Below are 53,414 nucleotides of genomic sequence, written 5' to 3'. Positions count from 1 at the left end.
GGGGAGAGGTGGCGGCTGCTATGGCGTGTTGGTGCCGCGTTCCCTCGGGCAGCGCTTGGTGCTCGCCCTGAGATCTCCTTAGGGCGCTGCTCCCCGGGCTTGGGGGAGTCCCTTGCCTCGGTTGTTGGAGCTGCGAGTCTCCGCGCCTTGTGGGGTGCCCACGGGAGCCGCCTGGGGCGGGCGGGGGTCGCTCCGGGGAGCCCCGAGTGCGGGAGCCGCGCTGGAGGCTCCTCACCGGCTGTGCCAGGAACTTCTCCGGCCTGTGTGGGGTGAAACTGCCCGGCTGATCCTTGTGATCCTTCCAGCCCCCAAACCTGCGCCCCGCTGTTCTCCCCAAAACCCTGAGGTGCGGGATCTGAGTGAGGGCGGACCTGCGCTGTCCCTCAGGATCCTGCCCGTGGATCAGGTGCTGCTCGGGTCCTGCCATGCCCTGAAATAAAGGTGCTGACCACGCCTGGGATTTTTTGTACTGAAACTCCCCTTGGGAGGAACCAGTGCTGTCACAGCTTCTTCCCCCATGAGTTACCACTGTTAAATATTCCTCCTTTTCCCAAATCATTCCTATATAAGGGGCAGGAAAGTGTCAGGAATGTGCTTTCAGACTGGTGCCCTGTGGCTTGGCAGTTTTGCTGTTGGGATATTTAAGAAGTGTCTCTACTGTGCAAAAGGGCTGGAATGCTGTTGAGTCATTCATGTCGCAGGTGATAGATCTGTCATCTTCTGAAAGGTCCCCACAACCCCTCACCGGCTTTGAGAGCAGAGGTTTGCAAGGGGAGGACGAAAGTGACACACAAAAAGTAAATCTCATTTTAGGAAGCTCAGTTTAAACCCAAAGCAGTTTTACTTTCAGCTCTTGTAGTCCCTCTCCAAAGCTGCCACTGGGAATCTATTTGATTATCCTGTCCCCAGTAAACTGGGAATACCCTACATTTTTTCATGGTCTATGTCTCTTCCTGGTTTAACAGTAGCAAGTCAGCTATTTTTGTTGTTGTTGTTGTTTTATATAACACTTTCCTGGGCCAGGCCCCTTTGTAAAGATCTGGCTAATAGTTTGGCAATAGAAACAGCTACTTGAATGTTCCTGCAAGCCACATCTGCCCTCAGTCCTCTGAGCGTCACTTCTGTGTCAAGACCCTGCTCAGCCAGCACAGTTGCTTCAGGAATCTTGTCACCCTGTGCACACTGCCACCATTTGTCCACTGACAAAACAGTTGCTCCATCCCCTCGCCAGACTGCCTGGAGCCTTCACAGGAGTTTCTTTTCCAGCCATTTTCCCCTGCACAGTCAGAACCACATTGACAATGGGCTTGTGAGCAGAGAGGGAACTTCTACACCAAGCAGAGAGGGTGAAACTGAGCTCTTCTAATCCAGAGCGCTCACATGTGCAAATCATGGCTCAGTGTTAATGGGAATGATTGATTTAAACAAGATTGGGAAAAAAAACAACAAACCAACAAAAAAACCCAACCAACTCTTAGTTTGTCTCATTCACAAGAGCCTCTTTCTCTGTTTCCGCTCCTGTGCTGTGTAACAACACCTTTCATACAGTTCCTGTGGCCAGGTTGGCTGCTTCTACCACAAGTTTCAGCTCTCATTATCCCTGACACATTCATTAGTGACACATTCACTAAACAGTGCTTAAAATTAACTGCTTCCCATGTCCAGACCTGCCTCTTCCTCAAATTTGATTCTCCCTGCAACCCCTTTGTTCTCCTTCTGCCTCGCCTGCACTTCTTTGGATAGGAGTTCACTGATTTCTTCTGAGAATGAACAGATTAAATTAAAACTAATTTCATCTCTGTTTAATCTCTCCTCCCAGTGATCTTCAAAGCCTTTCTTGATGCCTTTCCCAACTTGAATTTTCTTTTCTCCTCCTGCTTCCCTTTGCTTTTCCTTCCCTTCCTGGCTGCCACTGTCTATTCCGAGCTCCCCCCTCACGCACAACAGGTGTAGAAATTCCTGATCTATTGTTTCCCCCTCACCCCAGTAATCCCATATTTTGATTGCCTTTGTAGTTAAAGTTACTCCTCAGCCTCTTTTTGTGATTTCAGTAGATGTTTTAACTCCCTCGATCTTAAAGCTTGTGATCAGAATGAAAAAAGCCTGTTTGCCCACATGTCTATGCTTTGTGGTTTGTTACCTTTAGGGTGTAAGGTGCAAGTGTTAACTGAAATATTTTCAAAAGTTGTGATTTATTTAAGATTTCTCTTTAGTCAGTGCATGCTGTTGCCCAAAAGTTCCTGCTGCAGATCCAGGGAGAACTTGATACATCCTCCCTGCTCCACAACTGATTTTCATGAAAGTCACAGGAATTAAATTATTCTGTCAGCTTTAATCCTGTTTGGAGTAAGCCAGTAGATTCAAACATTATTAAACAACATGAATACACCCTCAGATATACCTCTACCTACATGACATGACCATATAAACCTCATTTCCACAAGAAAGTAACCTAAAAATCATTCCTGATCAAACCTGTGACTTCCAGCTCATGGAAAGGTCTGATCCCACTCACTGTCAAGAGGTCCCTACTTTTCAGTTTGTCTTCAGTCATCGCTGATACAGCGTCTGCAGGCTTAATATTTAAAGCTTAATCTTAATTTTTAAAATGTCACAGCTGAAATGGCTCCAGGAGATGAAGATTTAAGAAAAGCCCTAAAAAATACAGGACCCTTGAGAGAAGCTGGCAACTTGGAAAACAGGAGCAGCAGGGGAAAAGAATGAAGAAGTAACTGAGATGAGTGATCCAAAGGCAAACAACAAAAAAAACCCCAACAAAATGAAACAGAAAGGACAGGTGCCTTTCCTTTCTGTTTTTGACTGTCCAAACTAAGAGTGTTGTCCCTCATCAGTTCTGCAAAGGAGCAAGGATACAATCCATAGGATGGAAGACAGCACTCCTGAGGAAATTCTCCATACTACAAATCTTATAAGGATTATTACACAGCTAATGAGGTTTTATACTCTGAGCTCCCATTGGTATTGGTGTACTCACGTCAATGCAGTGCCGAGAGGGCTGCTTTTCTTTCTAAAAAAGCAAAAGCCACATGCCAGGGTGAATGAAATGTCACTTTAATACTTTGTAATAGCAAATCACAAGTACATAAAAATGGGGTTTGACAATATTCAGGTAAATAACAGAACACTCGGATTCTCCACCTTCTGTTATCTTCTTCACATTGTACATATTAAATAAAATTATGAAGTATAGCTCATTATTTAAAGCACGCCCAGAGAGGTTTGTGGAGTCAGGACCTTACTTAACTCCTTAGAACAGTCCCCAGTATATAAGAGCACTCCTCACAGGTGGCACAAATAATTGCACACACTGAACTGTTGAGGTCCTGTCTCATCAAATGACACAAACACTTTCCCAAATCTCTTCTCTGAAATACACTTTCAGTATCAATGTAGGCATAGTAGGACAGTGTAAATGCATTGGGAGGGGGAAAACTTTATCCTACGTACAGCTGCTAGAGGAATTAAGCTTACTCTGACATCCTGCAGCAATTACCACGTTATGAATATTACAGCTGTGAGCAAAACATAACATTCACCTGCATTTAACCTGTTCAGATCACTTCTTGTGCCTCTCAACTGTGTACGTGGCAACTCTTTCATAATTAAGCTTTCAAAGGCAACATTTACATAGAGGTGAAGGGATGGGCTTCCATGCAGGTGGCAGTAATCTGTACTCATAACTTGTGGAATAAAGCCTGTAATTGCAGTGATAAGACAGGAATAATTTAAAGAGAGCAGGGTTTCCCCCAGATTTCCATAAAAATCAGGTTAGTTTTTTAAGTGTTGATCTCCTGACAATGAGAGGCCTCTGCAGAAAACCAGTTTCTCCTTTCCTCACTCCAAGGGAATAAAAAGGATGTAGTAAGACATGTCAACAACTTAGATGTCCTCTGGCTGTTTGGAGAACATTCCCAAAAGCAGCCTTGGTGTGCCCTGTTTGCAGGCACAGCACATTCACATCTGCAGCCACTACTTTACATGGTATAGGAGGAGCCTGGAAAAAACATGTTATTTACTTTATAGTGAATACAGCTTTTAAGATTTTAAAGCCGAAATTAATGAGTTAACTCAGTTTAAATAAATGCTAAGCTTTGCTTGAACTAGATCATGGAGATCTGCGTAACTCGGCTGGGAACACTCTCTCTGGAGAAATTAGGAGCTCGTGGCCCACAGCAGGACTTGGGCTCAGACCAAAAGCTGGCACTGCAGTGCAGCACTACTGCAAGGATTTGCTGTGCAGGGACCAAGGATGCCACCCTTTGAATCGGCTGTCACTGGCTTATGTTTTTCCACTGGCTTATGTTTTCCCACCCTCTCTGTTCAGTAGAAAAACCAACCTACTTAAAGCCTCCTTAAACAAAAGGAAAAATTAGAAATGTCTTATTCAATATTTCTCCTCATGTTAAATCAGATTTGAATTTTCCAGAGCTGTACATTAGCTGAATCACTGGCTGCACACTACTCACTCCATCTGTTTATATGGTTGAGTCACTGCATTACCGATATTTTAACACGTTACTTGGAAAGAATTTTGGGCGATCTGGAGGACAACCCCCCAGAGCTCTGTAAGATAATGTTCCCTTCTCTGTGTTCTGTAGCACCATACTCTACTCATTGCTCCCTTTCTGCTACCAGAAAGATGCTAATTGGAACAAAAGGCTATTTTAGGAATAAAAGCACAGCTTCCACTTAAAAGCTGAAGATCGAGCTGTGATGTAGAAATCCACTGTCACCTGCCTGTGTGCCATATCTTGCCCTGGGAACTGTGCAAGGAGTTCCATGGTGATGGAACAAACATCTTTCACAACCCAGCATATCTTTTTTTTCCACTTGAGATACTATAAACAAGTTGTTTTCTGAGGGCATGCTGTCTGTTTTTAACGATGCCGAAAGCTGAGGGTATTTTACTGTTCAAAGTTTCTTCAAAAATGTGCTATATGTAAAAAAAAAAATTTTATTTACTTCTGTGTAGGAGGTCAGGAGGGTGGAAGAGGGAAAAAAAACAGAGTCAGAAGGACAGAGGTGGAACTGCTGATACACATTTTATTTTATGAAAAACATAAAAAGAATATTTTGTATGAATGTCACCATGGAGGACTATGAATGCATTCATGTTATTCGGGGAGTTGAGAAGCAGTGAAACCAACTGAAATAAAAGAAAGCCAGTGAGACTAGTTTTGCTTTTCAGACCAGGGGTTAGATCCAACTCTTGCAGAAGTCAGTGGAATAATTCCCACCGGCTTGAGCAGGATTTGGATTCAGCAAAGTGAAATGCAGAAGAAATAACTGGGAAGCACTAATGAAAGGTTCTCAAACACTGGTCTACAGAACACTTTCTTCAGTCCACAGAGACGTGACTTCCCTCTCCATTACTCATTTACTTCCAGCTGCTTTTATGGGTTTCTGCATTTTGGAGCCCTGAAGGACTGAGAGGTGTTGGTAACCAGGAATGAGAATGGCCGGCCAGCAGGGCCAGCTCTTTTGGAGATGGAAGAGGAAATAATTCAATTGCTGACCAAATAGGGAAGGAATAAAGAAGGGACTATCTGAAGGAGCAGAAGGCCATTAAGCTGAGAGGATTAGGTGGCCTTCAGTGAGGATTAGGTGCTTTGCTGCCTAATGCAACTGTCTAGCCAGGCACCTGAGCTCCCAGCACAAAGCAGAAGCAAAGCTGAGCCCCACACAGACGTCTGCATGGAGCTAAAAGCAAATAGGAAATGCCAAGGGCAGAAGCCTTCCACAAACATTCCCCTTCTCGTCTCTGCCAAGGTGGGATTTGTGGAAACCACCACCACCCCCACCCCTGGGGTGAAGGCAGCCAAGCCCATCTCTGAAGCACTACAGCGCTTGCACCATCTCCTCCAGGCACACATCCACACTGACATCCCAGAGCTGACACACATTCCTACCACCACATCTGCCTGAAGCCCAGATCTTTGGAGCAGCCAGGCCTCTGGACCAGGCTCTGGATCAGCTGATGGGTTTATGTTTGGGGCAGCATTCCCATTAATGCTTTCAGGCTCTTCCTCAACATTGAGGGGCTGCTGCCATCTGAGTACAAGGACAACACATGCATTTAGGTTAGAAAAGACCTCCAGGATCATCAAGTTCCACCTTTATGGATTTCCATCTTGTCAGCCAGAGCAAAGCACTGAGTGCCACATTCACATGTTTCTTGAACACCTCCAGGGATAGGAACACCAACTCCTCCCTGGGCAGCCTCTTGTAATGCTTGGCAGTCCTTTACATGAAGAAATTCTTCCTGATGTCCCACCTGAACCTGCCCTGGCACAGCTTGCACCTTTCTGAAGCTGAAGTTGCAACCAGACTATCATGTTCAATAGCCACTGGCAGACTTCTCCTCCATTAATTCCTTTATTCCCATTTTTAAACAGATTGCAATTCTGTAATGTCCTTTTGCCTGCCAATAAGTCTCTCCTGGAGTCAGATTACCCAAGTCAGCCTTTCCTCACAAGAAAGAGGAGATACCAGAGACTTTCTAGACAGTTTTTCTAAGATTTACTGATAAGAAAACATTCTAGGAAGGAAAGGCTGTGCAGAGCTGTAAGGTACAGAGATCCCCATACTGGCTGTGCATGAAAGAGCTTTGGATCTGGAAGCAGCAGAAGAAATACCAGTCTCACGCTATGCCCGGGTTAGCCGGTGGGCTGGGAGGCAAATTGGCTTGAGACTGAATGCTCTGCTAGCAAGGCAGTGCTGCTTCTGGGATCCAGGCTTGTATCCCTGCCAAGCTCTGCTTCTTCCACTGAGGAAGACTGGCCCATTCAGCCCTGGGCTGGGGATGGGCAGCACAGAGATGCTTTGTGCACAGCATTCTCCCAAAGCTTGCAATGCCTGCAGCTACAGACCCATGGACCGCCAAACTGGGCAGTGACTTTTCAGCCCTTTTCAGTTTGCAACATCCTGTTTATTTCCCAGAGCAGGTGCAGATTCTCAGGGACAGATTTAATCCTCCCCCCATGGAAGGGGTGCATGAAAGCCCACACACCACACAGCCCATTGCTGTAGGGCTTCCTGGGACTGTGCCCATCCAGCACTGGGATTCTTCCTCATCACACGCAATATTCATTCATTGACCAGCACAGAAAACAGTGGAACAATGCTCTGTAGGGGAGGTTTAGCTTGAGTATCAGGAAAAAGCTTTTCACCCAGAGAGTGGCTGGGCACTGGAACAGGCTCTTGTGGGCACTGGTCACAGCCCCAAGCCTGACAGAACTCAAGAAGCCTTTGGACAATGCTCTCAGGGACATGGTGGGATTCTTGGGGTCCCAGCTCACAGCTCCAGGCAGCAGCCAATGCAGCCCTGGAGAAGAGAGCTGTTAGCAACTCATATCCCCTTTTACTCATGTAAGGAATAAGTCAAATCAGTAAGATTTTTCTGTTTTAAGTCTAGTGAGTGAAATTCATGTAGTTGGCACCTCTTTTCTAATAATCTGTATATTTTCAAAGAAAGAAAGAATCCCAGAATGGTGTGGGTAGGAAGGGACCTCAAAGATCCTCTTGTTTCACTCTCCTGCCATGGGCAGGGACACCTTCCACTAGACCAGGTTGCTCAGAGCTCCATCAAACCTTGTCTTCAACACTTCCAGAAATGGGGCAGCCACAGCTTCTCTGGGCAGCGGGTGCCAGGGCCTCACTACCCTCACAGGGGACAACTTCTTCCTAATATCCAGCCTTAACCTACTCTCTGTCAGTTTGAAGCCATTCCCCCTTGTCCTGTCACTCCAGGCCCTTGTGAAAAGTCCCTTTCCAGCTCTCTTGTAGGCTCTCTTCAGGTATTGGAAAGCCACAATTAGGTCACCAGCATATTTTGATAGCTTTACTATCATAAATACAGTGTTGATCATGAGCAGAGAGAACACACTGGAATCAGCAGAGACCCTTCAAAAGGTGCCAGAAACAATACTGCTTCTGGGTTTGTAGGTTCATAGAGCAGCTCTGCAGTCCATTTCATGACTAAACCCTGCTCTCCCTGCTCTCTGTTTAAAATAACAGAAAAGGCAGCAATGAAATCCACTCTTCACTGAGAGGTGACTCTTGCTGTGCTCCCTCCTCATTTCAGGGATTTACAGTTCAGCTGCCTCCAGGGTTTGCTTCCCTCAGTTCTACTTTCTGACAACTATCACCAAACCCAGTCAAAATTGTGCTTTTGTTTTGCACTGCCTTCTCCAATTCTCTTCTAAAAATGGTCATGCTTTTGCTTTTCCAGTCACACAGGAATCGAAAAGCTGTTTCAAACCCAGCGTGTTTGTCTCAGTACAACATCCCACATATAAAACGCGTGCCTACTTTGCTTGTCAATCTTCATTATTTTCTTTACAGATACAGGGAAACAATCATGAGACACTTAACAGATTTTTTTTTTTCCCTTGGTGGTTTTTCAGGATGCTGGCATTCCTTTGGCTGCCAAGGAAGATATTCCCTGACTCCACAGTCTCCACAGGCAGGAAGCAGCTGAGCTCCCGCGCCGCACAGTTTGTGCAATAGACTGCATTTGCACAGTGAGATTCAATCCTGTCTGCTTTTAGGGACATTCTTTCTTTTTAAAGACTTAGGAACAAAGTTTTACATTATCAAAGGTTTGGTGGTTTGTGTTTTTTTTCCCTAATTAGTGTAACACAAGCTGCATGTAGCCAGAATCTGTGGTGACTTTAAATTCCAGCTGCTTCCCTGGTCAGTGCAGTGGTAGGATGCTACCGAGCCAGTTAAACATGGATAAATGGAAGTTTTCACAGCCTCCATTTTCCTGTCATACCTAGAGCCAGCCTTGCCCCTTTCTCATCCTCCCATTCAGTTTTGTATCACCACCTCCACTGCTGACAGTCCTTTTTTCAATGGGAATATCACAGCTGCAGCCACTGCCAGAATCTCTTGGCAAAGGAACTGCTCTCTGAGTCAGAGCCTAATGCCATTACAAGGTCTGCAACAGCTGCAGCAGTCAGACATCTGCAAGTCATTTGAACATTTTATGATGAATAAAAACTATCCATTACATAGACCTATACATTATATATTAACCCTAATACTTATTCAGTTACACTAACAATAACCTTTTCCCTCTGCATGCTGTAAACTCCTTTGGCTGCAGTGGTAACAGAGATACTCAGCTCCAGTCTGGTGGAGCAGTCCCTGTGTACATATTACCTAACTCTTCTACCTATTTAACTATGAAATGATGGAAAGAAAGAAAGAAAGTGAATGCAAAGCTATAAAAACTCATACCATGCATAAGGAAACCATTTTTATATAATTACATGAGACTGCATACAAACAGAGAGGGTACAAAACAATGAGAAATGCAGAGGAAGAATGAGAGCATGGACTCAAAACATATAGTGAAGAGATCTGATTATGATATGCACAGATCTCAGACCCATCCAGATGTCTCCAGCCAGCAACCTGATCCTCAACACTGCAGCCAAGCCATTTGAAATCTAAAAAATCAGAATACCAAAGACAGGGGAGCAAGCCTTATGGAAAAGGAGACCAGAGTTGTGAGTAGTTAAAATCCTTTAAAATAATAATGATAATAAAGAAACATAAGTGTGGTTTCATGAAGGAAATATATCCATGGCCACAAATTATGAAGTCAGCCCTCCAGGACATGGCATTCCTCACGCAACCTGCTGAGCCCGCTCCACATAAAGAGGTGTAAAATTCACTCACAGGCTGGGTGACCTCAGGAACAGAACCCCACATGTGATACCAGTGAGTCCTCTCCATATGTACACTTTACAATGCAAGATTCAAAGTGGGAAAGACAAACTTCTCCCTGAGTTTCACCGTAAGAGTTTTAAAGAGACAAGGTGAAACTCCGGCATGACAGAAATTACCAAAAATTCTCCAGGAGGCTCAACCAGAGCCAGAATTTTCCTAGCAATCCATATGCATGTCAATATGATTTCAGGTTTGGTCATTTGTGTCGTTTGCAAACTCTTTGGATTCTCAGAAACACACCCCTACTGCTTCCCATTCCCTTTTACTCTGCATTTCAAGTGGCAGTTTGGTGCCTATCATAATACCTGGATTGCTTTGGAAGCAAAATGTCAATTAACTTCCACTTTCACACCAAGTTAAATGTGTGGATTAATAAACTGGAGAACAGTGTAGGTTTAAGTAAGAATAAACCATTAGAATTGCCTTACAGTTAGAAAAGGGACTTTTAGGAAATGTTTTCTTGACTTGATCTGCTTCCTCTGTGCAGTCAGAGGGCAAACTGTTTATTTTACTGGCAATCCATCTTTATTGCTTGTGTTGGCTTTAATGTTTCCATTCAGGCAATCCACACATTAAATATGAGAAAGGCCCTAATATCCTAAAATCCTAATAAGTTTACAAACCATTCATTTAAAGGGGATTCAAAGGGAGTCCAGCAAAGTTCTTTTTTCTTTTAAGGGTCAGAAAAGCATTACATGTCAAGGATGAAAACCCGCTTTGCCTCTGACAGATGGGACACTTAACTCGACTTGACCACATCCCCGCCATCAATTTGTGGAGCACCTACCTCCCACAAAATTTTAAAGAAAGGGGAAAAAAAAGGGAAAATCCTGGCCCTTCTGATGGCAAAGATAACTTACCCAGCGTGACGTGACGCAATGATGCCTTTCTAAGTCAGCAGCCAGCCAGCTGTCTCCCTGCTGCTGCTCCTGCTTTTCCCATGCTCTGGAGGAGCAGGGCTGGAGCAGCCAGGCCACTTGCACAGCCGCTGTCAAGTCAAAGGGCAAGAGCAAAGCTTAGAATAAACACGTTGTTTTCACCCGCTCGCTTGAAGTGCTGCCAAATCTCTTAACATTAGCGCACATAAATCGGCGAGGATGGCGGAGCCTGAGGCCCGAGCAGCAGCTGGAATCTTGTAGCTGTTACCTGGAATCCTAAGGTCCGAGTAAACAGCTTCCCCATTCCTTGAGGCTACGTGGAAAATCTCAAAAAAACACAGTCATAAAAGTGCAGCCAACACCAAGGAAAAGAACCCCCAATTATTTCTTTCTTCGGTTCTCTTTTTTTATAGTCATCTCAAATTTGCAGTGATGGAAGCAGAGGGGGGAGGAATGGGGTGTCCTTCTGGAGATCTTTAAAGATGCTGGTTTTCCAAGACTGTGCAGAAGAAAGCAGCCATTGATTCTAGAGACAAATACTGAAGTTATTCAGAGGGGAGGAAGACTATGAAGATAAGCAGCTCTGGGCCCAGCAGTAAAAACCAAACAGCAGGAGCTGAGCAGCTGCACTAAGGGTAGACTGGTCGATTTTTCTCAGTCCAATGGTAACCTTCAAGAGGCAGGAGTGGGGTAGAGCAGTGAAGTTCCTTCCCTGAACTCCAAAATTCAGTTCTTTCAGCTTTGAAATGGTTCTTCAGCAAGGACTTGAGAGAAAAAGCTCCTTCTCCACGTCCAGCTGCCAAGAGAAAAGGAGTTGAAAAACACCAATTTCTTATGGCTAACAGGAGGGTGATATAAAAGATGGAGTCCATTGACTGGTGTCCAGAGACAACAACCTGGTATGAATTCCAGCACCATTCCACTTCCCAGCAGCTGGATTTCTCACCAGGGTGGATTGCTGGTTTTGGACACCTCCCCATTTTTTCCTGTCTGTTAACAGTCTTCCACTAGTAAGTATTTGGAACAGTTGTAAAGCTTTTTTTGTATCTCAACGGCCTTACCATTGCCTGAATGCAGTTTCAAAGTCTCTGGCATTTCTGCCCAGCCTATCTGAAGTGTATTTTTGTCACACTGTTAATAAGCACTGCATCTCCTGGGAGAACCTCAGCTAGCTCAGAGCTCTTAAAAGATGTGTGTCCCCAAGACAGAAGTTGTAAGGAAAAAATCTTTCCCATTTTTTTACTCTTTCATTCTGAGTTGCTCACTAAATAGATGTGATGTAAAAAGAGAAAGCTGGGACCACTAACTCCTCATCTATAAAGTAAGGATGAGAACCTAAGGAATTATGCAACTTGCCAGAGGTCTCACAAATGATCCAGTCCCAGCACCTGAGTCATAAGGACCATCTTGCTCTCAGTTCCTGCATTTTCCTTATGTATTCTGAGTTTCTTTCCAGCTCCCCTCACATTTCTCCCAGTTCTCAAACTATGGGATGCAGTTTGCTTTTAGGAATACTCCAGGAGAGTTTGGAAAACATCTATGCAGTTCAGAATGGCCTTGTCTGGCATGCTTTTTAGTTAAATAAAAAAAGCCTTTTGGAAAAGGAGCACCTGGAAATGAGCAATGGAAGCACTGAGGAGTGGTGCTCTCAAGTCCCTTTCCAAGCCTCCAGGGAAGAGGAATTCTTGCTCTCTTTTGTGAGGCATGACATGAGCATTTGTGTAGCACAAGGTGTGTCATGGCTTGCACGTTCCCTCTCCCCTGCCAGAGAGATGCTGTCACACATTTTAGAAACCAAGTGTACCCCCATGGCCAAATGGAAAAGTAAGAGCACCTCACTATCATGGACAGATGTGAGAGAGAAACAGAAAACAAAGCAAAATCTCAACCAATAAAAACAAACAAACAAAAAACCAACCAACCAAACAAACAAACAAAAAAAACCCACAAAAAAACCCCAAAGCATAAATAATCTACATTAGCTCATTTTTTACATTACTGCTTTGGGAAGTGTCTGTTTGGGAAGGGGCATTGCCATTTGAATCACATTTGAACCACATTTCAGACTGGAGTAACAAAAACAATCCCAGTAAGAATTGTAGGTGTTGATTTTAACAGAGACACGTGGTGTGGGCTCTGTGAGTGTTAGAAGTTAAAATATATAGTACATAGTCTGTATTATGTGATGCTATGGATTTACAGAAACATATTCCTGTCAATCTATTTGGCAGTTAAATGTTTGTTAAGAGGGCAGGAGAGACCAAAATAAATTTTGAGAGTTCACTCACTGACTCTACACACTGAGCCAAAGTTTTTTGGATATTTCATTATAAATACATACATTTAAACTTATGTCTCTAACTGTGCATTAATACATTGTACCCCAAAACTGCTGCATATCCAAGACTTCCAGAGGTGGGTATGAATTTCCAAGTGTACTGAATTTGTATAGGCAAAAATAAAAAAAGGGGAGCTCAAAAATATTTGTATATTATATTAGGAGGGATCCTGAAATGAAACCTGAGGATAATATGTAAGCACTGAAACCACAGAATCACAGAAGAAAAGTACTGACAAATCCATTGAAAAGAGCCACATGAGAGGAGAAGGATGATCTGGAAACTTGGTGGGATGTTTTGTTGAAAACCCTAAGAGTTTAATTAATGTTACTCACAGTTGAGAGGATCTCTGGTTATGGAGTCCATCACTCTGTGTTACAGAAGCAACCAGGTCTGAAGGGGACAATAAGGAGGATTCCTACCTTTAATCAACTCCTTGAAGGGTGCAGAAAGGACAAAGCCAGGCTTGTCAGAAATGTGGAGTAAGGATCAGCATCAGGAAACAAAAATGTTCCAATTAGACAACAGGTAAAGGGTTTTTGTTTGTCCTTTAAATCCCAAGTGTCCAAACACTGGAGAAGGTGACCAGAGAGCCTTCAGGATCTCCATCCTTGAGTATATTGAGAACTCAACTGGACAAGGTCCAGGACAACCTGATCTAATTTCAGCAGCTACAGAGCAGAGGACTGCTCATCTCAGGATTTCCAACCTCAGTTTGCACAATTCTGTTGTTATAATGCTACACAGGATACTGGGAGTGTGTTTTCTGCTCATTCACTGCACATCAACCACTGACTGGACCCACCAGAAATTCAAACTGTTTGGAACACACAAGCAATGGCATCTCTTGTGGTGAGAGAAAAGACCTGGGGCAGGTTTTTAGGCCTTAGTGGATGTGTTCTGATTGTTGAACACTGGGGATGTACTGTGGAAGATCTGTCAGTGCACTCAGTGAAAAGTCTCATTTCCCAATTTGAAAGAAGACTTGAAGAGATCCTTATAGATTTCAGTTCTCATTGTGACTGGAGGCCACAGGAAGCACCAGAAGGACCAAAATAGTCTTGAACTTGTAATAGCTAAAGCTGTAATATCACAGGCTGTGTTTGCAGTACCAATTCTGGACCTTGGATTAGTGGGTTTCCAGTGGCTGTCCAGAACCTTCTGGGTTCCAAATTACTTTGAAAGATCTAAGTGTGAGAATATTATGAAAAGCAATTTTGTTAGCAGGTTGCTGTGCTTCAAAAAAAAAAGACAAAAAAAAAAAAGGACAAAGTTTAAAAACCATTCCATTTGACAAGGAAAGTTGTTGCTTCATCTTTTCAATGAAGAGGTTTCCATGAGAGGAAAGAGAATTCCACTTTCCAGATTTTCTTGTACTCCCCCAGTAATGCAATTTACATTGAAAACCCCACTTCTGAAGTCTGTGCTGGGCCTGAACAGCTGGTTTTCACAGTAACTAAACTGAGACTTAATTTCTTTCACATTTGAGGTTTTCCAGGAATTATGTGAGTATCCTGGATTATACATTCTTCCAAACAAGATCCCTGACTTATCTGACAAGTGCCTAGTGCAAGACCAAGTTACTAACGTTACAGAATTTGAGCATATTGTGTCACATCCTGATTGAAATTTAAATGTTAGCATATGACTCAAGCACAGCAACATCTGATAATAGCCAAGGACAAAAACATTAAGCCTTTTTCTTTGAAGTTGGAAAACACAACAGTGGGGAAAAAGTCTTGATGCCTTCCTTGCATTATCTGCCCTTCCCAGAGCAGACTGGTTCACTAAGCAGGGCAAACTAAAGACATGCACCACAGGAGTTATGAGGTTATTTGACTTCCAGCTTCATTTTAGAGGTGCAGAAAGATCACCAGAAGACACCAAGGCAGGGTTACATGGATAGAAAAGGCATCCACCATTAATTTTTGCTGTGATCATGAAACAAGGGTAGCAAAATGCCCGTCCCAGAACCAGATTAGAATCGCCTTTGTTGGAAATGTAGCTGAGCAGAGGGTGGGAGCTGACTGAAAGCAAGATACATTTCTACTTCAACCCACTCCTCCTGGGCTGATTCAGTCCCTGTTTAGAACATCAGCCCTCCTGAGAAATAAAAAGGGTATGAGGTGAGCAAGTCTGACTCCCAACAACCAACAGTGACAGCTACTGTGGGCAGGCTGAGTAAATACACATTTCACTTTTACTGCGTAGAGTCTGACAATTTGCAGCCTCCTTCTGCAATCACAGAGCAGCTCAGAGCACAGATCAGCACCAGCGCAGCTCTGAGCTCTGGGGCTCAGGTTACTACGTTGAGTCTCAGGTAATAACAAATCACAGCGGAGTTTCTGGGGCCCTCCTGTGGGCCCTTCACAAAGGAAGACCCCGATTCTTTCAGGTTTTTAATGTTAGCAGCAAATTTCTCTCCCTTTTACAGGTACAGAGGACATGGGGCCATTGGTGCCTCCAAGTGACTTTCTGCTCTTTATTCCTCAGCACGTGGATTTATACATTAATAGATGTCTAAATTTCAGTTGGAGTCACCAACATGCTCTTTATTTTTTACAGGACAATAAAATTGCTTGCCAGGGGTTTCTGACTTAAAATTTTACACAGCAAATTGATGTAGGCCTCTTGATCCTTCTTACCACATTTTTGCTAAGTTACAGTATAAAATATCTGCTCTACTAATTGCACCCAGGGATTCACATCCAATACCCAGATAGACTCCTATAGCTGACTCTGTTTTCCCTTTGATCTTGCCTGGTCTGTTGCTTGAGAGAATACAGACAGGTGATGGAAAATGCTGGAGTTATTGCAAGAACTGCTTAAAGGCCAATTAACTCCAAAAAAGCCCAAAATGAACAAGAAGCCAAAATGGAACTAAACCCACAACAGCTGGCAGCCATCAAGGCGATTTTCCCAGAAGGCAGAAGACTGTTACTAATAGGATGGAAATACAAAATTTACTGAGACCAACTGTAACTGCTGATAACGTGTATTGAGAAGTGCCTCATGGCTCACATTTTCTGCAGAGCAAGACTGAGGCTGGACAGCAATTTTAACTTTTAGCATGGGGAAAAAAAGAAGTGGGAAATTAAACATACTCCCAACAATTAGTACCAGGAGCTGTTTTTACCCTTATGGTATTTTCATCACATTTAAGAATATTCATTCAAGTGTTTCTATCCATAGAAATAGGTTTCTTCCTCAAAGTTTAATCAACACAGTAAAAGCCTACAAGGAACTGCCCACTGAGATTCTCTTACATTTTAAATTATTTCAATTACTGCTTGAACTGGAGCCCCCAACAGATGATTAAATAAAGTTGTATGTTCTGTTCTCTCTTTACAAGAGCAGAGGTTTTGAGATGTTTCAATCACATTACATAAACTTGCATTCCTCCACTAACACAAAACATTCACTCTTGCCACAGGAGACAAATACTTTGTGTGCTGCTCCCAGCCAATGATTTTAACTCCCAAATCCAGAGTAAACATTACCTCTTCAGAGCTGGGAACACGTTTGTGTGCAAGGAGCACAGCCCACTGCAGTACAGTGACACCACCATCAAACTGAGCATGGCAAATACTCCACAGGCAGTTGAATCCCATGGGATTCTCCGACGTGGCCCTGTAAGAATGGTCAGTATCCAAAGTTTGGAGACACTGAAAAGTCAGGACTTTTTTACACTATCACCAAATAATATATATGGATAGGCAGAAAATACATTTTTATTCAGTGATGATTCACTTGCAGTTCACTCATAGAAGTCAAAAAGTGAGGGACTCCAAGAGCCAGGAAGAACTGTTCAAAAGCCCAAGTTATTATGTCTTTATTGTTTATTATCTGATTTCAATTATACAGATGAAGCAACAGTGCTAAACAGAACAATTCATCATCCTGCCTGGGTGTTAGTTGTAAGTGTGGTTCTTTCAGTGCCTTGGTGATGGTCTTCCAGAGGATGGCTGGGGCTGCCTGTACTTTGCGAGGATTGAGATATAATCGTGAAAGGTGAAAGTGTGATATTCATGGTGCTGCAGGTTCTTGTAGGTGGAATTATCAAACTCCTCTGGAGCAGGCTGAGCTGTGGTCTCTGTGAAAACAAACAGGAACTGGTGACTATGAGGATGCCACACCAGAGGACAATGTTTTTAAGCACTGACTCAGCCTTCATAAACTGTCAGATCCCTCATCCAGTCAACATTTGAAAGAAAATAAAGCCATCAACTTTAACAAAAGGAGAAGTTCACTAAGTCCAGCTGGTGCCTTGCCTGGCCCTAAAGCAGTGGGGAGCAGGGATCAGCACAAGGCATCTCATACAGCACAGGTTTTAAACCCAACCCACCACCTAATGCTGGGGGTGGACAGGGCAGAACATTCCATTTGTCTCTGGAAGACATATGTCTGCATTTCCTGGCTTTCTCATAGCTGCCCTGATTTTCATTCCAGCCAGAACAGTAGGTGACATTCTTAGCAAACCAGGAGGGGCAAAGGAGCAGTACATATGATGTATCATCCTGTCAGACCCCGAGATACAGCTATTAGAGCAGACTGAATTTTTGCCATGGGGAGAAGCAGTGGAATTAGCAAGATCTCCACCATTTAATTTCAAATGTGGTTATACCAAACAATAATCTATCAAGAGACTTTGATGTAAATTTCTTTCCTTGTAAATGAAATCTTCTAATCTTTGTATTAGCTCTCCTTCAAAAAAGAATAACCCAATAAAGTTATTTAGAAGTCCTTACTTCCTGTTAAAGCCAACATTAATCCTTATGCTTTTAGAATATTATGCAAATCTAGGCAGTATCATTTACATAAAAGGTTCCTGTTACAGGCTGATTTTACAGCCAAGCAAATTGCAAGAAATAAAACTTTACTCCCTGTATTAACTTATTCTTGTATACCCAGAGCTTTAACAACAGAACATACAGTGCAGTGAAAAGCTTTGTCATATAAATTTATATGGGGTGTTTCCCATATTGTATTAAGCCCTTTTTGTAACAGGCCCACCTACAATAAAAACACCTGAACACTAGGATTTTCCTTTGCTTATGACATAATTACTGCAGTGTGAAGCTATCAGATTAAGAGAAATTTCCGTAGCATTTAGCAAGGCTTGCTTCTAGAACTCAAGGTACTAAGTCATGGTTTCAGCAAAACACGACAGGAAATGCCCTGTGCCTACTGCTCAGTTCCTCCTGAGACAGCTCACAGGAGATGACACTCCAGAGAGAAAAGCCAGATGATGCTCTTTGCTGCAAAGAGCCCCAAGAACAGGCAAGGGGAGGCAAGAGTACGCTCAACCTGCAAGAGCCAGTTGTTCCAAATTCAGAGACAGATGTGCAGGAAGGGAAGCAGATGGAGCTGCATTTTTCCTGCCCAAATACACTGCACTTGGCTTCTCGAAGGAAAAATTTATTCCCGAGTTCATCCTCCCTACACTTCATCCTTCATCTCTGCTTTATCTCTTAAAGAACAAGCACTTCGGGGATGTTCTTCCAAAATGAATCACAGGCCTGTTTCTGAGTTACCAAATACAACTGTGCTCCTCACTTGGCAGTTGAAGTCAGCAGTTTTTGCTGACTGCTCTACAAAGGGATGACATCACCTGAACGTCCAGGTTTGCATTGAGAAAAATTTTTTTTACATCTTTTGTGTGGCTGCTGCAGAGTTTGCAGACAAAAGGGCACAGGGGCTGGAGAGAAGTAGGAATTACAGGTGGTACTGTCAGCTGTGAATGAATAAGGAAAAACAGTGGCTGTTCTCAAAGAAGGAAGAGAGAAAAAAATAATGTTTGAGCATCTAGAACTCCAGTGTGGATGAATGGTGAGAAAAGCGTCATCTGTAGATAAAAACAAAGAGCCCTTCCCAAATTTTTGTTATTTTTAAAAGAAAGGTTATGCTGTTGACTACAAGGAACAAGCAAATAGTGCTGCATTTTGGTTTTTAAACTGCAGAATTCTTTAGTTGGAAAAGACATCCAAGATGGAGTCCAACCTTTGGCTGATTACCACCTTGTCAACTGACCACAGCACAGAGTGCCATTTCCAGTCATCTGAGCTGAGGAAGAAGGTAAGGAAACAGATGAAATTATGAGCCAACCCGTCAAACAGAAGGCAGGCCTTTTACTCAGCACCATCTCCTGGAAGCTGACACACAAATGCAATTATTTTGTCTCTTAACCTGGCCAGGCACTTTGGAGTCACACAATGGCTGAGGTTGGAAGACACCTCTGTAGGTCAGCTGGTCCAACCCCAAATGCTCAGGCAGGGTCAGCTACAGCAGGAGACCCAGGGCCCCATCCAGACAGCTTCTGAGTATCTCCAAGGATGGAGACCCCACCACCTCTCTGTGCAACCTGTGCAGTGATCACAGTTTACTGACAGTAAAAAAAAGTGTTTACTGATGTTTAGGCAAAACCCTGTGTTTCAGTTTGTACCCACTGCTTCTTGTCCCATCACTGTGCACCACTGAAAAGCCTTACCTCTGTCTTCTTTGCACTCTTGTTACTTCCATACATTGATGATGTTCTGTCTGAACCATCTCTTTTCTGGGCTGGACAGTCCCAGCTCTCTCAGCCTTTCCTCACAGGGAGACACTCCAGTCCCTCCATCATTTCAGTGACACTTTGCTGGTCTCTGTCCAGCAGCCCCACATCTCCCTTGCACTGGGGAACCCCAAACTGAACACTGCACCCCCAGTGCTCCTCACCAGGGGAGGAGCTGCAGCTGCCTCAGCCTGACCCTCCCAGGTTACCCTGGGTGGCTTTTGCTGCAAGGGCACGTTGCTAGCCCATGTTCAGTTTGCTGTTCCCTTGGCCCCCAGGGCCTTTCCTGAAGGATGATACCCAAGCAACCTTACAATTAATGCTGCCTTTACTTCCAAGCAGGCAAATTCTTTAATTCAAAGTAGCAATGAGGGGTCTCAAGAATGGCAGATTTATACTGGCTAAGATGAAAGGCAGAATCTCGACAGGTCAGGACAGAGACATCTGCTGCTGAGATACACAGAATGAGAACAGCAGGGCCATCAATTAACAGGATGGCAGGAAATAAGAAGGGTAGGTCAGATAAAGAAGCAGAGCTGAGGAGATGATTACATGATACATGATGGTCTTTCCTGAAAACACACCATTATCTCCTCCCCAGCTCTCTACAAAACTGACTCACTACTTCCACACAAGTTCCTTGCAACCTTCCAGTCTCAGAATCAACAACGCCTGGTTCTGGCATTACACTATGATTTCTTGAAGTCTTCTGAAATCTGAAACACTGACAGATTGAAAAGTAAACCATCAAAACAAAACCCAAAAAAACCCCAAAACAGAACCAGAAAGATGGCAGGGTTTAAGCAACAATGACATGGCACCAAATTTGACTCATGAGAATGGCAGCTAGCAGATCCTTCCAAGGAAAGAGAAGAATGAAAACAAGTGTTGTCATATAAAACCCATGATTGTGCTCACAGTGGAAACAATCTTGTTTCCATTTTATAAGTAACGGTTTTATGAAACTATAAATACAGAGAAAATGAAACTGCTTTCTTTCACAGCATAGCTGGAGACTATTACTGACAGCTTATAACAATTAGCAATGAACAACAATTTATCTTCCAGAAAGTCACTGCCACTATGCCAGCTTCAGTACAAAGATCAGAGAAGATGTGGAAACCCTTTAAAAAAGTCAAACCCTACCCCAGCTGAATCAATACAGTTCAAACAATTTAAAGCTGTACCCTCTATTGAACTGCTTTCTCCAGCCTGGACTCCTGCTTCCTGCATGGTCTCCTCCTTTGCTGCAGTGTCCATCACCAACATTGTGCTTCCAGAAGTCTCTTCCACTTTAGGAGCAGTTACTTCTTTTGCTTCCAATTCCTGTGCCTCCTTCACCTTCTCCTTCTCTCCTCTGGATACTAGGTCTTGCTTTTTGTCTTCTTGAGTCACTGCTGAGGCTTTCAGCTGAATAGCTGCTACCTGGGTTCCAATGGACTTTTCCTCCATATGACCAGATTTATGAGTGATATCGGTCAGGTCCAGACTTCTCACCACACGTGGTTCTAACTTGTGCTCTTTAGGAGTGGCTTTTACTTTGGGATCTCTTGCTTTGGATTTTGATGTTTCAGAAAATCCGACCTGCTTTATGGGAGACACGTTAATTTCTGGTTTGCGTGGCAGCTTCTTAATTCCATATTCTTTGAGGGATTTCTGGGACAATTTATCTTTTGCCAGCATTGATGCCTTTACTGCTATGCTCTCAGAAAAGATGGGATCTCGTCTAGGAAACTCAACTTTCGTTTTAATGGCAACTTCTGAATCATCAACATTTTCATCCTCGGAATCTGAGCTAGAATCTGACTCTGAGCTGGATGTCTGTTCCTCAGCTAACTCTTTCCTCAGGCCTCCTCCTGTTGCAGATGTGGTCAGGTTTTCCTCCTCAGGGGAGGAAACAACTCCTCGCTGAGGAAACGAAACCTCAGTTTTTCTTGACATGGCCATCCTTGTGTCTTCAGCAGGTTTTGCAGTTTCCTCGAGGTTGGTACTAGATATGCTCTCACCTTTTTTTGCAGACTGCAGGAGAGAGCTAGAGGACAACATTTTACGAAATTCAACTGGTGCCTTCATGGCAAGCAGCTTGGTGCTTCCCTGTGGTGCCACTACATCTAGGAAACGGCATAAAGAGGATTATCATCATTGTATCTGACATCGCTGTTACTGATCTTAGTCACAGTTTTAACTTTTACAGATTATCTGGTACAAAAATAAACTAAAAGTAATTACAATGCTAAATACAGGCGTTGCAAAGCAGGAAGTTTTTAGACCTTTTAAGTTAAAGAAACTGGAATTCTAGTAGCATGTAACAGTTTTTGCTGCTGTGATGCCAAAATTCAAGAGATAAACCCTGATGTTCCTCACTTTGCCAGACTCCTCCAAGAGCTGGTTTTCCCTGTGCTTCAACTCTGCATCACTGGAAAAGGTTTGCAGACACTTCCCTATCCCAGGTGAGCATTAGGATGGCTTGTTAGCCAAACTCTTCAAATGCTGCTGCAGAGGCGACACTTGTCTGTGAACAAGCCAGCGAGGCACAGACACAGTAGAGAGACAAAGCCACAGCTGCTTGCAAGAGTTATCCTGGAAGCAGAAGAGAGGGATGACTCCCAAAAGGCAAAGCAGCAGAGTAAGAGATACTTGAGGCCATCCATGAAAATGTTATTTGTTCACTACCCACATGAGCTGTCAGCTGAGGTGTGCCCCCATAGCTCAACACTATTTCCCCAAGAGCTCATCTCCTCCAGTCTTCACTTCCTATTTCTGGCTTCAGACCTCTTTGTTAAAGAAGTCTTAGAAGATCTCCTGATGCTTCATGTTTATTTGTGTCTCTGCTTCCTCTCCCTCGTGGATACCTGCATTAAGCTAAACTCTCCAGACAAAGAAGCAACAGTTGAAGGAGAAGGCAGCAATTTTCAGGTCCTTTCAGGGATTAATAAGTAATACCCCTTAGATGCTTATTATCATCCTCAAGAGGCTGAGCAACAGCAAATACTGTTGTGGTTACAGAAAACAGGAGGTCACAGAGGACTGGGAGCATATTAAGAATATTCACCATGGCTGAAATTTGCTATAGCAAAGCCTACTCCATTACAAGTTGCACCACTTCCACCCAGCAGCAAAATTCAACAGATTTCCAGCCCATTATGCAGATTTTTCTGCAGAGTTTGGAAATCCAGATCTACTTTATATGCCCATAAACAAGATACAGCTTTCCTCTCACTGGTATTTTATGGTAATACCTGGTATGATTCAAGGAGTTATTACCATTAGTTCTGAACAGAAGCAAGTCTTCAGCAATGTCGAAATGAAAACACCACAGAAGAGACAAGCACATGAAAATAAAAGCAAAGTATTTAAGAAAGAAATGAAGAGTTTTTATCATAACAAAATACAATGAAAAACAGGTATCAAGTTTACAAGCGGTATTTTGAATAATTTCAAGCACATACTTCTCTCTGCCAGATGGAAGGTGCAGGATGGGAAGGAAAGGCAGGGGGAGGCAGGAGGATGGGCAGCCACCTTTGGAAGAGGTCTAACTCCCTGCACAGACTGACCCAGCCAAACAGCAGCCTGGAGAAACTAACACGTGAAGAAGCGTCACTCAGGATGGAAGAGTTCTTCAGAAAGGCATAGAAGAGGTTAAACTAACACAAGAATGGCCAAAGGGAGGACAGACAAGGGAAAGCTGAGCAAAACCTGAAGTATTAATGTTAAAACATCCTAAGAAACCAAGAATGCAAGGAGAATTCAACTTAACAATTAGTTACTGGAATACTTTAAACAGTTAAGTTTGGAAAAGTGGCAAAAGATAGACTTTATGATTAAAAGCTGAAACATCCAATACAACTGATACACTTCAATTAGGGTATTTCCAATTTTGCACCAGCTAATCTGTACCTGTACCATGTTGCCAAAAGAACAACATATCCGAATCAGTCACAGAAATATCATTCCCAGATGTGTTCTTCCTGAACATCAGCATCATTCCCAGCGTGTATTTAAAGCCTGTTCACACTCAGAGAGGTGACAGGCAGTAATTACAGGTCTATTTCCCATCATCGACTCTGTATGTAAACACGACCATTTTATCAAAGCAAGGAAAATTTGCACATCCTGTTCCAGCCAGAATCTGGCATCCTATACATCTTAATTAACCTGGAGTGCTTGCAGGGGAAGCAGCTGGCTGGGAGAGCTGGCCTAAGAGGGCTCCTGACACAAATCAGAGCTGCAGCACAGTGAATCCAGAAACTGATACTAAAGTGCATCTCAAACACACTTAATGCAAAAAAAAAAAAAATCATAATAAAAAGCAATTTGCTGCTCAATCAATCTATGCAGTGAAGGCTTTCTTAATGGAACAGCCAGACTTTTATTTGCTTTGGCATTTAAGAAGGTGGCAGAAGTCAGCCTTCAACTACTCTTTCGGTGATCTTTTCAACAGCAGTCAACAAGTCTGATCACTCCTACGTATGGTTCCATGGAGCTTCTCTGTTTCAGCACCTGGATCTCTAATTTGGGACAGGAAACCTCACTGAACCACTGAGCCTCCATTTATACAAACAAGGCATCAGTCTATGAAATTTGTATTCCTGTTTTGACTCTGGTCAGGGATAAAAGGGGTTCAAATACTCCTCCATGCGGGATGCAGGGCAGCATCCAAACCAAGGTTCAGGCTTGCAAATCTATGGGGCAAGAAGCATTATAACCAAATTTAACAAAGCAGGGTCATGGCAGCTTCTCTCACTACTGCCTGGAGCTGCTATTTGGGATATTTGAATCTTGGAAGTCCTTCTCTACGTCTTTCTATTTTTTAACACTGATTACACAAACATTTCAAAGGACGAGGGTGAACATCTAAAGTTAAAAAGTAGATTTTACACTTCATTAAAAACACTTCCAGGGATGGGCATCCACAGCTTCTGTGGGCAACCAGTGCCAGGGCCTCACCACCCTCACAGTGAGGAATTTTTTCCTGGTATCTAATCTAACCCTACTTTCTTTCAGTTTGAAGCCATTCGCCCCCCTACAGGTTGAACAGTCTGACACTGCCTCATCCAGCCTGGCCTTGAATATTAAGGTAAACAGGAAAGAAGTGACAAGCTCTTAAATATAAAACTATATTCATGTATATAAACATATATATACATATGGCCTATAAATATATTCCACACAGCCAGACCTTTACTTTTACTTTTATTACTACGCGGTACATTTTATCAGAACCCTCGTTTACATGGCGGTGACCTTTCAGTCCTTGTTTTTCCCAGCTTATGCAGCGCCTCTTCCGAGGCGTGACCCTTCCCCAGATCTCCTCACCCATTCCTTTTATTGACAGCCCGATACCCCTCACACCAAACCACCCTCTTACTCTTTGGCGGCGCCGTCCCGGTGCCCACCGGCTTCGTGCAAAGCCCCCGCGCCTCCATCTGCAACACCTGCACAGCACAACACAAGAGTTAACAGAGCGGGAGGAAATTCCGGCAGCTGAGGGGGTGTGGGGGCAAGAAATCGCCCCGAGGAGCCCCTTTACCTCGCGGGTCACCGCCCGCCCGCCGCCCCTCAGCGCCGCGGCCGCCGCCATCTTGCCCGGAGCCCTCACGGCGACCCCGCGGCCTCGCGGTGGGCGGGGCCGGCGCGGGGTGACGTCAGCGCGGGGCGCGGTGACGCAACCGCGCACGTGGCGGCGCGGGCGCATGGCGGGCGGCGATGGCGGCGGGCGCAGCCCCGGGGCCCGGCCGGCGCTGGCGCTGCGCGGGGCGATGGCGGTGGCGAGCGGCGGGGGGCGGCTGCTGGCGGCGCGGCCCGGGCACAGCGGGTCAGTGCGGGGCGTGCGGGGCCGGGGAGCTGCGGGGCGCGGGGGGGCCTGGCGGCTCGGAGCGGCGGAGGCCGCCCGGTGCCCCGTGAGGGGCTCGCAGGGGCCCGTGTGTGGCCCCGCTGTTAGCGCGGGGTGGGGCGGTGCCGGAGCCGCTGGCCCTGCTGCCGGTCGTGCCTTTCCGTGCTCCTTGGCGGCGTTTTCTGTCACAGAAACATCACTTTTAAACTTTATAGCCTTGGCGGTTTTCTGTCACTGTTGTGCTCCCCCCAGTTGGACTATATATAGCATAAAGCATATATATTTATATATATATACACGCACATACATACATATATGGATATATACACACATATATATACATATGTATATATATACACACACACATATATACATACACACACATATATACATATATACACACACTTATATACACATATACGTACATACACATATATGTTATATTTTTTATCATATATATACATATACGTTATATATATAGCATACATGTATATTTGTACGTAACTTGTAAAAAAGTGTGTATATATATATTGTTTATGTATAACATATATAACACGTGTTATGTGTATCTGTACAGCATTGTATATAAAACTATACATGTGTAGAATGTATACAGTATTACTTTATATAATAACACCTATATAGATATGTAATAATGGTCTATTTTATTCCTATAAGGAAGGTGCATATAAATAGCTCCAAGGTGGGTGCCAAGAGGATGGTGCCAGACTCTTTCCACCTCCTGTTGCCCAGTGACAGGATGAGGAGCAATTGCCATAAAATAAAACACAAGAAGTTGCACCTCTCAGCACAAGGAAGAATTTCTTTATGTTGAGGATGGCAGAGCTCTGGAACAGCTGCCCAGGGAGGGTGTGGAGTCTCCCTCTCTGGAGACATTCCAAACCCCCCTGGATGTGTTCCTGTGTCCCTGTTCCAGGTAACCCTGCCTGGGCAGGGGGTTGGACTGGGTGATCTCCAGAGGTCCTTTCCAAGCTGAATGATTCTGAGATTCTGTGTGGCATCTGAAGGGAGGTGTCAGAGGATGGGCCAGGCTCTGCTCAGAGGTGCCCAGCAATGGGACAAGAGGCAAGGGGAAGAAACTGATGCTCAGGAAGTTCCACCTGAACATGAGGAAGAACATTTTTTCTGTGCGGTGACCGAGCACTGGACAGATTGTCCGGAGGGTGTGGAGTCTCCCTCTCTAGAGATATTCCAGGCCTGTCTGGACACAATCCTGTGCCATGTGCTCTGGGATGACCATGCTGGAGCAGGGATCTTGGACCACATGATCCACAATGGTCCCTTCCAACCTGATTCTGTGACTGGGTAAATGCTACTGACAGATGTGCTGAGTCTGACAGAAGTAAAGTTTATGCAAAATACAGGGTTTCTTCACCAGCAGGGAAGGATTTCCTTTTCGACCTGTGCATATAATCCAAAATTTAAGCCTCTGCCACATCTGTAGCACTTGGGCAGAGGTGGTTCTCGAGAAATGTGGGGCAATTGTGCCAATAACTAAAATAAGAGAATCTTACAAAAGAGTTGCCACTCTCTGTAGTTAAGTTTCTGGTTGTTCTAGTGCCAGTAATTTTGGGTTTGTTTTTCCCTTGCAGTGATGAGAGTCTCTTTGTGTACGATTGCAGCAGTGCGGAGAAGCAGCCCTTAGGAGAGAAGGGGTGAGAAAATCTGCTCTTTTTCTGGAGGGTGCATCTCTCATCCCACACATCTCAGTGTGACAGTGAAGGCAGTAAAAGAAAGCCACAGGATAACTCCTTGAGCAGGTGAAGGGTTGGTTTTGCTAACCCTGGTGGATACATATGGATCTAATTTTTGTTTTGATTTCACACAGAGTTTTATTCCACTGTGCACTTTTTTCTCTTTTTTTTTTCAGAGAATCAGCAGTAGCAAAATCAAAATCAATAATTCTCTCTTGTCAGTCAAGACATTTGTGGAAAAGTCCTGCCTTCTTTGTTAGACATCTAAAACCAATAAAACCCACAAGGCACTTACATAAGTTCTCCTCCAGATTCGTTCTCTCAGTCATGAAAATTCAAAACACACACACACACAAAAGTATTTTTCTTGGCTTAGATTCAGCTCCTGAACATTGTTTTACTTGTAGCCAAACAGAAAATATATTATAATTTTCTTCATAATTTATATCAAGCTGTACCAGCACAAACTTTTGTTTTCTAAACAGGTTTTGATACAAGCCTAGACCTTCTACCAGTTTCCTTTGTCTTGGGTTATTTCTTTGCATTAATGTCCATGTTGGCTCAACATTTTAAGCAGAAATAAAAGCATTTAAACTTTTACTTTGTTCATCACACTCCTGATGGTTTGGGATTCCTGAGGGAATTTAGTAGCTATCAGATTGTGAACTGTTGGTCCCCTTCTCTCTATTAGGCAGGATGGAAAAGTGACAGATAAAGGAAGTGATGACATCCTGGCTTTTGCCTTCTCCCCATCAGGAGATTATTTTGCCTTGACAGATGACAACAAACGCCTGATTCTGTTCCGTACGAAGCCTTCCTGGGAGTGTGTTAGTGTCAGGTAAGGAAGCAGGATGGTGCATGCTGTTATGGCTGGTGGATTTAGAGTTCTGTTTGGGATGTTGATGTTATTACTTTGTTTCCTTTTGCTGTTTTTGTTTGGTTGGGTTTTTTTGGTTTTTTTTTAGTTCCCTCGCTTAAATACATTTAATGCTTTTGGGAATTCAGAGTATTTGTGAAGAATTGATGTGTGGTCTTCCCCTCACCAAGAGTGGGAGTGCAGATGTTTAATATCACTGTCCAAGGAAGGATAATCTTTTTCCTTAATCCAAACCCAGTGATTTTTATCTTTAGGAAATAAAACTTTACCTGCTCTTGGTACACTGGGGTTGCACCTGTAAGTGATACTGAGCAGTTCAGTAAGTGCATTTTCTGTTCCTTCTGATTTTGAGCAGTTTTGGAGAGTTTGTGAACTTTCTAAAAAGTTGTGATCTTTTCAAAAAGCACATCCTCAGAGATGCTGCAGCTGCTTTTCTTCAGTACATTCCTCTTGAGGAAACAGCCTGTAGCTGTCCACCAGAGGTCCTCCAGTTCCAAGTTTTCTGCTGCTGCTTGTGACAGTTCTCTGTAGGAAAACCAGGACCGTGAAGGGCTTCCTGAGAAAGTACCTGAGCATGTGATATCTCTGCTTCTATTGGTCTCTGACAAATGTGAGACCCTGGTTGCAAAAAAAAATAAATAAATCGAGTCTCTGTAGCTTGGCTCTGGTGTGTAGGATATGGGATGGAGCCTTGGGGTTAAACAGTGTTGCACTGAGGAAGTGGTCACAGCATGAAGCTGTGCCAAGGGGGTTTAGGTTGGATATTAGGAAAAGGTTTTTCACCCAGAATGGTTGAGCACTGGAGCAGCTCCCCAGGGAAGTGGTCACAGCACCAAGGCTTACACAGCTTTGCACAATGCTCTCAGGCAAATGGTGGGATTGTTGGGGTGTCCTTTACAGGGCCAGGAGTTGGACTCAATGATCCTTGAGGGTTCCTTTCAACTCAGGATGTTCTGTGACAAAGCCAGAAATGCCCAGTTCTGTTCATTCTGTGTCCTGCCTTCCCTGCTGCCCTGCCTTGTGTGTCTTGCCTGTAACATGCTACTGGATAATTGTTTGGTGTTTTGTTTCTGCTGAAAGCTTAACTAGGACCACAGCTAGAATTTTTGGGAATGTTATTACCTCATATTAGGAAACTGGGAATAAATACAGGCAAAAGGCTTTCTGCATGGATAACAATGCCAAAGTTTGAGCTATGTGACTTGAGTTGGTGTTTTGTGGCAAGCTGTATGAAAGTCTCACACAGTGCTGGCCTTTGTGTCAGACAAAGGGGAATTTTGAATCTTTGTGCTCAAGATCACAGGTGGTACAATGAACTTGGAGCAAGACTTTCTGCTTGGCAAAGTAACTTTTTTTGGAACTGTGTTCCCTGTGATCCTGTTGTGATGTTCCTTTAAGTAGCCATTAAAAAGTCTGGGAATTTCTCTCTTCCTACCTGAAACATAGTGTATTGTCCTGTTGCCTCCACATGGCCACTGAATTTCAGAGTAGGTGAATATAAATATCCATTTTCTATGATCCCACAGTCCTGTGCTAACACAAAGGATGTGTTTTCTGGTATCTGTGGTCCTTATGTTTATCTGAGCAGTTGTAGGAAAACTGTTACCTGCTACACTGGCAACTGGAACTATCATGATGGCAGATGATGAGGGAAACTCAGAGTTCAAGCTCAGAGCTTTGTCTGGACAAGGAGTGTGGAGCCTGTGGCTCTCTGATTTGGCATATGAGGAGAAAATATTTCCAAGTCTCTCCATGAAGGGTTTCCCTTTACAGTACAGAGTGGCAACTGAAGGAGTAGTTCCTACACAGTTTTTAAGAGTGTTGCTGCAAAGGATTCCTAATAGGACAAATCCTGCCTTGTCTTTTCTATGTGTTTAACTCGTGTTTTTATGATGTAGAGTGCAAGGAAGTTTACCAGCCTTCATTAGCGTCCTGGCATGCTGCCTGGGTGAGGTGCTCAGTTGAGAAAATACCAAAGCAAAATGCAGTCATGCAGCTTTTAATGGTCTCCTGTTGATCCCCCACCCCAGGTGTTTGCTATTACATAATTCACTCATTCACTAGACTCAAAAGTGCTATTTCAGCCCCATAATGTTACTCTCATCACTGCCATTTCAGTAATGTTGCATCTGAGAACTTTTGCCCAGCCTTTTGGTCTGTTTAACTTCCAGACTTGGTGAAGCTGCCATCCAGAGCTGTTGAAGCTGTACCATTTGTCTTTCAGGTTTGTGAACAGGAGATGCACATCCCTGGTTATCACAGCTGCAGAGGAGAAGATTTTTGTTGCAGATAAGTCTGGAGATGTCTATTCTTACTCAATAACAGAACCTCAAGCAGATGGAAAACTTGAGCTGGGCCATGTCTCTCTGCTATTGGATGTGGTAAGTGCCTCTGTGTATTTACAAACCTGCATTCCTGCTTGGGTTTCTCATTGTTGCTCTTGTCTCAGATTTGTAGTTTGCTACTTTTTATTATTATTACTTATTTTGTTTTATTTTTTTTGGTAATACATAAATGAAATGTGGTCCAGACTTCTTCCTACTGAGTTTGTGTTGGCAGAGTTTGGTAAGGAAACAAGTTTATGAGTGTTGAAAATGTCTTCATGTTACAGTCACAGAAGTCTTGGTGACAGAGTGTCTATTGGAGTTCATCCACTCTGCCATGAGAGCTGAGCTCTTCATTGTGATAAGTTTTTTTTAAGATGCAAAGGGTCTTCCAGCTCTACTGTTGGGGCTGAGTGGCTTTCACTGGATCTGGAAGTCAGTGTTGCTTTTCTTAGTGAGAAAGTTACTGTCCCAAAGATTTACTCTTCCATTGTTGGTGGAAAAGAGAGGTTTGTACTTGCCTTTTGGGATAAGGATGTACTCTTTTTCATAGTTAAGAAGAATTTCAAGCCTTGAACTGCTGGACACTAAAACTCCCTTTCCCAACAGGCCCTGAGCCCTGATGACCGGTATATCCTAACTGCAGACAGAGATGAGAAGATCAGAGTCAGCTTGACAAAGGCTCCCTACAGTATTGTATCCTACTGCATGGGACACAGAGAGTGAGTGCCTTGTGTGCCAGAGCCATTGTGTGCAGCCATTCCCTCCACAGCCACCCTCATCCACTCTCAGGGGGTGAAATCTTCTCCTCAAATCACACTAAACAACAGCTTGGTCTGTGATAGGATCATGAAATGGCCTGGATGGAAAGAGACCTTTAAAAGTCATCTGGTCCAACCCCCCCTGCCATGAGCAGGGACATCTTCAACAAGATCAGGTTGCTCAGAGCCCTGTCCAAACTGGCCTTGAATGTTTCCAGGGATTGGGCTCTACCACCTCTCTGGACAACCTGTGTTTCACCAACCTCATTGTGAAAAAAAATTCTTCCTTAATATCTAGTCTAAGTCTACCATGAGTTTAAAGTCATTATCCCTCCTCCTGTTCCAAGGTCCTTCTAAAAAAATCTGTCCCCATCTCTTTTTTAAGACCCCTTTAGGAACTGGAAGGCTGCAGTAAGGTCTGCCCAGAACCTTCCCTTCTGCAAGCTGAACCCCCAATTCTCTCAGCCTTTCCTCACAGCAGAGATGCTTCTGCCCTCCACTTGTTTTTATGGCCTCTTCTGGACCTGCTCCAAAAGATCCATGTGCTTCTTGTACCCAGGACTCCAAAGCTGGACACAGCCTCCTCTGGGGCCTCACCAGAGCAGAGTAGAGGAGCAGAATCATCTCCTTCCACATGCTGGTCACAGGAAGCTCCAGAAATTGTTGGCTCAGGATGGAGCCTATCTTATTCTTAGGAAGGGAAGTCTTAGGAACTGTCTTTTGAGGTTTGAACATGTGCTAGTTAAATTAATGGCATCTCAAGTGCAGAACTCAGACTTGTAGGTTCTGTGGTAATACAGAAAACCTGTCTGTGTCACCAGGATGGATAAAGCGTGCCTGCCTGGACACCAGACTGCAGAGGGCTGGAGACTGCACTGTGAAATACATTCAGGGCAGGGAGCCTACCAGGAGGATGGAGAGTGTCAGGGTGTGACATTGGTGGCTGGGTTCTTTTTCCCAGGACCCAGATTGACGAGAGACAGACTTGTTTTGTCATATTCTGGCTCAGTTGTTTATTCTTGCTTATCTATATTACATATTTGCAGAGTACAAGGAGCTATATACACTGGGGAAGCAAGGTGCAAAATGGAGAGCGAAGAACCTCTCCAAGGTCTTTTATGTGTCTATTTAGCCAATAATCAAATGGCAAGTAAGTTATTTCTTTTAGTGACCCAGTGACCTGACACCTGTGTGCTGCAATGTGAAATTCTTTATCCAATCACTCTTTATTACCCAAAAACCCTTAGAAGAAGATGAAGAAGGACAAGAAGAGGAAAGCAACAACACCCCAAATCCTCCATTTTGTATCTTATGTATTAACATAACTAAGTGTTATGGAGTTTAAACTCCAAACTCTTAACTTTTTCACCCAGTGATTTAATACAATTCTATCTATCTCACACTCACATTCTCAGTTTCTCTGCTTAGTTCTAGAAGCTTTCTCCATAGCTTTAGGTTGAACTCAGTGTTCTCTTGGGTGTCAAAGCCTGTCAGCACAGATAAAGGAATATTTCCTGTGGCTCTGACCTCAGCAGAGAGAGTCTATAAGAGCTTGGAGTCACAGGACAAAAGGGAATGGCTTTGAATTTACAGAAAGCTTAGATTAGCTATTAGGAAAAAAAAATCTTGACTGTAAGGGTGGTGAGACACTGGCACAGGTTGCCCAGGGAAGTTGTGGATCCCCATTCCTGAAATGTTCAAGGTATTCATTAATGGTTGCAGAGTGAAAAGCAGTTTAAATTAACTGAAATATATTCAAAAATTCAGTGTTTAAATTAGACATTAATAAAAAAGGGTTACATAAAGCAATAATTGTCTCGTTTCACAGTCCTAGATTTTCTTCTCTCTGTCGGGCTTATGATGATTCTTGCTGGATCTGCTGTGCCTGCTTTGACTTTGGAGTTTGTATTTGAAGTTTGTGACCAAATCTCTTTTATTTTTTCACTCTGTGGCTTTAAAGCTGTGCCTGTTTTCAAAGGCAAGACTGTCCCATTCAGGTCAAGTTCTGCTCAGGTCACTGGATCTGAGATTGGTGAGCTCTGAGATAATAATGATCCCCAGATGCTCAGGTCCTCACTGCTCACCAAAGACAAAGCAGGATCACCAACTTCTGGAAAACAGAACTTCTGGCTGAATGTAGGCACTGGTAAACTGCCACATTAAAATTCTGTAAAGATTGTTTTTAAATGATCTCCCAGCTGTGGCTGGAGAGATGTGGCACTCTGGAGGCTGAGCCATCACTGCTGTGTTTTAAAGGATCTGTTGATTCATGTTTTTAATGTGCTTCATGAACTGAGAAATGGGAATGTGCTACCTGAGTAAATCTGTCTCCATTGGCATTTTTTCATCTAAATGACAATGTTCTCAGCTGGGAGGAAGTCAGTAGAATTCCCTCAGTGCAAATGGGGAAATGAAGTTCTTTATTAAGTAGAAAGTCAGTAGTTTGTGTAGTGCTTATATTTACTAAGTACTGGTGACATTTTCTTCCTCCTAATTATCTTGATGTGGAAAATCTGTTTGTTTATTGTAAGGTTCTTTTTAAAAACTGCTGTTTTCTCTTACTGTGTATGTTTAAAGACCAGGATGTCAATCAAGAAAGTTCAACTCTGACTGCTTTTCCTTTAGGTTTGTAAGCAAAATACTTGTAATACCCAACTGTCCTGACCTGCTGTTGTCAGCTTCTGGGGTATGTATTGCAATTACTTCCAAAAAGTGTTGGTTTTTGTATGTTTGGGTTTTTTTTATTATTATTTATACCAATTCAAATTCCTTGGGATACTTGGAATAATCTCTCAAGGTTTACAGCATGGCCTCCCTCCTCCTCCTGCCCCTTTTTCTTGGTTCTGTTGCTGGATCACATGAGAACCTTTTACTGTGCTTATAGTAAAAGGCATCTTTGGGATGGTGAAGTTACCATTAACTTCTGCTCTGGAGCACAGACACTGTCTGCTTGGATGAGAACTGTAGAAATGAATATTCTCTCCCTTCCCTCCCCAGCCCTTTTCCTGAACTGCCATCCTGCTGCCATGCCACACCTGTACAGAGATGGAGTTGACTTAAAAGAAAGGAAACAGTATTCCTTGTTCCCCAAGCTGCCAAAACTGCACAGGAAATAAATGATGTTTCCTGTGAAGATCACAGTAATTCCTGGCATTGCTGTTCTTGCTTCCCTAAGGTTCTTGTCCCTCTAATTATTGAAGCAGCTCTAATGCTGGTGTTGCATGTGGCTGTATTTCACTCTTGGCAAATGCTCTTGGCTTTGTTTTCCCAGAGAGGTGTTTAGCCTCTCTTCAGGAGGTTGCTAAATCAAATGAGAATTTGGTTGATAACAAGAGCGTGGGGCAGAGAAGGGCAGCCTGAAAGAATTGCCATTAAAATGCTGAGCACATGTATGACTGTGCTGTTGGAGACAGGCTTAAAATGCCCTCCTCCAGCTACCCAATTTCCACTTCAAAAGGAGAAATAAAATTAGCATGATTGAATAATTTAGAATGCAGGGGGAAATTATGTTAATTAAAATGCTTTATCTGCAATTTGAGGTCTTAACTAAGTGATTATTTAGCAGCTTCTGTGGGGAGCTCTTCAGGGAAACGGGGTTTAGCTGAAGGCCAGGAGTGGCCTCTCTTTGCCTGAGTGCTGGTAGTGATAGACTTGTGTCCACTTCCATCTGTCCAGGACTCCACTCTGAGACTTTGGGAGTATAAAAGTGGAGAAGAAGTGCACTGCTGTCAGCTGAGTACCATCTGTGGGCCTCAGGCAACCAAACCAGACCAGGTATGTCCATATGTGCCAGGGCTTTTGCTGTGCTCCTGATCCTTGGGACGGCCAAACGTGGTGGTTGCATTTTGTTGGAAGTGTTTCCCTTCTGTCACTGGGTTTAGAACTTACAAAAACTGTTACAATAGTCTGGGATTTTGGGAAGACAGTCCCTGAAGTCCATTCCTGTGTTTTGTGTGAATTTCTAAAATGTGCCAAGCAGTGACCAAAAGAAGCTGCTCCTAATTCTTCCCACATTTAAGTTCTGGACAGTGGACAAAGCCTTCCCTTGAAATTTCTTTTCCAAAACCACCGCTGTTGTAGTCTCCTAGGCAGAAAACATCCTGTGACAATGAGAAGATCTAAACATTCACCCTTTTTTAAAAAATGCTTAACATTTTAAGTGTTAAAGTTGCAATTTTCCTGAGGAAAAAGAAGCTTTGTAATATTTTTAACCAGTGACCTGCAGTAGGGCCCTGTGGAGTCAAAATGCTGGGCTTGTTATTTTAGGTTCTCTCACAGCTGGACAGTGCCCAAAATTTAAATTTTGGCATAAATGTATGAGTCCTACATGAAAACTGAACACCCCAGGAGCTCCCCTGAGCTTCCAGCCTGTACATCAGTGGTCTCACACACACAAGTTTGGGGTGCTGCTGTGATTTGAAATGCTCACCTGATGTAAGCAGTCATTCTGGTAGTGCTTGAAATGTAGTTTTGTTTATTTCTTGTCATCTAATGTGGCATAAGACCAATTAGCAGTGAAATAGCACTGTCCTTGTCCCTGCTGCATGCATGGAATTAAAACACCTACTCATCTGCTGGGTTATTTGAGTTCACCTCACCACCCATCCTGCTGCTTGTGATTTTTCATGTGAATCTCCAAAACACTTCTTTCCCTGCAGACCACAGCTGCCTCCCAGTTCCCAGGTGACTGGGAAGCCAGGCATGGCTCTTGAGGCAAAACCAGTGTGGAATCCATATCCAGGCAGAAATTGAATTGAAAACGCCTTCCTTCCCTCCCTTTGTGTTGAGGTTTTGGTAGTGGAAGTGTGCTGTGCTTCACCTCCCCCAAGTTGGGGAGCCACTTTCATCACAGCTTTCCCATTTAGATGCTGGAAATCTTGGTTTGGGCCAGAGTTCCTGTTAGCAGGAATTCAGGGTGATATCCATGTGGACAATATAACCTGCTCCTTGGACCTGAGGGTCTTCTTAAAAACACTCCTGAGCCACACACTTCTCACACACATGCACGAGGTCTCTGCCCATTTCAGCTTGATGCCAGTGCTAGAAATCTTTGAAAAAGATGTTCTTGGGGTTTTTGACAAGTGAAAAAGGTACAAGATGGTGTGACAAGCCCATCTAACTGGTATCCACTGATACTTTGGGTGCAGCAGAATTTGAGCATTTGTTTTAGAGGGAATAATAGGTTTATTTTAAAACAGTTTGCCTTCTACATTTATAGGATCACTGAGGACAAGTAAGCAACTAACTGAAGTGGGGAATTCTGTGATTAATATTAAAAATACTATTTGTTGCTTAGACCGGCTTCACATTATTAAGATGGCTTTTGTGTAAATTAGCAGTGCTTGATCTGACACTAAACCCTAATTCCACTGATTGCAATCCAAAAAATAATATAAATATAATATTAAACCAAAATATAATATTATATTAATATATAATGAACCTTGAATGTAGCATTGGATAAACTAATTTTTGATATTTGGCATTTTGACATTCTGTTGCCAAATGTCAAAAAACCTGTTGCTTCAGGTAGGAACTGATCCAAGAAAACCTCTCCAACTCTCTTAGAGTGTTTTTGTTTTTAGTTTAGTAATACTTGCTAATACTAATAAAATCCCTTCCATACTGTTCATGCTGATGTAGCCTCAGGAGAAATTGGAGATGCCCTTTGCTTGAGGAGTCTCCATTAAACTTCTTTACCTCAGTGTGAGTAAGCAAAGACAGAAGGGGAAAGCCCACAAACTGTGGTTTAATGAATAGAACACAGCAATTAAGTAATAAACCTTATTCCTTCAGTGCTTTGCAGTTTTTCCATCCACTGCCACGTGTGGTGGTGTTGGAAGCCACATGGTGGCTTGAGTCCATGAAATCCTGGATTCTGCTCACTCTCACAGGTGTTCTGCAGTGAAAAGGAGACTCCTGTTCTGCTGGCATCATAGTGCTAGAAATGCCAGAGGTGACATCTGGTGACAGTGTTTAGTCATGCTGTGCATCCAGGTGTGTCACAGTTCATCTCCACAGCCTTGTGTGACATTTGTGGTCTCAATTTAAGGACACATCTCCTGAGTCAGCACTTTGCAGTTTGTAACAAGCACAGTGTCTGCAAAAGACTCTGCAGCCAGGGATCAGATGGGGATATAAGTGCTTTTGCTTTTTTTTTTTTTTTTTTTTTTTGTTTGTATTGTTATATTTCATCTTTACCATTGATAGCCAGTGTGAATGCACTGGAGTTTTGAACACAGCTTGAAGCTCAATGAGAATGGAATCATCAGTAATGGTGGGTCATGTGAGCACAAAAATGTGGGCTTATTTGGTTTGGCAGATGATGAATATGTGTCTGTTTGGGGAATGTAGGAGTGTTTTCAGCAGTGTAGCATTGGTTTCAGCTGATGGCTTACAGATCCTCAGTTCATTTTCCCACTAGAATGGGAGTAATTCTTTTAATTCCATAGTGCTATATAAATATTTTCCTACTTCAGAGCTTTCACCTCATCTTATCCTCCTGACAGCAGAAGCTTGTTTAAAGTCCAGAACATAAATTGCACAACTCTACCCCAATGCACCAATATATTAATTTTTTATAGGGTCACCTCTTCTCACAGATGACATCAAAAGTTAATTTTAAGGTGTTGGCAGGCTGATAACAGTGTCATATAAACACTGACTTGAGTTCAGAGAGTATCAAGTGAACATCTGTTTATCACAGAATGTTCTGTAGCCCTTCCTTAACCGATTTCATAGCCTTGCCCTTGACCATGATACTGCTGTGGGTCTTGCATTCATTTTGCTGATTTTTTTTATCTTACCCACACATGGGAAGAACTTGGAAAGAAGATGCATTTTCCTGTCTCTTTCCAGCTGTGAATAAAACTTGGTTTAAATCAAAACAGCCTCCTCCTCCCTCCTCCAGTGGGGTTGGGAGAGAGCTGCTGCCTGATTCAAGTTCACAGAACCCTTTGTCTCTCTAACAAAGCTCTTGGCTGTGTAGGTGGGCACTTCCCTGCATGTTTGTCAGGCAACAGGCAGAGAGGCAGAGCTTTGTTATTAGAAATAAATAGCACAAGTTTCAGCTTTATATCTATATATATACATATCTATATGTCTATATCTTGGCTTGTTCCTTTAAATGTCTGAGGAACCCACTCATGGCTTGCAGTAAATAGGAGCTGTCAGTTCTACTCCAAACCTGTGGTGAAAGTGGCTCCATCCTGCAGAAACAGCATTTAGCCACATTAGCTACAGAGGACTTTAATGGTTCAGCCCACTCATCCTACCTGGTACTTGGAACAATCTTTAATGTCTGTGTGAAACAGGGGTTCTGGGTCCCAGTGCTAAATATGGGCTAATAACTTCATATTTCTGCAGAGTAGCAGAAGATGAGTCCCATCTATTCTCAGGAGCTCTGGACCATATCAGTCCTTTTGATAATGTTTTTTGTTAAGTGCTTCTCTTCTGTCCAAACAGGTGGTTGAGATGAGTGAAAAGTATGTGCATGCTGTTCTTGCTTCCTCCTATGAAATCATATCAACACAGTTTTTCTCATGTGCTAGAGAAAAAAAAAAATGTTTCTAACTCTGTTATACCATGAATTAATTTTCTTTCCCACAGTTGTTTTATCTCTCAGTGGTTGCATCATGTGCTGTTGACAAAATAGCTTCTGGTGTTAAACTTGCTGACTTGAATTTTTGGAAGCTGTACAGCTTGTTTTGCTTTCCTACATGGATTGCAAAACTGTGAAACAAGCACCCTGACAATGCCTATACATCAGCTGGTAGCTTCAAGGGTAAAATCCTGTGCTGACTCCCAAATTTACCCTAACTTAGTGAACCAGAGGTTCTGTCCAGTCACCAGTGTCGTGTTAAGGAAAGAGGTGGAGGTTAAAAAGAAGAATACTTGAGGATCCGTCAGAATTCTGCCAGCAGAGTGTCAAAAAGATGTATTTTCCCTTCCCTAAAGGAAATAACTCTCTGCTTCTCTGCTTGGAAGGTTTTAGTCATCAGCAGTGTTGGTGTTGTTGCTGCTTATAAAATACACTTGAGAACCAGCCTTTTGCTGTTGCAGTTTTGGCATTCACATTATATAATAGATACTTTTGCAAAAGCACCCCAGGACATCATTTTGCAGTTTTTCTGCTCCTCCCAAGTCCTCCCCATTCCAGGAGCCTCAAATCAGTTGTTTTATATTTCAAGTAGAATGCTTTGTGCAGCAAAAGTGCTGATTCTCTCCCAGACAAAACTGTGTAACTTCTAAATTGGGAGTTTGATGTGGAGTTTTTTGATGGTTTTGTTGTTTTTATTTAATGAAGAAAATGGCCTCAGGCAGGCCTTCCTTGTTGTTCAGAACACATTTTCTGTGGAGCAGGATGGCTTCACCCAGACTTCGGTTGAAACACAGGCATCACAGCAGGGATATTAGGGATATTAGCTATGCATCACTATCTTCGTTTTTTAACAAACAGAACAGCAACTAATAGCTTGTGTTTATAATATCTGAACTGCTGGAGTGATATTCTGCCTGAGCAGGCTTAATGTCAATGTTTTTCCCATTAGCATTGCAGAAGAGAATGTTTGAAGGTCGTGCATTTTCCTTCATCTGTTGGTTTGTCTGCTAAGAGTAGTTCACTCAAACCTTTACAATTGATCTCTGGACAGTGTGGAAGGGAGAAGTGTGGAAAACTTCATAAAACAGCAAACACTGGTACAAAAATATCCTTGACTGCAGTTAGAGGGTAATTTAAGTTGCTTAACTTGCTGTGAATTAAGACATCTGCTAAATTTTAAAGGCTCATAGTGAAATGGAATGTGAATTTTCTGCCCATAAATGGTCTCAACTTACAAGGATATTTTTTTTTCTATTCCTGATAGAAATACACCGTGTCACGAATAACCTACTGCTGTCAAGGTGGTTATGTTGCCATCCTGTGTGACAGGTAAGAATAGATGGAATAATGCCTAAAGTCATCACAGCTGCTGCAAAGGCACGAGCAGCTTTCCCTGCTGGCTGTCCTGGCTTTCCCTGAGCCTGCAGTTCTTGGTACCCCAGATGTCCAGGAATGCTTGTGGCCTCCCAGGAAGCCTCTGTGTCTTGCACTTGCTCTGAGTGCAGAGGGGAGTGCAAGGGTTACCTGGCTTAGTTAATTTTTGTAGAGTTTGTGCTGTCTTTCCCTCAGTGGAGGAAACATGAGGCTGGGATCTACAAGAGCTGGGGATGTTTCATTTTGGCTGGTGCTCAGCTGTGTATTCCTTCAGGTGCAGCCTTGTAGGCCAGTGTGCCACAATGCAACACTCCTCATAAAAGTCCTTAGCAATCCTTATGAAATTCCCTTTACTACCCTTTCTTTTAGAGGAGGCAGCACTGACTGCTTTTTCTTTCTCATAACACTTGTAAAGCTGTTTGACACTTGGGATATTTACAGCTTCTGACTCAGATCATGTAAGCAAACAGCATTTGAAGTGCTCATTCTAACTACTTGGCTTTGGCTCTGTTTGGAATAATAGTGGGTGTCTGTAGTTTGCTGTACAAGTGATGACTGTAGGTGGATTTGGTAATAGTGGTAATTAAGTTTTTCCTCTCGAAAGTATTCCCACAGTCTACATCTTTCAGCTCGATGCCACTGCCCAGCAGCTGGTTTACAAACAGCAAATCTCTCTGAAACACAAAGGCTGGGACATTGCATTTGAGGAAACGGGAGACCTGTGGATTTTGCAGGAAGACAAGGAAGCTCCTCTTCTTTTGTGCAGAGCATGTGATGGACAGTGGAAGGTACATTTTTAAAGCTGAAAATCCTGAGTGTTTGGTGATGTCTTGAGGCCACAACAGAAGTGGAGTTTGCTGTTCCATGAAAGCTAAAAAGGCACCTTTCTCTCTGTCTTGAGATGGAGTAAAAGCCATAGATACACATCTCATTCTTCTTCTCACCTGTGAATGATGCAAAGGTGTCAAGAGCTTTTTATGAGCAGCAGTGTGTCTGTTCTCAGCTAAAGCTGCCATCTGGCACAGCAGGATCAGACTGCTTGTCAGCACTCAGTACTTTAAACCATTGCCTGAGCTTTCTGTGGGCTACACTTGATTAGAAAAGAAACAAAACCACAAACCAACAAAATCCCTTTGGGTTTGCTCAGGAATGCTTTCCACACAGCTTTCCTTGTGCCTGCCTCTGAGGGATCCTTTGCAGGACAAGGCATTCTGGGAGCAGTAAGGGAATTACTTTATTTTCAGTGAGAACAGGGAATCAGATTTGGGATATGTGCTATCAAGTTCTCTTTTATTGCCTATTAAACAACTGGAAACTCATTTGTTATCCTTGTAAGTCCCCAGCTAATTATGGTCTGGTTGTGAAGTGGTTTTAAATGAAACTTCAGAGGGTGTTCTTTGACCCTAACGTGTTCCCTGGGATATTTCTTTTCCTCACAGATTAGTAAGTGGGAATCAATTTCTTTGTTCAAATGGCAAAGCTTTCCTAGCAGAACTTGAGATTCCAGGCCAGGTTTCAGTAACAGTCCTAGAAAAAAGGAGCCTGGAAGAGATCATGGAGGTTTTACACTTGCTCTGTTTCACTACACTCTTCTGAGAGCTGTTGCATTTTTCAGCATGCTGTGAAACATGACATTGTCTATTAATCCCAAAATAACATGCAGCCTTCCTTCTTTTCCCAGGCTGTAACTGATGACAAAGGATTACAGAAGATGTCAAAATACATCCAAGACAACTGGACAGTGTTTGAAGGTGAGAAACTTGGCCAAAAGGTACAGTGATTGCAGTTTTTACAGCTGAAGCATACGATTTAGAACAAGATTTGAGTTCAGTTCAGCTGGCTGTTGGAAATCACTCAATCTTTTCTCGGTTTCATCACTCTGTCTGGTGTGGAAGTCAGTGCAGATAATGAAGTGTGTTCAGGTCACTGTTATCACAGAACCATATAGGTATTTAGAGCTGAATTGCAGCCTTATAGCTTTTCCACCGGCACCTTATCACAGGGATGCATCCAGACAGCCTCTGGCAGAGCTGCTGGAGTCTGTCTGACTGCTGTGGTATCAAATACTGGTGTTTGTTGTCTTGTCTCCTGCTGGTTGTGTGAGACTTTATCACAGGTACAGTGCAGACAATCAGGATGGAGCAGATCTGCTGTAAAGATGGGCTGTTGGGTCCACCTTGGCAGGGCAGATGTGGAGCCTGTTGTGACTGGAAGGTGTGACCCTGGATAGGACAACAGATGACATTGCTTAGTGTCAGAGCTGGCTCATTTTGTTCTTGCTTCCTGTCCCACTCCCAGTCTGTCAGAAAAATAATGCCTGCTTTCCTCATTCAGAAGCACCCTATGTTTCCAGGATTTTTTGTATTATAAAAAATACCCAGCTGAAATTACAGCAGTGGTTGTGGCTGCAAGAAGGGCTGTGACAATTACATGTTGAAACTTCATTCATAGAAATTTCTACCCTGTACTTTGCTGGGAGACTGGAATCTTCCTTAAAAAATGTGTTACAGTTCCCATCAGTCTTACAGTCTGTTCATGGTGGCCACATAGAAAGATGGAAGAGCTGCAGAAATGCTCAGTCTGGTGTAAGGTCTCCTAATATCTGGTACTGGATGGTTTAACATGTAGATGTCATTAAGTTGGTCATTAAATTGTAATTAAGGTGGTGCAGTCTTGGCAAGTCAGGTACTTCTTTGGAAGAGAGATGTTTGCATGGAGATGTTGCAGACTTGATAGTTAGAGCCAGGCAGATAATTAGGAGGATGAGGTCTGAGAGAAAATGAGCACAGAGAAGTAAAGAGAGCAGGCAGGGGGGAGAGGTTCTGGGCATAATTAGCCCGTGGAACAAACAAGTGTGAAATGCAGTCACCAGCTCATCTGCAGCTGGGAAAGGAGCACAGCTCACATGACAGGGTTCATTATCGTTAATTAGTAAGGGGAAGCTCACTTGATGAGCACTTATTCCAGTGCATAATTAGTGCTTCAAAGATAGTTACATCTTCTGAAACAAGTGATCATTACATTGTTTGAATCCAGTCCTAATCCCTGCATATTGTCCTTTTATAAACTTTTCTCACCTGTCTGAGGTTTCTGTAGGATTTAAGATGCAGTGGTCAATCTGGAAGTATCACACTATCCTAGGATGGTTTGGGTTGAAAGGAACCTTAAAGACAGGGACACCTTCCACTGGTCCAGGTTGGTCAGGGCCTCATCCAGCCTGGCCTTGGACACTTCCAGGGATGGGGCATCCACAGCTTCTCTGGGAAACCTGTTCAAAATGCCTCACCACCCTCACAGGGGAGAATTTCTTTCCTAATATTGAATTGAAACCCACTCTCAGTTTGAAGCCATTCCCCCTTGCACACATTAACCAGTTGGACATTGTGCTCTAACAGATCCCAGAACAGGATTTAGTGCAGACTGATCAAGTGGAGAGCAGGCTATTCAAACTGGCAGCATGCAGTTTCTCCCAGGACTAAAGGCCAATAAAGCCTGTCTAAGTGCAACAGCCCTGAAAGTGAAGGCTTGTGCTTTTCTGAGTACCACAAAGGGGAACTTGCTTTGTTTGTCTGCCAAGAAACAGGGTGTATGTGGGTTTCTGTGGAGTAGCACACTTAGCTTCAGGACCAAACCTTAGCAGGTACTGGATTTCTCTTCATTTTTCCTTTAAAGATTGTGAATTTTGGTAAGTGGAAAAGAGGTGAGAACTGGTGATAACTGGCTTTGTCAAGTGCCATTCCAACAATTTTTTAGAAATAAGGACCGAGGCAGCTGGTCTCATTCTGTGTTCTCTACAGAAACAATCTGATTAGGGATTTTTGGGTAGCAGTCAGTTCCCTGCTAAATTTATCTAAACCTACAGTCTTGGGGATGCTGTGAGGAATATTACCTTGAATTCACAGAAGGTGTAACAAAACCATTGGAACAAATGTTTAGGAATCTATGTGCTATAGAACCCATCTATTCAAAAGTCTACTCCTTTGTCCTTCTTTTAAGTTAATACTCAAGGAGAAAAGCCAGCTAAGCACAGTTAGGTGGCAGCTCCCTTTGTAGTGCTTGGGTCTCGGGACAACTTCAGTGGTTCAAAAACAGAAGTCCTGGAGTTTGCAAGTGTCCAGTGTGTGAGCTGTGTCCTCTCTTTGCTTCACTGTGAGGTGCTTGACTCTGTATGAATTTTTATAGCCTAAAAATGGAGTGTGTGCCTGGCTGGTGAGTGCTGAACAGGTGCTTGCCAACACAAATCAGGCTTACACAGTGTAAATGTTAATATTTAATCACAGAGTGGTTTGGGTTGGAAGGGACATTAAAGATTATCTCATACTATCCCCATGCCATGGGCGAGGACACCTTCCACTATCCCAGGTTGCTTCAAGCCCCATCCAGCCTGGCCTAGGACACTTCCTGGGATCCAGGGACAGCCACAGCTTCTCTGGGCACCCTGTGCCAGGGCCTCAGCACCCTCACAGTCAAGAATTTCTCACCGATATTTCATCTAAATCTGCCCACCTTCAGCTGAAAGCCATCCCCTCTTGTCCTGTCACTACATGCCTTTGTGAAAATCCTTCTCCAGCTCTCCTGAAGCCCCCTGAGGTATTGGAAGGCTGATCCAGTGGATAGGACCACAGTAAATGAAATGTAATGCCACTATCTAAAATTACAGCCCAGGAAGTAACCAATGAGACTGCTGAGGGAATTAACACCCATGTTCTTGCTTTTCCCAACTACAGGTTTTGTTGGTGCAGGGAGCTACTACAGCCACCTCTACAAAGCCTCCTTTGAGAACATGGACGAGTACCTGCAGAGGAAGGAGGAGAGGTTACAGAAGCAGAAGAAGAAAAGGCAGGATCTGCAGCTTGATTCCAGTGAACAGACAAAAAAAAAGATGAAGACTGAAGAGGCATCACTATGACTGCTGTGAGTTTGTCACCTTTGCCTTGAGGAAAGGAAGTGATCCAAGTGTGGACTGGTTTTACATAAAAAGATAATTATGCAAAAGGACTGGTTTAAAATTTTATTCAGATTTTTAGGCAGGCTGATATGACAGTATCCTGTTTGCAGCAAATAATGCATTTACAACATGCCTGAACTTTCTAGCAGAGTACAGTGTCAGTGGCTCAGTCCTGGGAATCTCTGATGCATATGAATATTGGAGATGGCATTTTCCTTGAAACAGGATTTTCTTTTTGCCTACTGTGTTCAGGCTTTCTTTTTTTCAGGTGGAAACACGCTGATTAAAGTGGATGCAACTTTGTTTTTATTACTTTTGGTTTGGTTTATTTTGGGGCTTTTTTTGTAAACTTTTTTAAAAAATATGTTAGTTAATGTAACTAACTTGGTGTACCTAGGTATGAGAAAGGGAGTGTAGAAAAAATTCCTGCTGGGTATGAGAGGTTTTAGCTGAGACTTCTCTGTTTTTATCCTTTAACTTTGGTTCATATGGTTGGGATTTTGCCTAGCTTCTAATCCATTACTTCTTACTTGTGGAATATCTCCATAGGAAGAAGTGCAAAAGTTAATTTTGTATGCTGCAAAGTAAAAGTAAAACATGTCAGTCAACATTGTGTTATTGGAAGCTCCTTCCACTGCAATATGATCCTACTGGTGTCTGTGAAAATCATTCCAGAGGCCTGGGAGCAAAATTTGGAGTGCATCCTGCTTTTTTCATGGAGAACTTTTCCATACTTTAATTATCCAAGAGATACATCTTCTTGAGAAGTTATCAGTAAGAGCCTTATGGGGCCACTTGTTGCTTCATCACAGGGCAGAAGTGTTCATCTGCCAGATGGTATCATGTTCATGTGAAATATAATGTCCTTCACAAAACCAGGTGTGGAAATCTGTACAGTCCATTAAAAGTACTCAGAATTAACCTGTGCACTGTGGGTGGTTCTTTCTGGAGTGTCTGGACACGGAGAATTTTTGCATTCAAAATGCAGATGTGTGTCCCAGCTGCTTGGTTTGCTGACAGATTCTCTCCTTTTCTCCCATGGAAGATGCTGAATGTCAATAATAGAGCTCAGCAACAGGCAAATTTCTTGGTAGCTCATCTGAATCCCATGCTGATGGGAAGCTGGGATGAAAAACTCTGTAATTTCAGTCTTCTGAAGGAAGGTGTGGGGTGAAAACCTTCTGTGCTGTACCTGGAACAGCCAGTGCAGTGGTACAGCACTGGTGATGAAGGTTTTCTTGGTTCTCAAGAAAGGATGACAAGCTGCCATCTGAATTGCTTTTGGGTAGGAGTGGTGGCTTGGACACTGAAGCACCTGTGGTGTGATGGTGGTTTTTAAAACTTTGTAGTTCTTGTGTTCATTGAATTGAAGAGAAACTCTAGGGAAAGCACTTGGGGAAGCACTTTAGGAAGTTCAGCCTCAGAGTGCAGCTTTTATTTAGGAGTAGAGTTGTTTGCTGGTGTGCAGATTCCAGAAACAGGCTTGTATTCCCACTGTGAACCAGACAGGACAGGAGGAAAAGGTTCTGACTGGATATTTTGCTAGCTGTGAAAAATGAATGACCCCATAATGAAGCTTGCAGAGACCATGCAAACTCCAACATTTTGGAACAAATTTGAATCTGCGGGAGCCTGTATTGGGTCACTTCCAATCCATTTTCTCACTGGAGGAAGATCTGAGGAGGACACAGGTAACTGCTTTAAGTGGTTGGTTGCAGATCCTGTATATCAATATTATTAAACTCCTAAAGGATCAGAGGCTGTCATGGCAATTCCTATTCCTGAGGGATGTTTTTCCTCAGCACAGGGTAGACCTTGACAGTGATCTCCACTGGCTGCAGGCACTCCTGTGATCCTCACCCTGCTCTGCTCTGCTGGAAGAAACCCAAATTTTCTTCCAACACTTGAACTCATGACAGATTGAGGTGTGTGGGAGTGACATGAGATGTGATATCTGGCAGATGGCTCAGGCCTTTTTGTTCTTCATGCAAGTTCTTCTTTCCTATTCCATTTCATGTTTCCTTTTTCTGCACAGAGCAGTTCCTGAGCCTCAGTTCTGAGTCCACGTGTGCCTGTGCATTGCTTTGAAGGGCTCTGTGCAAAGTGATCAGAGAAAGGAAACTTTGCTGGAAGGTCTAAATCCTTTAGATGTTTTCCAGCCTGCCTTGTCTAACTGCAAAACACACACAAATCATGAAAAGGGAGTGGATACCACTGCTGCACAGAGGGAGACAACACTCCTCTCCCTGGTATTTGAACTATTTATTTCTAGTGGCTGAGCCTGATGTCACTTGCTTGTGTTTATCTTCTGAACTTGAACCAAGGCCTGTCTGTGTGCCTGGCAGAAGGGGGTGGGTCAGTGAGGGTGTAGTTTTATAGCAGGACTGCAAACCCTCAAACCATTCCAAGAATATTTCTAGGCCACATAAGTTTACCCCATGCTGCACTGGAGCTTTTTGTGGCGATTGTGCAACTCCTCTGCTTCCCTCCAGAGCACTGACAACCCCAGGAACTTTTAAAAATGTAGGTAGGGAAAAAGGTGTTTCTTTTCCTCAGTATTTCAAACCAAAACATACCCTTCCTACTCCCATTGCTGGGATTTCACCAAAACCCCTTTCAGCAGCACAGAGCTGAACAGAGTGACCTTTTATCTGTCATAGCAGGAAGGAACCCTAATCAAATGCAGCCCAGAAATATGCTTTGGAACAGTCCTTACATTTTTAAGAAAACTTTGAAAACAAGCTTGTTCTGTAAACAAAAATGTCTGTAAACAAAGATGTTCCTTTACTTAAAAAGCAAAACCCCAATACAAAGTAGTTGCTTTATCTCCAGGCTAATAAAAGGTTGCTGCCAATTTCAGTGCACTCCAAAATCTGCTTCAGCTTTCTTTGCTGAGCTATTTTGTGTGGAGTGCTTTGATCTGAGGAGGAAATGCCCTGTGGGTTTAACTCTTACTGGCTGTCCCTGCTGCCATCAGTCCTGGTAACGTGGTGTGATAGCAGACCAGGGTGTGTGGTGAGGGAAAGCAAAATGTGATTTGACATTAATTGTGGGTGCAGAGGCTGGAAAGAGAATTAAATGTTGATTTTAAATGCATTTGCACAGGTTATCCCCCACTACTGCACACTAATACTTCCAGTATTCTATTTTCCCCCTCTTCTTTTCTATTAATAGAGGTGATGGATGTGTTTTCACGGGTAGATGTGCCCATGGGCATGACCTGAACATCCAGAGGAGTGGCTGCCCCTCATTTCCTAACCAGCACTTACAGCCTTGACTTTGAACAGCTTTTGGAAAATAGTCAGTGCCCCTTGGAAATGGGAGTTGGGTGCTGTTGGTTGCTTAATTCAACATTGAATTCAAACAGCTCTTTATAGCTGGGTGGAGCTATTAACTCCAGAGAATCAGCACGAAGCAAATACAGGTAGAGCAAATTGAACTCAGCCATGGAGCCTCCCCTGCTTCTGTCAACAGCAGGGCTCCAGCTCTCCATGGAGAAACTTTGTGCAGTTACCCACCTGTCTGAGATTTATCAGATTTACACCTGCAGGCAGGATGTAATGCTTCTGCATGTTGCCCATAGGGATAATAAGAATTGAATAGTCTTATTTGGCATGGAAATTCAGATTTTGGACTGTCAGACCTAGAGATATCTATAGACATAAAAGAAGATATCTGTATCTAGATATGTAGATATATATACAGATGGAAATATATTTTTATACATATATAAATACGTATAAAATATATATGGATAAATTATGTATATGGATATATGTAGAAAAACATTTGGATACATATGGATATATGTATAAAATATATATATGTAAGAAACCCCCCACCAAACAAAAAAAAACCCCAACTATTCATGGGCCCAAACTTCTTTCTAGCACAAAATAAGGAGATCCTCACCATGTGTTGTATCTCGCTGTTATATCACCCTTTGGCTGAAGCTTCATTTGTACATGGGAAAGGAATTATACTGCACCTGGCCCTCAGTTCTTCAGCCTCTGTGGGAGAAAGAGACAGCCTCAATCCTGTGAAACGTCCAGGGAGCAGCACAGGTTGGCACTTGTGAGTTTTCCATGCCTTGTGTTAAAGAAAATACAACATAAACAAGTGGCTGTGCTGCTAATCCTTTCTGAAGTGACTGTTGGAGGGAGGCAGTTATGAAACACAATATTCAACGTGAAAACACAATTAAAGCATCCATTTTTGGCATTCCATCTGTGCAGGTTTTCAGGCTTGCAGCTTGATTCACTGCCTTTACAGCTGTGCTGCAACCCACCAGCGTTTTGTGCTTTTAAATAAGAGCTGTGTTACTGTATTTTCTCATCAGCTTGTTGTCAAGATGGAAGCATCCCATATAAATTCTGGTTAGTTTTTTGCAGTGCTGGATGCCTTGGATGCCACCATTGACATTTCCCCTTTATCACTCCAATATTTCACAGAGCAGTGCTTCCTTTGCTTTCTAATATTCCAAAGCTCAAAAAAAGCAGAATGTGACACACCAGCTATATCAAATTAAAAGCAACGTTACTCTGATTTTTTTCCTGTTTCCTGGCATGTGGAAGAATTCATATTATTATCTACATGCATTTAATTTTACCTGAAGTAATAACTCATCATTGCCTCTAAAGCCAACAGTGTTCAGCAAATAAACCAGCAACTTGAAAGTGAAAGCTTCTTATCATCATGGAAATCATGATTGTAGTAATTAGTCACCGTCTCTAAGATTTGCATTACTGCGTTTCTGGAATACTTTACTGGGAAATTCTGTTTTGTAAACAAGGCAGAACTGTTCTGTGGCAGGCAACTTCTAGTAAGAGAATTACAAATCAACTGGTACTTCTCAGCAGCCCTGAAATCTATGAGAGTTTTTTTAGGGAGAAGAGCAGCTTTTACCTGCTTGTTTTAATACAAGAGGCATAGGGACTTTAGTCATTATAAAATTGAATTTTAAGCCTTTTCCCTCTCTTGCCACCATCTTCATTAAAAGCCAAAAAAGCACTCCAAAACCCCAAAATGACCGAAAAAACTCCCATGGCAAATTAGAAAAAAAGACCCCAGTGATCCCTCTGCTAGGTGTAAAGCCACCTAAATAAGATTGCAATTTTTTTTGGTCAAGAGTAGTCGTACCAAATCAGGCTCTATCTCTACTCTCCATGGTGCAGCCAGGAGGAAATTCAACCACTCCTTGTTTTGCTTTAGCAAGGGTACAATCTGCAATAAAAAGAAAAAATAAAGAGAGGAAAATCCTCTTGTTTCACCTTTACAGTTGCAGGGACCCCAGAACACTCACAGCACTCAGTCAGGTGTGGCAGCTCCCTTTGGATGTGTCAGGCACCAGCAGGGAAAAGCTGCTGCTGCATTTTCATTTCCTGGAAACAAGAATTGTATTGTAATTGTAACCAACTAAGTAAATGTATTTCTTTATATAATAATAAAAATAAATTTTATTTATAAATTTAATTTATAAATTTATTTATAAATAAATTTAAATTGTGAATAAATCCAGGAAAGCACTGGAAATGAGTTGACTAAATCAAAAAGCAAAAGAGGTTCTTTTCACCCTGTCAGCTTTTTGTTGAGCTTGCTGGGAAACCCAGCAGAGTTGTGGAGGCAGCAAAAGGGAAATCCACGTATGGATGAATCACAGCTGCTGTGGTTCTTAGGAGGTTCCCAGGACACTTCTCGCCCTTTGGCCTCACATGTGGCTTCAGTGGCACCCCAGAGGCAGTGCCAGCCTGTGCCAGCCTGCCCTGGCTGGGTTCTCCCACAGCAGCCGAGGGATGGGGTTTGTGGTGCCCCTCTTTTTGGGGAGGCATGGCAAGAGCTGCTCTCTTCTCTGGCTGGCTGTGGAAAGGAGGCTCCAGTGCTCGCTGAGGGATGTGTGAGCTGTCAGAATCCTACACCCAGCTCTCCCCTCTGGTTTGATGTGTCTTCTCTGCCCAGTCCCCCTCACTGCATCCCAGCTGTGCTCCGACACTGTGCCCGGAGCTCCTGCCTCAGCCTGGCTTCTGTCACCTTGTGTCACCTTGTGTCACCTTGTGTCACCCCGAGAGTGCCACTGGCACAACCACAGCAAACCTTGATGAGAGAAGCTGCTCTCCTGACAGGGCTCCCCAGGAGCTACAGCTGCCTCCTCTTTCCCACACTCATCCTTCACCACTCCCTGAGAGATGCCTCCTCTTCTTTCCACAGGCACAGGCAGCTCCACGTGCCCTGTGTGCATGGGCAGATAGAGGGAAGAATTTCCTCCCTGTGAGCGTGCTGAGGCACTGGAACAGGTTTCCCAGACAAGTTAGGGATGCTCAACCCTGGAAGTGTTCATGGACAGGGCTTGGAGCAAACCTGGTCTAGTGGACGGTGTTCCTGCTTGTGGCAGGGGGTTGGGAAGAGATGGGCTTTAAATTTCCTTCTAACCCAAACCATTGGGATTCTTTGTTTAATATAGATCACATTAAAGTGATTAAGAAGAGATGAAGAACCTGTAACAGCAGGTCTGGGGCAGTGAGGCTGGCACTGACAAACCCACGGACACAGGAGAGCTGGAGGGCTGGGGGAGCTGGCAGTGCCTGGGGACAGCGCTGAAGGAAGCGTGGCTGTGTCTCTGGCTCACTGTGGCCAAATTTTACAGGGCTTTTTAAAAGGGTATGTAGTGGTAGGGCAATGGAAAATGGGTTGAAAGTTAAAGAGGGAAGGGTTAGATTAGGTTTTAGGAAGAAATTCTTTACTGTGAGGTGCTCTGAGGTGGAGAGGCCCTGGTGCAGGGTGCCCAGAGAAGCTGTGGCTGCCCCATCCCTGGAGGTGTCCAAGGCCAGGCTGGATGGGGGTCTGAGCAACCTGGGGTAGTGGAAAATGTCTATAAAATGGAATTTATAAAATGAATTTTAAGATTCTTTCCAGCTCAAGCTGTTCTGTGATTCTGTGATGTTTTCCTGTGCCTGGGCAGGAGGCAGGGGGACAGGTGGTGTCACTGAGGCTGGGAGCTGATCCCACCCTGGCCAGCTCTAAGCCACGGAGGACATTTGCAGGAGCAGATGCCAGAGAAGCCAACCTGGCCTCAGGCTTTGCTGGCAGAGCTGGGGGAATGCCCGGTTCACACCCAAACCACTCTGGTGTTCAGCACCTACACAGCCACTGCCCACACCCACCACACTCTGGGTGGGACAGAGAAAGCTCCTGTCCACCTGCAGCACATCACACTCACCCAGCCCCGTCTGCTCTGGCTGAGTCAGGTCCTCCAAAGCCTCCAGACAAAGGGAATTTAGCCCCAGTGAGCACTGACTGCCCACTTTTAGCCTTGGTAGGAGGAAAGCCAGTTGCTCATGGAGGACACGGCTGCACCTGCCCTGTGCTGGGCACTACTTTAACCAGCCCTTACCAGCCCAGCAGGGGGTGAGGATGATGATGGCATTCTGCCCTCCTCCCCAGGCAGCATTGGGCACTGGTTCCCAGAGAAATCACCTGTGTGAGTCAAATCCACCCCCATGTAGAGGAAGAGCTTTTCCTGGGATGGCAGAGGCTGCCTGGTCTTGCCCAGCACTCTCTGCTTTGTGCCCATGAGTTCAATGGACTCTCTGCACTCAGCTGGGCTGAGCACGGTGTTCCCAGCTCAGGAACTCATCCACTTACAATAAAATGACTAATTCATGAGGAAATCATATCTAAATTACACTGGTTTACATTCAGCAGACTTGCAGGGGAACACAGAGATCTAGGGCAGGAAGAGAAAGTCTTCCTGGAACTGAGGTTTCAGCCAAGCTCCTCTGGGAAGTGGGCAGATCCCCTCTGTAGAGTTTCCAAGCAGGATTCTGTCTGTAGGGGAGCTGCATCAGTCCCTGCACACCCTGCCATGGGTAGGAGTTGTGCAATCAGAGAACCATTCCTGAACTACAGCAGGAGAAACTGTGGCCATCACTGCCCCTGCCGCAAGCCAAGCAAAAAAAACTTCAGCCAAAGAAAAACCCCAAAAAACTGCAAACGGCTTTGCACTGGCAGCTTCTCTCTGGAGGAATGTAATTAGTGTTTTACTGGTTGGGTTCTGCATGCCTGTGATTTTCCTGACTTCTCTCTCAGATGATCTTGGTCACCAGAGATGGCACCAGCACTGTATTCACACAGAGGTTCAGAGCAGGACCTGCATGAGGTGTGAGGAGGAGTTTGCTGTCCTTGCAGAACGTTCAGCACCAGCACTACCATCATCTGCTGACTTATCCTAGGGCACGCAGTGCATCACTGGAATTAATTATTCCCCATTTTGGATTTTGTGGTCAGCTCCTTGAGGCAGAAACTGTGCTTCACTCAACACCTGCAGGCTGCCCAGCAGTTTGGGGCTACCATGGTATGAACCCTTCCTCCAGAGAAAGTAACATGCAGGATTAGAAATGGAAAGAAAATTAATGGCATCTGCTCTAACTTCTCCTAGGAAAAGGAGAATTCCTATCCCATTC

At 43.6% G+C, this 53,414-nt stretch overlaps 2 protein-coding genes across 2 annotated transcripts; one reads left to right on the top strand and one right to left on the bottom strand.

Annotated features, from left to right (window-relative positions):
- Positions 1 to 16,778: 16,778 nt before the first annotated feature.
- On the bottom strand, positions 16,779 to 23,102 carry NDUFV3 (NADH:ubiquinone oxidoreductase subunit V3). Its single transcript, XM_058832737.1, has 3 exons — positions 22,976 to 23,102; positions 20,714 to 21,637; positions 16,779 to 17,069 (listed from the first exon to the last, which is right to left on the bottom strand). The coding sequence occupies exons 2-3, from the start codon at positions 21,597 to 21,599 to the stop codon at positions 16,909 to 16,911; spliced, it is 1,047 nt and encodes a 348-aa protein (XP_058688720.1). The 5' UTR covers positions 21,600 to 21,637; positions 22,976 to 23,102; the 3' UTR covers positions 16,779 to 16,908.
- Positions 23,103 to 25,187: 2,085 nt separating this feature from the next.
- WDR4 (WD repeat domain 4) lies at positions 25,188 to 45,879 on the top strand. Its single transcript, XM_058832725.1, has 11 exons — positions 25,188 to 25,341; positions 26,973 to 27,035; positions 27,766 to 27,912; positions 30,176 to 30,332; positions 30,885 to 30,997; positions 33,662 to 33,722; positions 34,712 to 34,810; positions 39,901 to 39,965; positions 40,615 to 40,798; positions 41,692 to 41,761; positions 44,738 to 45,879. Exons 1-11 carry the CDS (start codon positions 25,220 to 25,222, stop codon positions 44,917 to 44,919), a joined length of 1,263 nt encoding a protein of 420 aa, XP_058688708.1. The 5' UTR covers positions 25,188 to 25,219; the 3' UTR covers positions 44,920 to 45,879.
- Positions 45,880 to 53,414: the final 7,535 nt, after the last annotated feature.

Source organism: Poecile atricapillus, chromosome 1, assembly GCF_030490865.1.
Source record: "Poecile atricapillus isolate bPoeAtr1 chromosome 1, bPoeAtr1.hap1, whole genome shotgun sequence".
Classification (NCBI taxonomy): Eukaryota; Metazoa; Chordata; class Aves; order Passeriformes; family Paridae; genus Poecile; species Poecile atricapillus.
The sequence above is the reverse complement of the archived record's forward strand: the minus strand, read 5'-3'. Positions and strand labels throughout refer to the sequence as shown.

Excerpts from the sequence above, each read along its gene's own strand:
- NDUFV3 (XM_058832737.1), bottom strand. The coding sequence starts at position 21,599 with ATGAAGGCACCAGTTGAATTTCGTAAAATGTTGTCCTCTAGCTCTCTC. Across the intron at positions 17,070-20,713 it reads AGAAAGCAGTTCAATAGAGG|AGACCACAGCTCAGCCTGCT; the intron begins GTACAGCTTTAA and ends TTGTTTTCACAG.
- WDR4 (XM_058832725.1), top strand. The coding sequence starts at position 25,220 with ATGGCGGGCGGCGATGGCGGCGGGCGCAGCCCCGGGGCCCGGCCGGCG. Across the intron at positions 30,998-33,661 it reads TACTGCATGGGACACAGAGA|GTTTGTAAGCAAAATACTTG; the intron begins GTGAGTGCCTTG and ends CTTTTCCTTTAG. Across the intron at positions 34,811-39,900 it reads AGGCAACCAAACCAGACCAG|AAATACACCGTGTCACGAAT; the intron begins GTATGTCCATAT and ends TATTCCTGATAG.